The 71,170-nt window shown below is 48.8% G+C and overlaps 1 protein-coding gene across 6 annotated transcripts; it reads left to right on the forward strand.

The window, feature by feature from the left end:
- The first annotated feature begins 1,784 nt into the window (after positions 1–1,784).
- Positions 1,785–49,038, forward strand: CD6 (CD6 molecule). 6 transcript variants are annotated; one of them, XM_049892128.1, is made up of 13 exons: positions 1,785–2,005; positions 33,965–34,033; positions 34,914–35,264; positions 35,889–36,197; positions 37,585–37,887; positions 39,587–39,643; positions 42,563–42,703; positions 43,016–43,114; positions 44,116–44,238; positions 45,967–46,038; positions 46,474–46,671; positions 46,968–47,069; positions 47,638–49,037. In XM_049892128.1, the coding sequence occupies exons 1-13, from the start codon at positions 1,945–1,947 to the stop codon at positions 47,700–47,702; spliced, it is 1,950 nt and encodes a 649-aa protein (XP_049748085.1). In that variant the 5' UTR covers positions 1,785–1,944; the 3' UTR covers positions 47,703–49,037. The 6 variants fall into 6 exon arrangements, with proteins under 6 accessions (XP_049748085.1, XP_049748084.1, XP_049748089.1 ...); XM_049892127.1 differs by having other exon boundaries at positions 46,941–47,069; positions 47,638–49,035; XM_049892132.1 differs by lacking the exon at positions 43,016–43,114 and having other exon boundaries at positions 47,638–49,038.
- Positions 49,039–71,170: the final 22,132 nt, after the last annotated feature.

The raw sequence follows: 71,170 nt of genomic DNA on the forward strand, positions 1-71,170 counted from the left end.
TCTACTCTGTCCTATGGGGTTGCTATGAATCAGAATCGACCCCACGGTAACTGCCTTGTGGTTTTTTTGGTTTTGGTTTTATATCAGAACAATTTTTCAGGATATGCTGTCTACCATATTGCCAGAAATGGAAGTCTAGCCATTCATCCCAGCCCAGCCAAATACGTTTCTCTTAGGAAGCTGCCCATCAGCTGGAGTCCTCTCACTGTGTTCCTCTTACCCTGGCCTGTGGTTTGGTCACTCGTGTTTGTGAACTACATGCCCCTCAGCAGCAGGGATAAGGTTTCCTCTCCTCAGCTTCTACAGAGCCCATTCCAGAGTTCCACACACCTGTGCCTCTGTAGATGCCAGTCAAATGGAATTGAATCCAGGAGCTGGAGGCACCCTTTCTCCAGCCTGTGCTGTTAGTGACCTTCCACAAGGGGGCAGCCTCAGCTGGTGTCAGTGCCAGGTTGCCCTGCAGGGCCACGGGGTTCGGGCCTGGCTCCTTGTGGCTCCAAACCTGCAACATCAAGTGCCCCCTTGGGACCACATAAAGGGAATCCTCCTCCCCAATCCACAAGTGGGGAAATGAAGACAAGTGAGGATGGGGGTAGAGAATCTCTGTATAGGGCCAGGACAGGTGAACTTGAGGCGAGGTCATAAGGGGCAGAGCCAGAGGGAGGAACCAGTCTCCTGCTTCTGGACTCAATCTCTTCAAGAGTTCTTCTTGGACATCCAAACTGAATTATCTATTCACCCACTCAGCAAACGTCTATTAAGCACTGACTATATGCCCAGTGGATACTCTGGTGGTGTAGTGGTTAAGTACTATAGCTACTAACCAAATGGTTAGCAGTTTGAATCCCCCAGGTGCTCCTTGGAAACTCTATGGGGCAGTTCTACTCTGTCTTATAGGGTTGCTATAAGTCAGAATCAACTTGACCGCAATGGGTTTGGTTTTTTTTTTTTTTTTGGTTTCTGGCATATGCCCAACACTGGGAGTGTAGTGGTGGATTAAACATATTTGGTCCCTGCATCTTTCTCTCAGCGTCCACTTCAGCCAAACTGGGCAACTCAGCATATCCCAACAAGCCTGGACTTTCTTGCCTCCACACCTTTGCTCCTGCTGTTCCTTCTGGCCCAGAGGCCCCTCCACCATCACTGCCAACTGAAATTCCTGCTCATTCTTCTGGGCCAAGCTTCTGTGCCTGACCTCATGAACCCTCCCCTCTGACTTCCCATAAAGGAGTGCCTAACTCATGACCCAGAGGTGAGAGAAGTGGATCCACCTGAGACTTAGATTCTTTCTCTGTAGAAGGAGGTAGGGGACAAACCGTCTATCAGACCCTTCCCAATTTATATCTGTCTGAGGGAGGCTGAGGCTCTCTCCTCTCAAGTGTGTTAAGACCACACCTTCTTCTTCCAGCAACCATTGCACCCAAGGACAAGGTAAACCTTGAGATTTAGTCCCACGAGAGCTGGAATTCATGGAATGGGACAGACAGCAGATCAGTCATTCATTCATTCTCCTCACATATATTTACTGAACATCTTACTCTGTACCAGGTCTCCCTCTGTTGGCCACCAGAAATGAGATGTTTCTCTTCCCCTTACCTTTTCCCTTCTTGCCCCTCTACCTTGGGCATTCTTCGAGAAGTCTCTCTTTGTCTCACCCCGTTACGCGGTGGGCTTGGTGGGCTCACAGCAGATGCAGCTGGGGCTCTCCCCACCACCCCTGTCACACCAACCTGGCTTCCTGGAGACCAAACCACAAGCAGAACATCACGGAGGCGTGAGACACACTCACAGGCTGGGCTTGGTCGCATGCGTGCAAGAGAGAGTAGCAGGCAAAGACACAACCAGGAGCAGCAGGGCAGAGTGGGCGAGCGGGCAGGCAGCAGCCGTGTCCACCTCTGGCCCAGGATGGCTCCGCCCACTGGTGGGCACGCATAGCCCTCAGGGATGGCACCGAACATGTGGCTTTTCTTCGTGATGGCGGGATGGCTGATGGCAGCCCTCTCAGGTACCCCTTTTCATCCCCTCCTGCCACCCTCTCTCTTCCTCTCATGCTGGAGGACGTGGTCCTACCTTCTCGGCCCCCTTTCAGATTGTTCTCTCACACGCTTCTTTCTGGATCCTTTCAGCCAAGGCTGTGCCCTGGTTGCAGGGGGCCCCAGCTGTGCCAACAGCAGTTGGGGCTTCGAGAGGAAACAGGAAACTCCTTAAGGGGCTGGGGGCTGTGTCTGGGACTCAAATTTTCCAGTCCTAAGAGACCCCTGTGGGTGAGGTAACACAGGCAATATGTCTTGTCCTACCAGTGGGCTCCAGGGGTCTCAGGAGGAGGGCACCTCCCACCTATAGGCTCAGGTACTCCCCTATTCCCTATTCCCCCAGGAGGGAACCATTTATCCTCCAGAGAGGCAGGACCACTGATGACCGTATTTCCCATTCCCTGGTGTGACAGGGGTGGTGGGGAGAGCCCCCAGCTGCCTCTGCTGTGAGCCCACCAAGCCCACTGTGTAACGGGGTGAGACAAAGAGAGACTTCTCCAAGAGTCTTGGTCTCACCAGGCTTACGCTGCTCAGGGAGCAGGCCCCAAAACAGAGCTCAGGTCAGCCAATCTCGGGGCGGTGGGGGGGGGGGGTTCGGCACAACGAGCTGGGATAATTTATGGCACAAGTGAGCAGGAAGGCTCTTGAGCCCCCTCCCCCTTTCAAATCCTGAACTCCCCCAGGGTGCTGAGACCTTCTTGGAGTCCAGGCCAGGGCGCCAGGTGGCCAGAAGTTCTGGGGCACCAGGGCTGTGCTTTTCAGGTATCGTTGGCCCCTGCTGAATGTGGGGTTCAAGTTGGTCTGAGCAGGACAGAGGCCCAGAAACAAGAGAGATCCTGTCCTTGGCTGGCTCAAGTTTGGCAAGGGTGTCTGGTATGGAAACAGAACCTGAAAGTGGTCTCCATCTGCCCTGCAATGGAGGAGCCAATCACTTTCAATTTGTTGCGAGGGAGGCCTAGGACGGCCCTTCTAGGAGGGGGCATCCCAGCCAACTCGGAAGGCTGGGAGGATTCGGGGCGTTATGGGAGGGGGCCTCTTCTCTCTGCCCCGACCTGGGGCATCTGCTCTGAGCCTCCCGGCCTCATAATGGCTCAGGGGACCTGAGTTCCCTCTGGGGGTGGGATAAGTGCGGTTGGCTTTGTGTGCTCGGGCCTCAGCTTTGCCTCTCACCCTGCCAGGAGTTTCCAAGGCAGTACCTGGGGCTCAGGTGCCTCCTGCCCTGGAGCAGAGACAGAGGACAGTCAGAGTAGCCCCTGCCTCCCGTAGGTCTTCTCCATGAGGCCAGCTCAGGATGGAGGCTGGGTTTGCAAGGCTGCGTGGCTGGCCCTGGGCACTGCCGGCTGCCTCCAGGCATCAGACCAGCTTCTTCCATGGTTTCTCAGCAGGATCAGCATGCTGAGGAACTAGCCCTTAGCAGTGCCTGGGGAGGAGGTGGGAGCCCCAGGCCTGGGCAGAGCGCAGGAAGATGACTGGAAGGGGCCCAGGAGCAGAATGTCTTACTCTTTGGTCACCTTGCCTCGCAGTGAGAAGTTCTGCTCTATCTGCTACGCTGTCTGTACTGTTATTTACTTAATGCTTTTGAAACTGCATTTATATTTAATTGATACAAGTTTCGTTTTGAAAGGAAACTTTATGTCACTATTGTACACGGAAAACCGATATCATTTGCCTTAACCCAAGGTTCCAAAAACCCATTGCTGTCTAGTGGATTCTGACTCATAGCGACTCTAGGTAATCAGAAAAATAAATGGTAGTGAAAACAAACTTCCATTATGTTCTAGCAAAAAGTTAATAAAATGCAAAGGCCTTGAGCCTGCAGCCTAGGGCCTGCCTTCTGTGGAAACGGCAGATGAGGGAGGTGCTCAAAACACCCTTGCTCCAAGCTGTTATTTTCTTCTTGATTTTTCAGAAGAATTGAAAGCACTCTGAACAGGGAATAGTTTCTTTGCTCTGCAATTGAATGGCTGGCATTAAGTGCTGGCTCCTTAAACCCTCTCAAGGGTTACCAGTCTGAAAAATGGGGGCTGGTAGGAGAGACACTGTAGGCAGAAGGAGAACTAGGAGCCCAGGTTCGGTGGGGAGGGAAAGCCAGCCCCCTGGTGCGGCCAGAAGTTGAGGCTGGCCTGCAGGCTGACATGAAGGAGGCTGAGCCGCTGTCCCTGGGCCTGCCTGAGCACTTCTTCCCTTCCGTTTCGGTCCAGCAAGACCACACCCCAGCAGGAGCTTGCCCTGGGAGGGCAAGATTGACCCAGATCTCTCTGCAAGGGGTCTCTTGGCCATATTAGTATGTTGGGGCAGACCAGGTTAGGAAAGTGAATTAGGGAGGGCTCAGCTGTAAAGCACTTAACTTCTAGCTGAAAGGTTGGCGGTTCCAACAACCCAGGGATGCCTCGAAAGATAGGCCTGGTGATCTGCTTCCGAAGGGTCACACCTTGAAAACCCTATGGAGCAGTTCTACTCTGTACACATGGGGTTGCCATGAGTCAGAATTAACTTAATAGCAGCTAACAACAACAATGGAGAAAAGGAAAAGAAAGAAAAATGACGGAGGAGGCGGAGGTGGGAGGATGAGACCCATGAGGAAATTCTAGAGCCCTTGCCGTAAGAGCTGCTTCTAGAAGCCTGGATGGGGAGCACAGGTCGGTGGAGCCTGGCTCTCCTGGGCTGTGGCAGACTGGTCCGTAGTCTTCTGGTGCGTGGCAGTCCCCCCTTCTCATGCTCCCCTTCCCTATTCCAGCTCTGGGCTCTCTATCCTGGGCCTCACAGACCTATAAGCTTCTCAACAGCTTGGCTTCTTGTTGGCAAATGCCCAGGGCAGACCCCAGGGCTTATGGGACCAGGCTCTCCAATTCTCTGTTGGTGCTGCCCTGGAGGCCTGGGCCCAGGGCCAGTTTGTGTGCCTCCAATTCTGTGCCTCCGTTTCTTGATCAGCCAACTGGGAATAAAGGGGCAGAGAGAATGAACTAGATGCCCAGTCTGAGGAGGGTAGGGTGGGACCAGGAGGCTGGGGGTTTTGCCTGGGCCCTGCCTCTAATTCACTGTGTGGCTGTCCTCCTTCTCCTCTCTGGGCCTCAGCTTTCCCATTGGTGGAATAGGGTGCTCTGAGCAGACAATCTCTAAAAGCTTATCCAAACCTGACAGTCTCTGGGGGCAGTAGAACGTTCTGCCAGAAGAACAAACAAATCTTGGAAGAAGTACAGCCAGAGTGCTCCTTAGAAGCGAGGATAGTGAGACTGCATCCCACTTACTTTGGACATGTTATCGGAAGGGACCAGTCTCTGGAAACGGACATCATGCTTGGTAAAGAAGAAAGAGGGTCAGTGAAAAAGAGGAAGACCCTCGACTAGATGGATTGACACAGTAGCTGCAACAATGGGCTCAAACATAGCAATGATTGTGAGGATGGTGCAGGACAGGCCAGCGTTTCGTTCTTTTGTGCACGGGGTCACTATGAGTTGGAACTGAATCAGTGTCACCTAACAACAACGGCAACAATGAGGTAATAACAAAGACCCAGGCTTTTCCCCACCAGGGCAGGACCAAGGTTGGTGACTCTAATTCCATCTGTGCTGCCGTTGGTGACGACTCAAGGGCTGTTTTTGTGTATCAGAAGACTGCTTGTGGTTACTTAAAAAATAATGATAATATTTAATGTCTTAAATTAACAAATTAACAAATTTGTTTTTTTCTTAAGCTTGTAAGTTCAGTATACAAATCTCATTGTATTTGTAAGTCCATTTTTAACAATGGCACTCAAGGAGCCTTTGATTAATATTTGAGCAAATCAAGTCGAACAGAGTAAGTTTCCTTAAACAATAATGCCACTTACAAACGTAGCCAGCTAAGTTCCTTTAGCTCTGTGCCCTCCAATAAGGCAGCCACTAGACACGTGCATTTGAATGTGGTAGTCCAAACTCAGCAGTGTTTGGAAATGTAAAATATCCAACAGATTTTGAAGACTTGTACAAAAATGAATGGAAAGTACTTCATTAGTAAATTTTTATCTGAATTACAATGTGGAAATGATAATATTTTAGATATGTTGGGTTAAGCAAATTTTGTTACTGCAAATAATTGTACCTATTTTATATAGGTATTCCACATATACACTTCTTAAAATGTGGCTAGTAGAAAAATTAAAATTAGATATGTAGCTTGTGTTATATTTGTACTGGATAGCATTCACTGCCTTAGATATTCTAAATTGCATTTATAAACTGAACGAATTTGATTTTCTTATAAATGCTTTAAATACCTCTAAGAAACAAAACCCTCCTGAGGATTTCAAAGAATGCATGCAAATTTAGAAAGCTAACTTCTAAACAAAGTGACTATTAAGCTCTCTACAATATTCTATTCATGTTTACAGACATTATTAAATTCTCTTAAATTTTCAGCTTAAAATTTCAACTGAAGCCAAACACTCAATCACATCCGTGAGAAACCCTAACGGCCAAATGTTTTTATATATCACAAATACAGGACGATCGGGTGGCTATGAGTTGGAATCCACTCGACGGCAAGGGGTTTGCTTTTGTTTTTATGCACCCACACACAAAGCTATGATTTTTTTTTTTCATTTAATCATCTCTGTTTTTTTCCCCTTAAATAGACTTTATTTTTCAGAGCAGTTTTAGATTTACAGGAAAATTGTGCAGAAAGTTGTACAGAGAGTTCCCTTTAGCCCCTATCCCCCATGGGAACCGTTTCTCCTGTTACTAACATCTTGCGTTCCTGTGGTACGTTTTTTACAAACCACGAACCAATATGGATACAGCATTATTAACTAAAGTCCATAGTTTACATTTCATCTCTATTTTTTAATTATAATTTTCCTGGCATTAAAAGCCACTTGTTGTTGTTACAACATGGTGACTCATGGGGACCCCATGTGTGCAGAGTAGAACTGCTCCATAGAGTTTTCAAGGCTGTGAACTTTTGGAAGCAGATTGCCAAGCCTGTCTTCCAAGGCGCCCCTGGGTGGGTTTGAACCGCCAAAGTTTTGGCTAGGAGTTGAGCACTTAACTATTTCCACCACCCAGGGAATCTTAAAAGCCACTTAGCACAGAGAAAGTAACTGTACCATTCAGTCAAACCTACTTCACCAGCCTGATCTCCTGATAGGAAAATTCAGGGATTAAATTGAGCAGTCGGACTCTGAGGCTGAAAAAGCAGCCTCCTTCCTGGGAGCAGCTGCCCCCAGCTGAGGCTTTGGGACAGAGGGTTGGAGACCTCAGAGAACAGTCTTATAGGAAAAGACACTCAATCACATCTGTGAGAAACTCTAACGGCCAAGTGTTCTTAAACATCACAAATACAGATGTGGCATTAAATACTAGTGAATTACGTGGTGAGGAAGTCATGCCCAACACAGGGAACTTGACCCAGCTTGCACTTAACACAGATGTACAAATGGTATGGGTTTTTGCTCATTTAACCATTGGGTACCAGGCCACATAGACAGGCGGGAAACCACCCACTTCAATGCCCATGGCAGTTGCTCAACTCAGCATTGAGCAAAACCCTGGTGGAGCTGGAGTCCCCAGGTCCTATCTTCTATCCCAGCCATAGTCCCCTCCAGGCCCTCCAGCCCGCCCCCATCAAGGGGACCCCCCCATCTCCGATCAGAGCTTGAAGAGTTATTTAGAGCAGCACTTCCGGGGGTTTTCGCGTTCCCACCCACCTTCTGGTCTGCTAAAGCTGCCATCAGTCCAACAATTCACTAAATATTCTTTCTTAACCTTATGCTTTAAAGCTTAAATGCATTTAATTTTAGAAGAAACTTTATATCACTCCCTTAAAGAGAAAGCCATCATAGATCACTGTAACAATAATTGTGAAGATAACAATGAAAATGAAACAATGTTATTAAATTCTAGCCTGGGAGTTGCTGCTTTCCCTTTGCTCAAACGGGAGGTTTGTAGTTCTCAGAGGCCTTAAGGACTTTCCCCCAGGAGACTTTCTCTTCCAAGTCACCAGAAAGGCTGGAAGGGAAATAGACATAACTTCCACACCATGTACCTCAGTGGTATTTAATGCCACGTCTCCGAACTCCTAAATGACCTCACGTACCTTTGGGTGTGTGCCCCACACTTTGAGGAACACTGATTTAGAGGAGTGGGGATTTGCCTGTGCATCCCCCACAAGGCAGAGCTCAGCTGCTCAGGGATACCCTGGACATGCGGGCCCCATACCAGGAACCTCGGGCAGCCTCTGAATTTCCCTGGCAAACCTTGAAGTTGGAGATGGTACCCGAACCCGTGCCTCCTCATTTAGCCCAGGGCAACTGAGCCCCTGCAGCATAGGGAGGTAGAAGGAACATTATTCGGGGAGTCTGGAGCCCTGAGGAGTCCCTAAGAGGCACAAATGATTGAGCACATCACTACTGACTGAGAGGTTGGCAGTTTGAGTCCACCCAGAGACACCTTGGAAGAAAGGCCCAGTGATCTTCTTCCGAAAGGTCACAGCCATGAAAATCCCATGGAGTACAGTTCTACTCTGCAACACGTGGGGTTACCATGAGTCGAGATCGACTCAACAACAACTGGTTCGTTTGTGTGTTTGTGAGCCCTAGGAGGTCCTGGATGTCACAAATGGTTTGTGCTTGATTACTAACCTAAAGGTTGACAGTTCAAATCCCCCCAGCAGTGCTGTAGAAAGAAGACGTGGTGATCTACTTCCATAAAGATCATGGCTAAGAAAATCATACGGTACAGTTCTACTCTCTGACACTTGGGGTCACCATGAGTCGGAATTGACCTGACAGCAATGGGTTTGAGTTTTTGGTTTGAGGAAGCAGGCAGTGGGAACAGATTTTTGGAGCTAGCTCTGCTTTAACTTGCTGGTTCTAACTTGCTTGAGCAACTTCTTCCCGTCTCTCTCTCCCTCCTTTTCTTCCTTCCTTCCTCCAGAGACTTTATAGGTTGTCCTGAAGGCAGGGAGGAGAGGGCATCCAGCTATCTCAGAAACTCACCCCGAGACAGGCACAGCATCATGACCCCAGTCGGCATCCTGCCGTGTGGAAAGATGAACTCTGGAGCCAGGCCGACTTGGGTTCCCAGTCCCAGCTGTGTAACCCCAAGGATGTTGCTTAACTTCTCTGTGCTTGCCTACTAGAGATAAAATACACCCAGCTCACCACGGTGTGAAAACTAATTCAGATCATGTATCTGAAAATGCTCAAACACAGCAGTGCTCAAAATGTTAGTTTATAAAAGTTACACAGCAAGGACTAAAAAAATCCCTTGGGTGTGTGAACTCAGGATTTAGTGGTTAACAGCGCTGCTAGCACAATAAGCTCATTTACCCACAGGACAAGCCCATTTTACAGATGAGAAAGCCAAGGTTTAGCAAGGACAAGAGACTTGTCCAAAGTCTGTAGCTCTAAGTGCCAGGATTTGAGCTTAAGTCTCCCACCCAACAGCCTGGGGCTCCTTCCACCACAAAGAAGTGGCTTGTCTCTTGGCTGTCTGTTCTTCTGGGCTCCATCCAGGCACAAGGCATCACTCCCAAATGCCACTCCCCCAGGCTTGCAGCCATACCACTTAGACCAGGGACGGTCCTGACAGGCCTCTGAGGTCCTGGGGCCACCTGGAAGGCTTCTTGTTTTTGTTTTTAATAATTTATGATTGTTGTTAATAACCCATTGCTGTCAAGTCGATTTTGGCTCATAGCAGCCAGATAGGACAGAGTAGAACTGCCCCATAAAGTTTCCAAGGAGCACCTGGTGAATTCAAACTGCCAACCCTTGGTTAGCAGACATAGCACTTAACCACTACGCCACCAGGGTTTCCGTTGTTGATAATATACACAGCACAACATGGGCCAATTCAACAGTGACATTGATTACATTCTTTGAGTTGTACAACCATTCTCACCCCTTTTTTCTGAGTTGTTCCTTCCACATTAACATAAACTCACTGCTCCGTAAGTATCTTATCTAGTCTTTAAAGAGTTGCTGTTGTCAGTGTGATCCCATACAGACAGTTGTTCAAAAGAACACAATGCTCAGGGCACACATTCTTTACTAATTGAACTAAACTACTGTTTGGTTTCAAGAAGGCTCCGGGGATGTTTTTGATTTAAGGTTTAAAGATTATCTCAAGGCAATAGTTTTGAGGGTTTATCCAGTCTCCATGGCTCCAGAAAATCTGAATTCCGTGAGAATTAGAAATTTTTTTCCCCCCTTTTGATCAGAATACTTCTATAGAATCTTTGATCAAAAGGTTCAGTGATGGTGGACAGGCACCAATCAGTTTTTCTGGTCTCATGGCAAAGGAGACAGTTGTTCATGGAGGCAGGTAGCCACCCACCACTTGGAAGGCTTCCTAAGGACGGACAGGTTCAACAGCGGCTGCCTTTCTCATCGTAGCTCAGCCCCATGGGGTTTACCCTGCAGCTGCCCTGCTAGCCAAGACCGGGAACAAATGCAAAGCCTGGCAGGAGGCTCTATCTATTCACATTTATTCAGCACCTGCATCGTGCCAGGCCCTGTGCTGGCTCTGAGATATACAATATGAAGGTTTTGCCATTGAACACTTTAGCGTGTTGTGAGGAAGGTGGAAGAACACACCACGGTCTGCCTGTGATAGGTGTGACAACAGGCATTATCCAAAGATAACTATATCCACCACCCATAACGGGAGACTCACCATTCGTTAACACGCTCTGCTGCTAACAAAAAAGTTGGAGGTTCGAGTTCACCCAGGGCTGCCCCAGAAGAAGGGCCTGGTGATCAACTTCTAAAAAATCAGTCACTGAAAAGCCTTTGGAGCACAGTGGAGGGAGAGCTTGAGCCTCCCTGGTAGAAGCAGGGCGGCTTTTCAGAGGGGGGACATCCCTGGGTAAGAAGGGCCGGACAGTGAGACAAGAAGTCTTTCCTCATACAGAGAAGGATGGCAAAGGATTTGAGGCACAAAGACTTTAAAAAAAAAAAAAAAAAAAGAGTTCAGCAAGTCCCTGGGTTACCAACATCTGACTTATGGACAACTCAACTTTCACTTGCCCTTTAGTGTTATGTAAATTTGCCCTACTTTGAAATGACTGAACCAACCTTTACAGCAAATTCTTCGTCACAATCACCTTCGCTTGCTGCATGTGCAGCTTTTAAATCATTGAAAGGGCTTCCAGAATTTTCTTGCACTAAAACTAAGGCTAAATGCCCATAGGTACCTGTCCTGGTTTTCTAGTGCTGCTGTAACAGAAATACCACAAGTGGATGGCTTTAACAAAGAGAAATTTATTTCCTCACAGTAAAGTAGGCTACGAGTGCAAATTCAGGGCGTTGGCTCCAGAGGAAGCCTTTCTCTCTCTGTGGGCTCTGGAGGAAGGTCTTTGTCCTCAATCTTCCCCTGGTCGAGAAGCTTCTCAGGTGCAGGGACCCCAGGTCCAAAGGACGTGCTCAGTTCCTCGTGCTGCTTTCTTAGTGGTATGAGGTCCCCAACTCTCTGCTTGCTTCCTTTTCCTTTTATCTCTTAAGGTACAGGCCACACCCCAGGGAAACTCCCTTTACCTTGGGTCAGGGAGGTGACCTGGGTAAAGGTGGTGTTACAATCTCATCTAATCTCTCAACATAAAATTACAATCACAAAATGGAGGACAACCACACAATACTGGGAATCATGACCTGACCAAGCTGATACACACATTTTGGGGGCACATAATTCAATCCATGACTGTACCTGTGTCGACTTACCTGCAAATTCTTAAAGACACTTAGAAACGGGTCTCGTTCGTAACCTGGGGACTGCCTGTACATGTAAAGCAAAAACCGGTGAAACCCAAGTAAAGTGTGTAGCCTAGTTCATTAGGTTCTCCCAACACCAACCTCTTGATTTTTTTTTTTTTTTGTTATCGTTGTTGTTGAAAATATACACTGCAAAACATACATCAATTTAACAGTTTATACATGTTCAATGTAGTGACATTGATTACATTCTTGGAATCATACAACTATTCTCACCCTCCTTTTCTGAGTTCTTCCACCCCCTTAACATAAACTCACCACCATCTAAGAGTTGCTGTTATCAATTTGATTCCATATAGACAGTTCTTTAAAAGGGCACAATGCTCAAGGCAGACATCTTTCACTAGCTAGGCTAAGCTATTTGTTCGGTTGTAAGAAGACTTCAGGCCAACCTCCCGGTTTTGATAATGTACTATAGTTACGTAATATGTTACCATTGAGGGGAGCTGGGTGATGGTATAAGGCACTTCTCTCTTCTTTCTATTGTTTTTGCAACCTCTAATGAGTCTATACTCCAAAATAGTAAGTTAAAAAGAAACACCTCAGGCAGAAGAACCCATTTGATCAGAAGCCTGGAGGTGAAACAGGCAAGGTAGGTGATACTCTGAGAGGAGCTGAGATGGCCATCCAACCCTGCTGGTTCCATAGGCCACGTTGGGTGGGTGGGGCCACAATTCCCAAAGGAGTTGAGCTCCAGGACCTTTTCTTTTTCCCCACTCCTCCTCACTGGTATATCATGAGGATTCTGTGAGATGATACTCCTGAGAGTGCCAAACACAGTGTGTGGCCTGTAGCAAGTGCACACACAAAATGAGCATTTACAAATGTCAGATGGGCAATAACATGGCTAATGGTCTCCCATGCAGTGCTCTGTAAATGCCTAAGCCGGTCTTCTCCTCCTCACAGCCCTATGAAGTAGGAGTTATTATCCCCGTTTTACTGATTCAGCACCTGAGGTTCAGAGGAGGGAAGTGACTTGCCCTAGATGCTAGTAGATGCCGCATCTTTCACTTGACCTTGTAACTCCACACCCAGTGCTTTTTCCCAGCCCTGGAACATGGGTTTGGACAGGAGACCCCACATACCCCAAGGTGCCTGCAGGGAAGGTCTCCCTGTTCTCTGGGAACATTTCACCTCACCCACCCTTAGCTGGACTGTCATGAAACATGGTTGATAAAAACCTGAAGGTGCTTGGCAGGTCAGATGTGCCCTGTGGAGTCTGATCTCTGTCTCTTCCTGGCTGAGCTTCGGTTTCCCCGTGTAAATAGCAACCTCTGGAGCCCGGGGCTGGGGTAAGGCTCCATGAGATGTTGGCTGTGAAGCACTTGGGAAAAGATGAGGCTCCTTGAGATGCTACAGGAGCCCCATGGCCACACCCTCAGCCAGGGCTGAGGCTGGGGCAGGAACTCACGGGGACAGAAAAGGGAGAGCATAGGGAAGCCCCGGTTTCTGGCCACCATTTTGTAGGCTTCTGGGGTGGGACTGCCTTCTGCCTGAAAATGGTGGCTGAGGCAGCCTCGAGAGAAAGAGAAAGCTGTGGGGCTGGGCCTCCGGCCCTTGGGAGATGCTAGCCTGGGGCCCCATAAAGGAAAAGTGATCCCCTGTCTTTCCCCTTCAATGGGGTGAGCCAGGTGGGGTCTCCACTGTGTGTTAGGGGCGGGGGCACATTAGAAGGTTCAGCCTGCAAGTTTCCACGCCATGTCTGACAGCATCATCAGGACTCTGAGCTGGGCCACCAGGCAGTGCCAGCAGTGTCCTGGGAGACGGTGTGTGGGGCTGGAGGACCAGGGCTGTGTGGGCACACAGACTGCGCAAGTGAGGAGGAACCTCAGGGCTGGGACCGTTCCCAGAAGTCTTGAGGATTGCATCTGAGCCCTCACTTTCAATTTACAAGTCCCCTACTGAGCTTTGTGCCATGGAGGATGCAGAGGTGACGTCCCTGGTCGTCAGAAAAAAAAAGAGCCACATGCAAAGCCAAGCTTGGTTCTGTCCACTTACGGAAGGGCAAACTGATGTTCAGAGAGTTTGAGTGACTGGAAGGCACCCAATAACAATAACATGTGACAATTATTTTTTTAAAAACTCCTGTTTTAAGCCTAAATAAGTTTATTTGAGCCTAGAAATCTTCCATCACTATCATATATGTAAAATAAATACCACTTGCAGTAAATAGAATATGTCCAGCCAATTGGTGTCAGAGCTGGGACTAGAGTCATGATCTATTTACTGACCTGCTGTGCCAGCTGCCTCTTTCTAAATGGGGTTCGGAGAGAGGATTTTATCTATACTTCAGCATATTTTTCTTTTAGGAGGGTGTTCACCTTTTCCAGGAGGGGTGCCTGGCAGCTGGGTTGATGGGGGCAGGGACAGAGGTGGGGAAGTGGGCCCTGGACTGGGAGGCAGTCCGTTCCACACTCCTCAGAAAGCCTTCCTTTGCCCTTCTTCCTTTGGCCACACTAAAGTGAATGCACCAAGCGCATAATTTAAGCTCCTCGGGAAAATCTGTTGCGCTGCCCCGATGGGGCTCTAGAAATATCATGTTGGAAGAAACCCCATTTTTCAGAGAAGGAGACTGAGGCGCAGAGTGGGGAATGATGTGCCCCAGGACACAGAGCAGGGGTGAGAACCTGGGCCTGCAGGCCCAGCCCAGGACCTTCCTCCTTCCATCATTGCCCAGGAGGGCGTGGCCCAGGCCCTATGTATCCAGGGGCATCCTCAGGTGAGACTGCTGGATAGTACAGTGGCGTGAGGGGGTTTGAGGTGTTCCGGCTCTGAGATGCCACTTGGTGAGCTGAGGAGCTGGCTTCCTGGAGCTGCCTTCCTGGCCTGTCTCAACAGCTCCCCCAGGCTTAGTCTCTGGTGTTGTTTCCTCCCAGTTTTTTTTTTTTTTTTTTTTCTATTTAGCATAATTTGAGACTTACTGAAAAGCTACAAAAATAGTACAAAGAATTTCCATATGTTATTCACTCAGATTCCTCAAACGTTAATATTTTACCACGTTTGCTTATTTTTTTTTTCTCCGTGTCTATCCATCTATTTTTCTGTTACTTTTTTCTGAACCATTTGGGAGTAGATTGTAGACATAACACCCTTTTCCTCCTACAGAATTCATTGTGTCCTTTTTTTAAAAATAAATAAGGGTATTCTCTTATATAACTACAGTACACTTATCGATATCAGGAAACGAACAGTGATGCAATATTATTATTTTATTGACAGTCCTTATTCAGATTTTTCCAATTGTCCCAATAAGGTCTTTTAAAGCAAAAGAAAATTCAATTTCTTACGTTGCATTTAATTCTCAAGTCTCTTTGTTGTTGTTAGCTGCCATCGCGTTGGCTTTGTTACCCAATTAGGGTCCGTGCCCTCGAGGAGTCGAGCCAGTGAAACATACTCCGAGTCAGAAAGAGTGAGAAAACTTATTCAGGAGATGTGTACATCACCGGGGACCCGGAAGCAACACAGCCTGTCTCCATGAAGTCCCAAAGAGCAATTTTACATTAGAGCTTACATAGAATTTTTACAAGGGTTAAAAGTGTCTTTGTAGTCCACAGATGGCATGGCCAGAGGAGTTATTCATTACGAGATAGTGACAAGAGACACTTTATTAGACTAAAGAGATACATATCAGATACCCGGGCCCTGATTTTCCTGTAGGCGGTTGTAAGTCACAGGTGGTTGGACAGAACAAAGTTAGTTTGCATCAGATTAAAACAAAGAACAAAGTCATTAACGTTAGGTCAAAACAAAGTCATTAACAAAGGTATGTGAAGGAGAAGGCAGGCAGAGGAAAGAGAAGAACTTATAGGTTCATCATTATTAGTTATGTCAAGTTCTCAGTCGCCCAGTTCTACTGTGTCCTATAGGGTCGATATGAGTCAGGATCGACTCGACGGCACTGGGTGGGTCAGTCACCCATTTTGAAAAAGGAGGAAACAAGCTGGGGAGTATAGGGGTTACAGCTTCAACTTGGATGATCCTCTATGTACAACAGAGCTAAATGTGTTGTTTTGGTCCTGCGCCATCTTCATAATTGTTGTAGGCTTGAGTTCATTGTTATGGCCACTGTGTATTTTGAGTACCTCATTACGAGGAGATAGGACTGTGATTACTCAAATTCTGAAAGGACACCAAACCCCAAAAAAACCAAACCCATTGCTGTGGAATTGATCTCAACTCATAGCAAATTCAAAGATTTACAGCCTCGGAAACCCTATGGGGCAGTTCTACTGTGTCCTAGAGGCTCGCTGTGAGTTGGAATTGACTTGATGGCAACGGGTTAATCTTTACGGAAGCAGACTGCAACATCTTTCTCCTGAGGAGCAGCTGGTGGGTTCGAACGGCTGGCCTTTCAGTTGGCAGCCAAGCGCTTAACCACTGTACCACCAGGGCTACTTTTGTAGGGGTCCAGTACCCCCCAAAAGTCAAAAAACTACCCCTCTAGTCCCACACTCTTCTGGTACAGTTGGAGAAGCTGAGAGAGAGAGAGGCTGATTTACCCGAGGCAGTAAGCCTAGGTGCTTTGCTCAAATTGGGTTCAGTGTCCCAAGGATTTTGGAGTTCCATTAAAAAGCAGATTTAGAAGTGTGTGGGCTTTGGAGTCAGACTGATATGAGCTTAAATCCCATCTCTTCCTCTGAATACCAGTACCTGAGTTTCTTCACCTCTCTGAGCCTCAGTGATCTTGTCAATATAAATGGTAATATAGTACCAGCCTCCTAGGGCTATTGGGAGATAAAAAGAGAAAATGAACTGACTCTTTAATAAGTATTCTGACAAAACTCATATACTACAATTCTGAAGCCCTAAAGACTCCCAAATAGTAATTGTTTTCATAACTGTTAGTGGCAAGATCTGGCCTGAACTGATGAGCTGTTCATACCCTTTTCCATCCAGTCGATTTGGACTCGCAGCAACCCTACAGGACAGAGTAGAACTGCCCCATACAGTTTCCAAGGAGCGCTTGGTGGATTCGAACTGCCGACCCTTTGGTTAGCTACCTTAGCACTTGACTACGCCACCAGGGTTTATGCAAAGTCTTCATTTATTCTGCCTTGTGTGAAAATCAAACATTTTGTTGCAGAACCACTTGGGCACAGAGAATCACAACCTGGAAGCCCAGGTACCATCTTGCTTTGCCTGATATTGGAGTTCGGCTCAGCTCCTTTCTGCCACGGGGCCAGATCTCCCTCCACTTTTACGGTGTTTGCTATTTATTTGTTGAGCATCTAATATGTGTTGGGCACTCTCTTTAGCCCCTGGGAATGCAGGACAACACCCCAGAACTCAAGGAGCTTATATTCTAATCGAGAAAGTAGACATTTTAATGGATTTAAAAAGTAGTATTATTTTAGAGAGAAATATGAGCAATGAGGAAAATAAAGTGAAGTAAGGGGACCAAGAGTGATGGGGATAGGGACCTAGCTAAGGCTTCTGAGGGCATTTGAGCAGAGACGTGAAGGATGAGACAAGCTGGGAAAGCAGAGACCAAGGAGAAGGGCATTCCAGCCAGAGGAAACAGCAGGTGCAAAGGCACTGAAACAGGAATGAGCCTGACATGTCGAGAAGTGGAGGAGATGGAGCAGTCGGCGCATGGTGTGGGGTCAGATCAGGTAGGAGCTTGGATTGAACTCGAGGGCACTTGGAAATCATTGCGGATTTTAAACACAGAGGGATGTGATCCGATTGCCCTTTATATGTAACAATTAAAGAGCCCTGGTGGTGCAATGGTTAAGCACTCGGCTGCTAACCGAAAAGTTGGCAGTTCAAACCCATCCAGCAGCTCTTCGAGAAGAAGACCTGTCGATCTGCTTCCGTAAAGATTATAGCTGAGAAAACCCTATGGGGCAGTTCTACTTTGTCATATGGGGTCGCTATGAGCTGGAATCAACTCGATGGCACCCAACAATAACATATAATAATTTTTTAAAATTTTAAAAAACTCCTTTTTTAAACTTAAATAAGTTGATTGAAGCCTAGAAATCTTTTATCACTATCACATATATAGAATAAATATCACTTCTGTAATTAGAATTAAAAAAAAAAAAACTTTTCTGTTGAGCAAATTCCAACTCATAGAGACCCTATAGGACAGAGTAGAATGGCCCCACAGAGTTTCCAAGGACCACTTGGTGGATTCGAACTGCCAACCTTTTGGTTAGCAGCTGTAGCCCTTGACCACTAAGCCACTAGGGTTTCCAAATCAGAATAAACCAAAAAAAAAAAAACCAGAAACTCACTGTTGTCGAGTCGATTCCAACTCATAACAACCCTGTAGGACAGAGTAGAACTGCCCCATAGAGCTTCCAGGGAGTGGCTGGTGGATTTGAACTACTGACATTTTGGTTAGCAGCAGTAGCACTTAACCACTGAGCCACCAGGGTTTCCCCAAATTAGAATATACCCATGTAAATAAATAAAACAGTGAAAACAAAAGTGTTGTTAAATAGCCTGCCATCCAAGCCTGAGTCAGCTCTCCCTTTGTCATTAGCAAGTGTTAGGTGTTAAAGGCCGAGTAGCACCACAGTGAGACTTTCTTCTTCATATAAAGAATTGGATTTGCTTACTGTGCCAGTCAGTGCTATCTAATCTTGTATCTTAAGTCACCTCCTATCCCACCTCTGGCTTGGGAAACTTTGCGTTAACTGGTGCAAGGATTAGGTGTGTGGAGGCAGAGAGGGCAGGGGTCACTGTGTGTTGTCAGGGAGGGGAGAATAGTCTGGTCAGTAATCTTCAATCAAGGTGGTTATACTCAGGAAGACCCTCCCCACACCCAGTCAGACCCTAACTGGCACAAACCATCCATTTTACGGCGGAGAAACTGAGGGCTTGAAAAGAGTGAAGGACTTACCTAAGGTCATAATAATGACTGGTCTCAATTCTACCAACTCTCATTGCCACTCCCACCTGATTCTAGCTGAAAGTTCAGATGGGATGTGAACATTAGTCATCCTTATTGTAAAAACGTTCTAACAACCACATTAAAAGAGGTATAAAGAAAGAGAAGCCGTATCATCCAGAATCCTCACACATAGCCTTTCATTCTGAAGGAGGGAGTTTTTGCCCCTGAAGCCTCACTGTTCAGCCTCATTGGTGTGAAGGTGGATCTGCTGATAACTTCATACTGGTTCTGATCCGTTTGTCAGGTGGCTGTGAAAACATGGACTGTGGGGTCTGAGAGACCAAGGTTTGATCCCAGGCTCCACCACTTCCTCTGTGGCCTTGGGCAAGTCCCTGAACCTCTCTGAGGTAAAATGGGTAAGACCTATACAGCACCTCCTTAGATCTGGTACTCTAGATAGACTCTAAATCCTCGCTGAAGATTCCTATGGATAATTTTTAGTCAGGGGCCTCTGTGAGGGCTGTCTGAGTTCCAGCCACATCAACACAGCTGCCAAACTCAGCCCCTTCACAGTTTACACACACACACACAAACACACATACACGCCCTCTCTCTCCCACTGTGAAGCACTTGGGGGTTTAGTAGACTCTTTTTTTTTTTTTAAGGAGACCTGAAGAAGGCAGAGGACCAGGCAATGTTTCTTTCTGTTATACATAAGGTCACCAGAGGACCGGGCAATGTTTCTTTCTGTTATATATAAGGTCACCATGAGTCAGAGACGACAAGACAGACAACAACAAGGGATCTGGAAGTAAAGAAGGGGAATATCCCTCCATCTTGATGGTTCCCCCTCCTCCTCCCAGAATGCCCTAGAAGCTCTGAATCATTTCCCCACTACTACACACAGTCTCTTGGCTCTCCCCAGCTCCCGCTTCCTGGAAGAACGGTGTGGCATGGGCCAAGCCCTCTGTAAGGGGCTGGGTGGGCGGGGGGAGGGGGGGAGTGGGCGGGGGTTGGAGTCCTGTCCAAGAGGGCGGGGTCCTAGGCCATCCAGGGAGGTGTTACACAAGCTTGCAAGCATATATGCATCTGTGCCTCACTGTGAGGAAATAGGGCCTCAAATGCTCAAATTCTCAAGGGGGTCAAACTCAAAAAAACCAAACCCATTGCCATCAAATCGATTCTAACTCATAGCAACCCTATAGGACAGAGTAGAACTGCCTCACAGGGTTTTCAAAGATTCACAGCCTTGGAAACCCGATGGAGCAGTTCTACTTTGTCCTATAGGGTCACTATGAGTTGAAATTGACTTGATGGCAACGGGTTAATCTTTACTGAAGCAGATTGCCACATCTTTCTCCCAAGGAGCAGCTGGTGGACTCGAACCGCCAACCTTTTGCTTAGCAGCCAAGGGCTTAACCACTGTGCCACCAGGGCTCCTTTCAAAGGGAGCCAGTACCCTCCAAAAGCCAAAAAACTTTCCTTTTAGTTCCACACTAAGTGCCCCTGGTGGTGCAGTGTTAAGCACTCCACTGCTAATGGAAAGGTCAGAGGTTCAAGCCCACTAGCCACCCCATGGGAGAAAGATGTGGCAGTCTTCAATAAAGATTACCTTGGAAACCCCATAAGGCAGTTCTACTCTGTCCTATATGGTCACTATAATTTCGAATACATTAGATGGCAACGGGCTCGGTTTTGATTTAGCCTCACACTCTTCTTGTAGAATTGGAGAAACTAAGAGAGGGAGGGACTGACTTACCTGAGGCAACAAACACAGTTGCTTTGCTCAGATTGGGTCCAGTGTCCCAAGGATTTTAGGGTTCCAGGCTGTGAATCTCTGTGCCCAAGTGGTTCTACAGCAAAACGTATGATTTTTCACCCCAGGCGGAATAAGTGAAGACTATCAATAGCCCATCAGTTCAGGTCAGGTCATCCCACCAACAAAGTTTTGAAAACACTTTCTCTTTGGGGGTTTTTGCAGCTTCAGAATTGTAGTTAGGGATTGTGCACGAGTTTAGTCGGAATTCTTAATTGAGGGTCAGCCCTGGAGTATCCATCTTCTCTTTTCATCTCCCAACAGCCTCAAGAGGTTGGTACTAATATCACCACTTATATTGACAAGATCACTGAGGCTCAGAGACGTTAAGAAATTCAGGTACTGGTATTCACAGAAAGAGATGGGATTTGAACTCACACCAGTCTGACTCCAAAGCCCACACACTTCTAACTCTGCTGTGCTGCCCCCAACCCTAGGAGGGCCGCTTCTAGTCTTCTCTGCCCCACAGGATGCTGGAGTTTGGAAACTGAGTCAGCAGCTGGGGGAGTACATCAGGAGGCTGGGGTGGGCCTTAGGGAGAGGAGATGGGCGGTGAGTTGGCTGAGCCTGACCCTCACCTTAAGGCCGTGGCGCTGGTTACCAGAGCCTGGGATCCTTGCTTTAAACCTCCTTTAAAAAAGTCCCTAAACCTCCATCACGCTTGGGCATTGAATGAACATTCAGCCAGGTCTCTGCTTTCTCCAATTTGAAGGTCTAAAGGCTTTGAAATTACAGACAGAGCCATCAGTGGGGTTCAGGACTGAGAAAGCAACAGTGTCTTCCCAGCATTAAAGTCAGGACTAGAGCACCTTTGCAAAGAAGGCTGGAGAATCCCTGTGATCCAGCCCACAGGTGGGGAGAAGGTTATGGGGGTACAGAGAGCCTGATAGGTCACAGCACCTCCATAATCTCTCCTCCTAGCCCACTTACCCTCTGGAAAGATACAATTTAGATCTTCGAGGTTGTTTGGCAAAGGCTTGGTTATCTTCTCTTCACCACTTTCTCATCCTGGAGAACTCCTATTCATCCACTAAGATCCCTTTTATTTGTCCCCTACTTATGGAGTCAAAGTTATTCCCTCCCACCTCCATTTTTCCCAGAGTACTTTGTCCCAACCCCTGGGATAGCACTTATGTCTGATCACGATCAACAACAAGTATATCTGGGGCCTGGCACAGAGTCTGGCTGAGAGGAAGGAAGGAAGGAACGAACGAATGGCACCTCAGTGACTAAGGGTTAAGATGGGCGGAGATGTGGAGGGGAGTATGGGGCGACAGTATGGTATGATGGGTAAGGGTGTGGGCTTGGACTTAGACCCAAAGTGGAATCTTGGCTCCACTGTTAGCAACTGTGACCTTGGGCAGGTCATTTCACCCCTTTGAGCTTCAGTTTTCTCACCTAGAAAACTGAGACTTCACAGGGTCCTTCTGCTCTGTAGGTAATGAAGATATACATAGAAGCATTTAGAGGTTACCTCCCTTCCAGGGAACCCAAACTAGTTCCCTGAACTTGAACCCAGGGGTCCAGTTGGAGCCCTAAACAACAGATCTATGTGGCTTCTGACCACTGTTGGCCCCCAAGTTCAAGTGACATAGGTGGCCCCAGAGTGTTAAGCTGGTTATTCCCAGGACCTCTACCAGCTTCTGCTTCGAACCTAGATTTGGGCCTGGATTTATTTAAAGAGAGGAGGTGGGTGGTGGGTGGGGAGGGGAGGAGGCCATTGGTACGTGGAGCCGGTGGGCACAAGTGCTGAGCCAGGGCCAGTCCGTACTCCACCCGAGGAGTCATTCTGGTCCTGGCCCAACCTCAACACCCACCGGCTTGGGGAGGGCTGTGGCCTCCCTTAGAGGGACCCCTGTGACCTCCGAGGGCTTCTGGATATCTGACATCGTGAGGGCCCTTCTCTTAAGGTGGCAGGGGGCTTTAGGCCACCTCAGAAATGTCTCAGCATCACCCCCAGGGGAATTTTTCACCCCTTGCCCACGCTCAAGCTTCGTTCACCCAGAAACTGCTGCTTCAGCGGCCGTCTGAGACTCAGAACTAGGGCCCCTCCTGAGAACAGTGGGTGGGGGCAGGCCCCTGGAAAGCATGTGTGGTCAGCAGAATTTAAGCCTCTGCCGCTCCTCCCGGCCAGCAGAATCCTAGCTCCGCAGGGATTTGCACAGAGGGCCATGTTGGGGGGATTTCATCCTTGCACTTCACATACCTGAGTCTAGCCCAGCACACCAGGCCCCGTCCTGCCAGCAGGCCTTGCTCATGCTGTGCCCCGATCCAGGATGTCTTTTACCTCCTCTCCTTGTTGAGGCCAGTGTAGCAGAAAGACTGAATCTGAGGAATGAACTTGGATTTGAGTTCTGGCTCTGTCAACTCCTAGATGAGTGACCTTGAACTAATAACCTAATTTCTCTGAGCCTCAGTTTCTTTGTCAGTGAAATGGGTTTCATAATAGCACCTCCTCACAGGGTTGACATGAGGGTTCTGCACCACCATGGACATAAAGTGCTCAGCAAGGAGGAAGTTCCCCGTAAATGTGGGTTTGCTCCCCCTGCCCCAGTGAAGTGCTCCTTTGACCTTCAAGGCCTGACTCAAGGTCGCCTCCCTGCAATAACTTCCTGGACTTGCTCACCACTCCCATCCTGGCAGAGGGGCCTCTCCCTCCTCTGGGTTCCTCCAGCAGGTCATTCATGCCTCTGTCTGCACTTACCACTGAGAGATGGGTGTGAGTCAGCTCGGGATACCTGGTCTCCTGGTGGATGCTGGGTTCCCTGAAGGCCAGGCCTAAGCCTCCTTTACCTCCACCTTTTTGCCTCAGAGCCCAGCTTGGGCCTGGCCATGGGCAAAGCTCAGGAAATATGTGTGGAGGAGAGGTGAGGTGTAGAGATAAAAAAATCAATGCCATCAAGCAGATTCCAACCCATGGTGACTCCACATGTTACAGAGTAGAACTGTCCCATAGGATTTTCTTGGGTTTAATCTTTAGAGAAGCAGATCACCAGGCCTTTCTCTCACAGCACTGCTGGGTGAGTTCAAGCCACCAACCTTTAGGTTAGTAATCAAGTGTAAACCCTTTGCGCCACAGAGACTATCATTAATAATACCAGTAACTAGTATTTGTTGAGCACGTATTATTATTTTTTTTTTTATTGTATGCCCTGAGATGTTTGTTGTTGTTAGTTGCTGTCAATTCAGCTCCAACTCATGGCAACACCCACGTACAACAGAAGGAAATGTTGTTCAGTCCTGCACCATCTTCACGGTCATTGGTATGCTCAAGCCCGTTGCTGTAGCCACTGTGTACTTTGAGTGTCTAGGAGGCTCATCTTCCAGCACTATACCGGGTGATATTTTGTTGTGTTCCATAAGATTTCTCACTGGATGATTTTTGGAAGTAGATTGCCAAACCTTTCTTCCTAGTCTGTCTTAGTCTGAAAGCTCTGCTGAAACCTATCCACCATGGGTGACCCTGCTAGTATTTAGAACTTCCAACCTCATAGCAACATGCAGGTCACCACAGTATGACAAACTGACAGGCAGGTGGTGGGGAAGGTATTTATCTGGTGGTGATGAACTGAGCCCTGGAATCCCTGTCTGGGTTCAAATCCCTTCTCTGCCACTTACGAGCTGTGCTGTCTGGAAAGTTCCTTGACCTCTCCATCTGTAAAGTGGGGATTATAATAGTATCTACCTCTTAGAGCATTGTCAAAGATGAAAGGATTTAAAACTCCAAAAACTCTAGAAAACTCCCAAAACTCTTAGAATCATTGGCGGGGGCATTGGTGTGTCTCAGGCAGTTTACAAAGGCTTTTCACATACGTTCTTGTTTTTAAAAAACATTTGTTTTTATCACTAAAGTAATATAGCATCAAAATGTTAGAGAATTTAGAAAATATGGAAAAGCAAAGCATAGAAAACAAACCACCTGTAATCCTACCTTCAAAGGTGATTGTTGTTACTACCCCATTAAAGAATCTTCTAGACATTTTGTTAGAGAGAAATATTGCAAATATTTTTAACAACTCCCCAGACACCCCCATAACCCAAATTTAAGCAATGTTCACATTTTTGCCATCATCACTCATATTCATTTTAATGAGAAAGAAAATCACGCACATACTGGGAAATGCTTCCTTATTCTTCCAAAATGTGGTGCGTATACCTTCCTCTTCCATGTTTGTATACTTTCATTACATAAAAATATATCTAGAAGCAATAGATGGTATGATTACATGTGCTTGAATTTATGTAAATGATATTCTAGTGAGCATATTGTTTTATAACTTGCTCTTCTCACTTAATAATTGTATTTTCAAGATCTACCCAACTGGATACCAAGGCCAAAAAACCAAACTCTTGCCATCAAGTCAATTCTGACTCCTAGCAACCCTATAGGACAGAGTAGAACTTGCCCCATAGAGTTTCCAAGGAGCGCCTGGTGGGTTCAAACTGCTGGCCTTTTGGTTAACAGCTGTAGCTCTTAACCACTATGCCACCAGGGTTTCCACCTAATTGGATAGATATATCAAAACCATACCCACTGCCATCAAGTCGATTCCGACTCGCAGAAAACCTGTAGGAGAGAGTAGAACTACCCCATACAAGGCTGTAGATCTTTATTGAAGCAGACTGCCACATTTTTCTCCCACTGGATACAGATCTGGTTTGTTCTTTTAATTAAATAATCCATCCTAAATATAGTATCTTTAAGTATTCCCTGCAGGTGGTCTGTTAGACTATTTCTAATTTTCTTCTATTACAGACAGCACTGCAGTGAACATTTCTGTGCACATCTGTGTGTGTACATCACAGAGAATTTTTCTCTAGGATATGTATGCACAGAGGTATAAATTTTGGGTCAAGGTGTGAGCATCTTCAGCTTGACGAGGTACCCCTGGCCATTTTTCTATGCTCTCTATTTACAAGGTTATGATCATGTTGTACATTTTGTTCTACTATCCGTATGTGTGAAACCCTGGTGGCGTAGTGGTTAAGTGCTACGGCTGCTAACCAAAAGTTCAGCAGTTCGAATCCGCCAGGTGCTCCTTGGAAACTCTACGGGGCAGTTCTACTCTGCCCTATAGCGTTGCTATGAGTAGGAATCGACTTGACAACAGCAGGCTTGGTTTTTATCCATATGTGCACACATACATCTATCACATATTTACATTTGTGCTATTGATTCAACAAGAACTTCTTGGGCACTTGCTGTGTGCCAGGCCCTGGGTTTTTCTCGAGATCTTATTTCAGTCCTGTGAGGTTTTTATATCTGTGAAGTGAGGGAGACAAGCCAGGCGTATGAAATGATTTGATTAAGGTTACCCCATAGTAAGGAGGCCACCACCCATCTGTCAGCTTGTCGTACTGTGGTATCTTGGATGTTGGCAGATAATAACAAGAGCAGCTGTTTCCCAAGTCCTAAACATTTAACAGAGTCCCCAGGTGATGCAAATGTTGAGACACTTGGTTGCTAACTGAAAGGCCAGAGGTTCAAGTCCACCTAGAGGTGCCTCAGAAGAAAGGCCTGGTGAGCTTCCAAAAAATTAGCCATATAAACCCGATGGACATTATGCTGAGTGAAATGAGTCGATAACAAAAGGACAAACATTGTATGACCTCTTTTATATAAAAAGACAAGAACAGGCAAAAGTAAAGAGACCAAAGTTTGTTGCTGGTTGCCAGGGGTGAGAGGGATGGGGAAAGGGGGAAGGTTATTGTTTATGGACCACTAAGTTTTGGTTTATGGTGATAGAAAATTCACATTGATTAAGGGTAAGGGGTTGCACAGCTGATTAATGTAATTGATTCAATAATTTGTACACCTTTAAAAAGCTGAACTGGCAACAAAACAAAACAAAAACACCTCATGGAGCAGTTCTACTTGACATACATGGGGTTATCCATGAGTCGGAACCGACTCGATGGCAGCTGGTTATGGAATCCCTGGGTCGTACAAATGGTTAAGCACTTGTCTTCTAACCAGAAGATTGGTGGTTCAAGTCCACTCGGGGCACCTCGGAAGAAAGGGCTGGGGATCTACTGAAAAATCAGGCACTGAAAACCCTACGGAGCAGAGCTGTACTCTGTCTGACACACGTGGAATCACCATGAGTTGGAGTCAACTCGACGGCAATTAGTTAAACATTTTATAGCCATTATACATTCATCCCTCGAAGCAATTCTATGTGATCCAGGTATTATCCTCCTGGTCAGGTTAAAACCAAATCTAGCAGGGCTTCATGACTTTCCCAAGGTCACGCAGCTGCACATCTGCAGAGATGGGTCTGGATCCTAGTTCCATCTCCCCCCAAGTCCCTGTTCTAAACCATGAACAAAGAATTTCCTAAGCGTGGAGATTGTTCAGCAGATCCACTGGCACCTGGGGACGCGTGCCGACGCTCCTACTCCCGAGATCATTCCATTTTCAGTTACCTCCCTGATGCCAGCTCTAGCGTTCAGCACATGGTGCAAGTTCAGCAAATGTGGATGGAACTGGATTCAGGCTGGCAATGCATTCCTCAGATAGCAGGATAATGTCGCTCACCACCCTCATTTCCTTGAACAAGGGAGAAAGAGAGGGAGTTCCAGAAATTGAACACACCCTAAAGCCATTGTGCCTGTGTTGATTGTATCTTTAAGCTGCCTTACTGTTGAGATTATGAATTGTCATTGTCCTTTACTTCCCCTTGGATTTGGTGGCAGGCGGAGGGGGTGGGGGCTTAAAATCTAGGTATGCATGGAGTATGTCATGCCGGTGAACATCCTTTGTTATATGACACGGTGACAAAAAAAAAAAAGTAAGACTGACTTTCTCTGACCTGAATGACAGAAGGCCTTCTGGGCTGGGAGTCCTTGAGGACTTTGTCATCCACCTCCCCCTGTTGGTCAAGTGCACTGAGCTTTCTTTGTGTCCCCAAGTCCTTCCTAGGTATTACCAAAACCAACCCCCCATCGTCGAGTCAACTAGGACCCTGTAGGACAGAGTACAACTGCCCCATAGGGTTTCCTAAGCTGTAATCTTTGTGGGAACAGATTGCCAGGTCTTTCTCCCACAGAACTGCCAGTGAGTTCAAATCCCTGACCTTTTGGTTAGCAGCTGAGGGCTTTAACCACCACGCCACCAGGGTTCCTCTTTCTTAGGTATAGATGTGAAAACAAACAAAATCCTATTGTAAAATAAAACCAAAATACCAAGCCCCTGTCATTTTTTAGCTGTGTGATCTTGGGCAAAACACTAAACTGCTCTGGGCCTGTTTCCCCCACCTTATGGGCTTGCTGGGAGAATTAAACTGGTTAATTCGCCTGAAGCGTTACAAAGGGTCCTGGTGTGTAAAACACCGAATAAATGGTGGGGTTAATCACTGAGCCGTGCCAGCAGACTTGGTGGTGGGTGCTTTAGTGGTCTTGGGGTCTCCTTTTTCCTCTTCAATGTCATGGGAAGCATCGCAACACATTTCTCTTAAACCAGTTGCCGATTCCGACTCCTGGTGACCGCATGTGTATCAGAGTACAACTGTGTTCCATACGGTTTTCCATGGCTTATTTTTCAGAAGTAGATCACCAAGACTTTCTTCCAAGGTGCCTCTGGGTGAACTCGAACAGCCAACCTTTCAGTTAGCAGCCGAGCATGGCGACTGTATCACCCAGGGACTCCACCTTTCCCTTAACTCCCTGCGTTTTGGACCCAGGATGCCCCACACAGGTAACTGCTTCCTCACTGTGAATGAAAATAGAGGACTAGGCCCCCATCTGGCTGCCCCCACGATGTCCACCTACAGAACCGGAATGCCAGGCCAGCTGCCCACCCATGGAACTCTGGGGCAGGGACCAGTGGGTGTTTCTGGTCTGCTCCCTGAACCACTATTGCTCCCTTTGAATGTCTGGGGCCAAACCAGAGCCTTGGAAGGCAGACCAGTCAGGGTGCATACAGCTTTCATCATCCTTGCCCAGAACATGAAGGGCCAGCCTGCACCAACAAGAGCCGTGCTGGTCTCCAGTCCAGCAGGGCCCACACCCTTCCAAAGGCTTGGGGACACTGCAGTCACAGGTGCCTGGTGCCAGCTGCCTGTACCCAGCAGTACTCTGCAGTGGCACCTGGGCTAGTTGGAGAAAGTATTGCACTGGGTGTTTGACTCTCTGTGTGCTTTGGGGTGCACTTCTCCTGGGCCTCAGATTTTGCATCAACTCAATGAGATTGTTGCCCTGGCCAGTAGTAATTTCCATGTCTGCATGGTCTCAACCATTTACAAACAATCACAACAAAGCTTCTGAGAGAAGCATTGTTAGCCTACTTTATGAAAGACTAATACTCAGACTGGCTAAGTGACAGCCCAAGGATCTGCCTTCTATTTTCTCCAGCTCTGATGAGGAGGCTCTTCAGTGCTTTCATTTCTCCAGTCCTCACAAATTCTCCATTGTCTTCCCTTGGCATCTTTAGGCTGCCCCATCAGAGATTCTGTAGGACACAGAGTGGCCTGCTTGGGAGTGGCCTGAAGAACCTGTCTCCTTCTTGAGCTGCGGGTAGCCGCCCAACTTCCTTCTCCTCCCACTGCTTCTTCCTCTCCCACTGATAACACACTTCCCTCTATTCCTCCCCACCCGCTTTGTTCATAACTTCCAGAATGTGGGACACAGATTAAGATGATTTTCGGGGGCACATAATATAATTTCAAGTGGTAAATGAATGCCAAATCACATGGCAAGAGAAGTATTTTGTTATTTAATCTTCAATTATCATTCCTTCTGATCCTATGGAGGAGGCAGCCTCAATTTAAAGATTGTGTCTTTTAATATTTCTAACATGACTTTATTTTAAATATATTTACTTTTACAATTACCTTCTATTTTAGGCAAGCAATACAAAAAGTTTCATCATGTTTTAATAGTTTCTAATTTTTTTGTATGTCTAGATATGTGCCTAATTTTATATAAATGGAATAATATACATGATTTTTCTAAGTACGGCCTTTTATCTTTTTCCTTAATTGCTTGCTTCATCTCTCACCCTTCTGTCTTCTTCCACTAGCATTACTTTGCCTCAGGACCAGCTGCATAATTTGTGGGCCCCACTGCAAGATAAAAATGCAGGGGCCCCTGTTCAACAATTGCTAATAGTTTCAAAATGGCCGCCCCTTGTTCAACAGTTGTTAAGAGTTTCAACATGGCAGCCCCTTGGTCAACAATTACTAAGAGCTTCAAGATGGCACTAAACACATTGCCATCAAGTCGATTCTGACTCACAGAGACGCTACAGGACAGAGTAGAACTGTCCTATAGGATTTCCAAGGAGTGCCTGGTGGATTCAAACTGCCAACCTTTTGGTTAGCAGCCATAACTCTTAACCAGTACGCCACCAGGGTTTCCAAGATGGCACCAGCAGAGCATTAAACCAAGTATGGGGCCCTTTTAGGTATGAGACCTTGTGTGACAGCATGGGTCACAAACCCATGAAGCCAGCCTTACTCTGCCTTTCCCCTTCTCCTCAAGCCCACCCAGTTTTAACAATCTGGTGTGTGTTCTTCCAACTTATCTCCATGTTCATATAACCAACCAACATTTCTTAGAAGGGTTGTTTTACAGAAGTTGTATCATATTATACACTCTTCTCTGCATCTTGCTTTCCTAATTCACATAGCGTAAAATTCCTCCAACTGGTGTTGGTCTATTCCATTCTTTATAAAGGCTGCATTAGAGCCACGCTGTAGTTGGGCCATAACTTACTCAGCCATTCCCTGTCAGGTGGGCACTCACTCTGTTTTCAATATTTTGCTGTTCAAAAAACTCTCCTTGTGTTTGGGCATCTTAATGCAAATTCACAGGAAGGGGTAAAGCTTCCTTTGAAATAAAATTTTATTGCAGCAAAAAAGTGAACCAACTAAAAAAGTGTGAATGAAGCACAGGAGGAGTGCGGGGGCCAGGGCAAGATGGTCATGATGTCTGGGACGCATGGATCTTGCATTGGGCCCAGAGTGGAAGGACGGTGGGAGGGAACTTCTGCTTTTGTCCCTGTAGCCCAGAAGTCAGAGAACACGAAAGCTTGGCTCCCTTCTTGGGCTGCCAAAACCAGACCAAACCCGTTGCTGTCCAGTCGATTCCAACTCACAGGGGAGGGGAAATGCTTTGTGCCAGAGGAAAAAAAAAACCCTGAGTATATCTGACATTAATAAACTGCCTTGGTGACAGTTGTCCCTGGAACTGGCAGCTCCTGCTTGCTCTTTCATTTACCCAGTTAATTAGCAGACACTGTGTCGGGCACCCTCGGATCACAGGGCTGAGCCACCCCAGGGCCCTGCCTGCCAGGGTTTTCTGGTCAAGTGGAAAAGCATGCCCACCTTTATGCAGGAGAAAGTGGTTTTCCGAACCCAGAGAGATGGGATACAGAACTGAACTAGAGCCCCCTAATGCCACGTGGTCACACTTGTACTCGTACAATCACACACACACTCACACACAGTTGCACACAATTATACTCACACAAACACACTCATGGGCACACACATAGTCACACCCAAACAAGTCACACTCACATGCAGTCATACACACACACACGGTCACATGCACAGAAGTCACACTCACATGCAGTCACAAACACACACATGGTCTCACACACACACGGTCACACTCACACAAGTCACACTCACATGCAGTCATACACACACGGTCTCACACACACATTCACACACAGCTGTACACAATTACATTCACACACACACAGTTGTACACAATCATACACTCGAACCCACATATGGTCACACTTGCACACAGTCACGCCCACCTCAGTCATACACACACACCCTCACACACAGTTGCCCATAATCACACTCATACACACAGCAGCCAGCAGCCCAGTCTTCCCTCCAGGCACGCGTGGAAATATTGAAAACTAGGCAGGAGCACTGGGGACCCCGTCACTGTGGGAACTGGAATTCTGAAATCCTGACTTGTGGGTTTCTGAATTCCTTCTCTGAATATTACATTAGCTATGGAGTTTATGTTCTGAATTCTGAGTCTTTTCCCCTTCAGGGGTCAGGTTGGGCAGCCAACCAGAGAGTTAGTGAGGATGGGCCCGTAATGACCCGACTGTTTTCTGTCTGGATGATGCTTACGGGAGGGCTGTGTCTGCAGGCACATTATACACGCCCTCACCTGGATGTGAGTCCGTGAGTCTTCTCAAGTGAAGCTACGAGAATGTGTAGCAGTCATGACTTAATCTTCAGCCTCTGTATTAGTCAGGCTAGACTGTAGTAATAGGTACACCCCAAGATCTTCATGCTTAACACAAAAAAATTTTACTTTACACTCACACAAAATTCAGTTGGGTGGACATACCCTTCCATCTTGTAGCAGTTGTGTGTAGAAGACATGGCCTCTAGCATCACTTTCCAAATAACACCAGTTGCCATTGTTATGGATTGAATTGTGTCCTCCCTGAAATTTGTCATCTTGGCTAGGCCATGATTCCCAATATTGTGTGACTGACTGTCCACCATTTTGTGATCTGATGGATTTTCCAATGCATTGTACATCCTACCTCTGTGATGTTAATGAGGCAGGGTTAGAGGCAGTTATGTTAATAAGGCAGGACTCCATCTACAAGATTAGCTTGTATCTTGAGCTAATCTCTTTTGAGATCTAAAAGAGAGAAGGGAGTAGAGAGATGGGGGACCTCATACCACCAAGAAAGAAGTGCTGGGAGCAAAGCACATCCTTCGGACCCAGGGTTCCTGTGCTGGGAAGCCCCTAGACCATCCCCCAGAGCTGACAGAGACAGAAAGCCTTCCCCTGGAGCTGGCACCCTGAATTTGGACTTCTAGCCTACTAGACTGTGAGAGAATAAATTTCTCTTTGTTAAAGCCATCTACTTGTGGTATTTTTGTTATAGCAGCACTAGATGACTAAGACAGCCATAGAGGCTACTCCAACTCATGGCTATCCCATGTGTGTCAGAGTAGAACTGTGCTCCATAGGAGTTTCAATGGCTAACTTTTCAGAAGTAGATGGCCAGGGCTTTCTTCCAAGGTGCCTCTGGGTGGACTCGAACTGCCAACCTTTTGGTTAGTAGCCAAATGCATTAAACTTCATACCATCCAGGGACTCCAAACATCACTGCAACAGGGAAAAAAGAGATGGAGGAACTGCCTTGGCCCAGAATCTCCTGCCCAGATTTCAGTGGTGCCAACCTAACTGCAGGAGAGGCCCGGGAATGTAGAAAGCCACAGCCCTCCCTTTGGGCTTCTGCAAACCAGAGCATCCTGGCCCAGAGTGGTTCAAATCCTGGCTCTGCCACCTGCTGGCCGGGTGGCCTCAGGTGACGTACCAGTCAGGGTCCCAACAGCAAACAGGTGGCACACTCAGAATAGGAGGGTTTGAAGAGGGCTTACTTATGAAGGGGCTATTTACAAAGGATAATGCAGTAAACAGAGGCTGGGAACAGCTGGGCTGTTACCACCTGGGCCCAAGGCGACAAGGACAGGGAGTGGTCAATGGTACCTGGAAGGAGACTGCCTTGAGCAAGTCGGCCACCTTGAGAGGATCGGTGACCTCCACTTGAGAGACACAGGCTACCCGTGGGACCTCACAGGGAGGGAGCCAGAGGAATAAACAGCCTGACTTCACTCTCCTCCCTCCCTCCTAGCTCTACTGGTGCTTCTTTTTGACTGAACCCAGAGGAAGCCAAAGGGCCCAGTAAGACATTGCTTTTGTCCAAACGGGTTAGCCTCGTGGGGCCTCTGGAAAGACAAATGGATGCTATCTGACATTTTCTATTCTTAGGACCTCTGTTTCCTAATCTGTAAATTGGGACTGCTAATACCTACCTCACCGTGCTGTTGAAGACAAACGGAATAATATATGCAAAGTCCTGGCATATAAAAATCACTTAACAAATGGTACTTTTTCAGAGTCTGACAGCACTTTGCAATTTAATGGTTCCAAACCCCAGATGCTCTAATTATCCTTAAGCCTGATATGAAATTCTCAAACAAATGCTCTAAACAAAATTGCTTTTCCTAATACCGTATTTTTACTCAAATAACACGCACCCCTCTGTATTTGTTTGCCAACTTCTACCCCCCCGGGGAGGTATGTTTATAAACAAACACACTATGCTATTTTTTTTTTTTAATGGAATCATGAGCTTCTTCTCTATGTCAGATATTTGCTCATTTTAGTCTCATAATACTTTCCTAAGTGTTGTCACCAATAAATGTGGACTCCAGCACAGAGAGGCTAAGCAACCTGTCCATGGTCACACAGCCAGGAAGACAGTCTGACCCCAAAGCCCACAATATCCCTCCCCGATCTATTCTGTTTCCTGAGGATGTGCAAGCAGTTGGCAGAAGTGGAGGATGCGGCAACTCCAAAGTTGGAGAATTTTCCCTACTCTGAAAAGAGGCAAATGCATCCAAGGCCCAAGATCTTGTCTTTCTAAAGGCCCCTTAAAGCCACAGCAGGCTCCAGGAAGTGCCCCTGCCATGGTGGCGGCTCTGTGCCCTCCGATGCCTGAGCTCACTTAGGCTGCTGCTGGTTAATTTCAGGTCCTTCGTCTCCAGCCCCGTCCAGCCAGCTCAACACCAGTAGAGCCGAGATCAAGCCCTTGGAGCCAGGTAAGGAAGCCACCATTCTGGGGGTCCACAGTCAGCTCTCTGAGATCAAGTAGGTGGTCACCCAGGGTGATGGGAAAGGGAAATAGACTTTCAGGGTCCCAAGGAGGCTCCCTGACTTCAGACGCTTCTCCTTCCTGGCACAGTGCCTGAACTTCCACCATTAGATTCACTCTGAGATCTTAGAATTACCGTCTTTGAGAGGCCTCTGATAAAAAGACACAAACTCCTGGGCAAGGTATTCAGAGAACACTTTAAGGGGGTTAGTTGAGGACAAACTAAAGAGCTATTTGTGGGAGGGGTGGGATTCACTAGGTGGGTCCTTTAGTTACAGGTATTTAATAAGCACTGACTCTGTGCAAAGTTTTTGTTCAAAAATGGCAGGTGGTTCCCAAAAGTGGGGCTCTGGGGGAAGCGAGGACCACTATCAGCTGAAACTATCCATCTTCTACCTGGTCCCTAACCCCAGAGTCTTTCATGAACATTCTCCAGGACTTCTGGGTCACCTCTATGCAGTGCCCTCAGGGGAAGTGGGGCACGCTCTGTGCCACCCATTATGCCAGGGCTCCCAAACCCAGAACTCTACTCTGAGCAAGGGTCCCCCTGGAGGCAGGGGCAGAGGAGGGTTTGTGAGGACTGTGACCCCAGGCCTAAGCCATCTTAACCTCCAGGACCACCTCAGAGCCCCACCTTCTCCTGACTCCAGGGAGAGCCAGAGGGTCAGTCCTCAAAGAGGGCTTAGAGATGAGCCAGCCCAGCCCCACTTTGTAGACAGGAAGGCTGAGGTCCAAAGACAGGTCGGGTGTAGTTCAAGGTGACCCAGCGGCTTGGTGGGGCAAAGTCGGAGTCCTCCGAGGCCTCAGCCAGTGTCTGGCGCTTGCAGGGGAGCGGCTGGGAGTGCGCCTGGTGAACGGGAGCAGCCGCTGCGGCGGGACAGTGGAGGTCCGGCTCGGGGAGGCCTGGGAGCCCGCGTGCGGGGCGCTGTGGGGCGGCCGTGCCGCCGAGGCCGTGTGCCGCGCGCTGGGCTGCGGCGGGGCGCAGGCGGGGGTCCAGGCCGTCCAGCCCACCTGGAAGCCGCCGCCCGGGTCCCCGGCGGGGAATGCTAGCGGCCCCCCGAACGCCACCCAGGCCTCGGCGCCCGCCATCGTGTGCCTCAGCGCTGAGTGGCAGTTCTGCGAAGTGGTGGAACACGCGTGCAGCAGAGACGGGACAGCGGCCCAGGTCACCTGTGCAGGTACAAGCGGACTGCCCCGCGGGCCAGCCCTCCGGCCCCTGCCTGCCCCACCCCCCAGGTCTTCAGCCACTGCCCCTCACACCTGTCCCCAGCCCGGGTCACTGGACCCGAGCCTCACTCTCCGACCTCCAGTTCCCCGTCCACCAAAAGCAAACACCACTGGTTCCCACCCCGGGGGGACCGCAGCATCAGATCTCCCATTTGCTCGGGTATGACCCTCAGATCCGCACCCCCCCGCCCCCCCACCCCGACTAGATCCCCAGATGCGCCCACTTTATCCCCACCTTGACCCCTTGGGTCTTCAACCCTAACTGGCTCTCTAGCTCACTCACGGTCTTCCCACCTACCTCCATCACCGTCCCTTCCCTCACTTACATATATATGCCAGGTTTCCAGGGGCCCCCAGCACTGACTGTCCTTCCCCTGCCCCCAAACCTGGTCTCCAGGCCCCGCCCGACATGGTCTCCAGTCCTGCCCCTCTCTCTGGGTCGACAGCCCCACCCACAACCTGCCCAGTCCCAATCACCCCTCTTCTCCAGCCCACCGCTCCCCTGCCTCCCTGCCTCCCCCTGCCCCTCCATCCACAAAACCCTTCCCCTTGGGGCGCCCCATGCCCACCCCCAGAGAATCGTGCACTGCGGCTGGAGGACGGTGGCAGGTGCGCAGGCCGCGTGGAAATGCTGGAGTACGGAGAGTGGGGCTCGGTGTGCGATGACACGTGGGACCTAGAGGACGCCCACGTGGTGTGCCGGCAACTGGGATGCGGCTGGGCTATCCAGGCCCTCCCCGGCTTGCACTTCGCCCCTGGCCAAGGGCCCATCCACCGGGACCAGGTGAACTGCTCCGGGGCCGAGGCCTACCTGTGGGACTGCCCCGGGCTGCCGGGAGACCGGTACTGCGGCCACAAAGAGGACGCGGGTGTGGTGTGCTCAGGTCAGTGGACAGCATGGCTGAACCGCGGTCATCCGCGAACACTTACTAAGGGCCTACTGGGCGCCAGGCCTGGAGTTTAGTGCTGGGGGGATGGACACAGGCCTTGGGAGCAACCATCTGGAGGGGAGAGGAGACTAGAGCAAAAATAACTCAAGGTACCAAAAACAAACAAACAAACCCATTGCCGGTGAGTCAATTTCAACTCTTAGCGACCCTATAGGTCAGAGTAGAACTGCCCCACAGAGTTTCCAAGGAGCACCTGGTGAACTTGAAGGACTGACTTTTTGGTTAGCAGTGGTAGGTAGCACTTAACCACTAAGCCACCAAAGTTTCTGTTTCCAGGGCAGAAAGAGGTAAATGGCCTAAAGTAGAGGCGTAGTGGGTGGGGGGCGCCCCACGCAAGTCCAAGGGGGCTCCAGACAGGCTCAGGATGATAGCCAGAGGCACTACATACATGAAAGGCGCCTGACTGAGGCAGCTGAACAAGAAAGGGGGGAAGGCATTTCTGCTGACTCGGAGCTAGCCATGGCCATACATCTTGAAATTGGGGGGGGGGAGCGAAATTTAGAGGTTGCCCCTGGGTGCTGTTACCCTCACTATGCCGCTGTCTGAGAGGGGGTCAGGTCAAGTGTAGAGGCAATAGGCACTTCAGAGGGGAGGGGTAAGTCCCATTCCACTCCCTGGAAGAAGTGACATTCCAAGTGAGACTCTTCCTCAGAGGGGGTTTGTCACGTGGTTCAGAGCACAGCCTACTGGAGGCAGCCAGGACAGTGAGGAGGCTGTGGGGCCATCCAGAGGAGAGGCCATGAGACCCTGCCCAGCCCAGTGCTTGTCCTCACTGTGCTCGGGAATCCCTGGGGCTCTTATTAAAACACAGATTCTGAGTCAGTAGGTCTGGGGCAAGGCTTGGGATTCTACACATCTAACAAGATGCTGTTGCTGCGGGTCCGGGGACCACACTTCGTGTAGTGAGGACCTGGGATATGGTGAAGGAGCCCTGGTGGCATAGTGGTTAAACACTCGGCTGTGAACTGAAGGTGGGTGGTTCAAACCCACCAGCAGCTCTGTGAGAGAAAAGACCTGGCAATCTGCTCCAGTAAAGATTGCAGCCTAGCAAACCCTACTGGACAATCCTACTCTGTCCTATAGGGTCGCTATGAATCGGAATCCACTGTACTGCACTCCACAAGAACAACAGGGAACTTACGCAGCAGGGTCATGGCGGACAGGAAAGGCAAGAGGGAGATGTGAATGCGAGAGGGGGGACAATGCACAGGAGCTGGAGGCCGCCTAGCTGTGGGGGCCTGCGTATATGGGTCTGGGCTGGGGTCTGGTCTTGACCCAAAGAATCCTGACCTGCTCTCCCTCCCCTACAACTCCGCTGCAGAGCACCAGTCCTGGCGTCTGACTGGGGGCGCTGACCCCTGCGAGGGGCAGGTGGAGGTCCACTTCCGTGGGGCCTGGAACACGGTGTGTGACAGTGAGTGGTACGCGCCGGAGGCCAAAGTGCTCTGCCGGACCTTGGGCTGTGGGACCCTGGACAGAGTGCCCAAGGGCCTGCCCCACTCCCTGTCAGGCCTGATGTACTACTCGTGCACAGGAGAGGAGTCCACCCTCTCCAGCTGCTCCTGGCGCTTCAACAACTCCAATCTCTGCAGCCAGTCAATGGCAGCCAGGGTCGTCTGCTCAGGTATTGCCCTCTCCCACCCCCACCCCCTACTTAGATCAGGAATTCCATTGAGATCCATGGTCTAAGAACTTGCAGCCCAAGGACCAGGGCTTGGACTAGATCGGGAAGGGCAAATACTGGCATAAGAGGCACCATGGACATTACCGTGCCCAGGCAGACATGACTAATTGATCAGGGCACAGTTTTCCACACATCCTTAACTCGGCCCTAGAATCGTGAATTATATGCTAAGTGGGGATGGTGGTAGTTCAGTGGTAGAATGTTCACCTTCCATGCGGGTGATCTGGGTTCAATTCCCAGCCAGTGGGCCTCATGTACAGCCACCATCCGTCTGTCGGTAGAGGATTATGTATTGCTGTAACGCTGAACAGGCTCCAGTGGAGCCTCCAGACTAAGATGGACTAGGAAGGAGGGTCTGGTGAACCACTTCCAAAAATCAGCTAATGAAAACCTTATTGATTACAACAGTCCAGTCCACAGTTGATCACAGGGTTGGTGCAGGACCAGGCAACATTTTGCTCTGTTGTGCATGGGGTCGCCGTGAGGCAGGGCTGACACGATGGTGGCAACAATGTTACATTAAGCAGTGGTTCCTGATGACCGAAATTGGCTTAGGAGATGAAACCAGTTTGCCATCCCCAGGCTGGTGATTATAGGAAGTTAAAATATAATATTAAAGATAATACTAAAAGGTATTACTATTAATATCAGCTACCATCTGTAGAGCCCCAACCGTGTACCAGGCAATGCCAAGCACTCAGCACGTCTCATTCCAGCTAAGCCTCACATCCACTCTGTGACATGCATTCTGCCGTATTGTGGTGTGGTTATAAGTCACACCAGTATTTTATGGACCATGAACAAAGAACAACAACAACAAAAAAGCTGCCAGAACAAACTCTTGACACGCCATCAATTACAACACTCATCCTGATTTCAGAAGGCTAAAAGGTGAAAAATTGAGAGTTAGACCTGAAGAAACACAGAGTTAGCAGCCCTATGGAGTTCAGAAACCTGTTATGAATTCCAGCTGTGCCATTTATTAGGTGGGGGGCTGTGGACAGCCCCTCAACCTCCCCGGGCTTCAGTCTCCTGAATGGGAGGATGCTGATACCAAACCCTTCACAGGGCTGCTGGGAAATCAGATATTACACGCCATGGGACTCTGTAAGCTCCCTCCCTTACCTGTCAGATGGGAGTGCTGATTATGATAATGGTGATAACCTCCTGAGACTAGTGTGAAGAACAAACAGCAGGCTGAATGGAAAAGGAATGTGTGCTGTGTAGCAAATTATACAAACCAGTTGGAGTCCCTTCCAACTCATGGAGAACCCACGTGTGTTAGAGTAGAACTGTGCTCCATAGGGCTTTCATTGGCTGGTTTTTCAGAAGTAGATTGCCAGGCATTTCTTCTGAAGTGCCTCTGGGTGGACTTGAACTGCCAAACTGTTGGTTAACAGCCAAGTGTTAACTGTTTGCACCATCCAGGGACCCCATTAGCCCCTTTAGTTTAAACCAAAGAACCTTCCCAGTATTGAACTGTGGGGGCGGGCAGCAGGCATTTCTTTAACCATGTGCCCCAGATGGGTACTTACCCCCCAGTTCCAGGACACCTGTCTGTCTTGTTCACTTTCTAGGCCTGGCACACAGTAGTTGCTTATAAATATGTGTTGTGTTAACGAGCAGTGCTTTCTGACAGGTTCGCACAATCGATCCTCTCCTGAAGCTCCTACTAGCCTTCGGCCGGTCACTGTAGGTGAGTGTCACTCGCTGCAGAGCCTCTCAGGATGTGTGTGTGTGCCCAGGAGGGGCCTGCTGGTTTGTCCCCCAACACTCGCCTCCAGCCAGTGGACTTGCCTTGAGGGGTGCTGGCGCTCTTCCCCACCCCCACATCCGCCCCACAGCTCACGGAATCCCAATCTCTTGTGGCCTGGAACCCACTTCCCCAAGTTCTCGTGAGCTCCCGTAGGGCAGGAGGATAGAACCGAAGCTGTTCTGACCGGTAGGTCTGATACCACCTCCAGCTGGGGGTGATCCTGGCCCAGCAGGTGGTGGGAGCCTGTGGGCAACAGCGAGTGTGATTAGAATGGTCCAGGCACTGGGCCAGGCTCTATAGCCATTGCTCCCCAATCCTTTAATCCTCCCAGCAGCCCCAGGGGAAGGCGTCACAGTAACCCTTCTATTCACAATAAATTCACAATAAACCTCACACAGAGGAGGAGGCTTGCTGGAGGGTGAGGTAGCACCGGCAGTGGCAGGCTGGAGCCCCATCCCAGGCTCTGAGCTCCACATCATGTTGGCCCATCCATCTTCCAGCTGTGTGCAGTGGGGCCGGCATCGAGAAGACTCACTGGGTTCAAATCCCAGCTCTGCCACTTGATAGCTGTGCAATGTTGGTTGTTTCTTAACCTCGCCGAACCTCAGTCCCTAAAATGGGGATGAGAACCCTGTACTACTCTCCTAGGGTAATTGTGAAGCTTCCATGAGTTAGTTATTTTTTTAATTGTGGGAAATGTAAGTGTAACAACCCAGTAAAAACCCAGTGCCATCCAGTCAATTCCAACTCATAGCGACCCTACAGGACAGAGTAGAATTGCCCCATAGAGTTTCCAAGGAGCGCCTGGTGGATTTGAACTGCTGACCCTACATGTAACAAAGCATTTGACATTTCAAAAATCTTCACGCCTACAGCTCATTGACATTCATTATATTTTCATGGTGCCCAATCATCACCCTTATCCGTCCCTAAATTATACTATCACCCTTAACAGAAGCTTAAGGAGCCCTGGTGGCACAGTGGTTAAATCACTCAACTACTAACCAAAAGGTCTGTTGTTTGAACCCACCAGCCGCTCTGAGGGAGAAAGATGTGGCAGCCTGCTTCCATCAAGATTTATAACCTTGGAAACCCTATGGGGCAGTTCTGCTCTGTCCTGCAGGGCGGCTGTGAGTCAGAATCACTCGATGACAGCAGGGGTTAACAGAAGCTTAGTGTCTCCTAAGCATGGAGAATGAGTTAATTTTTATAAAGGGCTTAGACCAGTGCCTAATATGCAATGAGCACTATCTGAGTGTCAGTTATTCTTGTGATTTAGCCCAGGCATAGGGCCCCTGGTCCCTCCCCCAGATCCTGAGGTCACCTTGGAAGGCCCGGGAATAACCCTTCAGCACCCCAGATTCATGGAGCTGTATGCCCTTCCCCTGTCTTCTGGTTGTCTCCACCTTCTCTCAGACACCCTTCAGAGGAGGGTTGGCGGGGGCCCGAGGAGAGAGTGGGGACACCAAGTTCTGGCAGAGGCCCGGGCACAGGGTGAGGGCGTGGAGAGGGGATGGAATACTGGGAGCCAGAGCAGACTGTAGGGTGAGCTCCTGCCGGGCCCCCTGCCTGACACACCCCTGCACAAGTGTACCCACCCGCACCCCCTCATACTCTCCCTGAGGTCGGGGCAGGGAGCCCTGAGGCTTCATAGGAGCAAAAAGAGACCCTACTCCAGGGACCTAGGGAGTCCCAGCCCCAGCCCATCAATCCTTCCCTCAGCCCAGCCCTCTGGGCCCCCAAAGCCCAGCAGACACCTACTTTCTGCAGCTAAATCCACGTGCTCAACCAGCCCTTTGTGGATGGAAAGGGGAGGGAGGAAAGCGAGGTCAGGGAGAAGGTAGTCTCCGGGGCAAGCAGGCACTGCTCCCACCCCCCCACCCCATTCCTCCCCGCAACCAGGGGGCCAGGATGATCTCATTCCCCCACTCCCCACAACACTGTCACTACCCTTCAAACTAAGCAGGAGACAGCCTCCTTCCGTTCTTGTGCTTCCGATCCTTTTAAACAGAATTGAGGCTGAGAGGAAGCCCTGGTGGCACAGTGGTTAAGATCTTGGCTGCCAACCAAAAGGTCAGCAGTTCGAATCCACCAGCTGCTCCTTGGAACCCCTATGCGGCAGTTCTACTCTGTCCTGTATCTGAATCGACTCCACTGGCAATGGGTTTTTTGGTTTGGGGCCAAGGTGGGGAGGGGAAGGCAGGAAGACAGCAGAGCAGGGAAGGATCAGTCCAAGGCACAGAGATGGGATCTGGCTCTCCTGATGGTCTCTTCCCTGTTGAGTGTGGCCTTCTCTGGAAAGCCAGCCTTGATCCTGCTCCATAGGGAACTAGTGGCCCTCGTTGTGTCTCCTGCCTCTGAGGTCCCTCTCTATACCTCCATCACAGCAGGCATCTCCCCATATTAGATTGGGTCTGCTTGTCGGCACCCTCCCCTGCAATTAGATACAGCCCCAAAAGGCCTGTGAGTATGTTGTCATATTTTTATCCCTAGTCTGAGCCTAGTGCCAGGCACACAGTGGGCTCTCAGCAATTGCCTGTTGAGCACAGACTCCATGGTACATAAAATGATGGTACTGGAGGGCAGGAGAGGAGAGCCATCCCTGTGGGCTGGTGGCCAGGGGAATGTTTCAGGCAATAAATTCAGCCAATGACTTGTTCATTCAATATGCATTTATTGAGCACCAACTATATACTAGGCTCCTGAAAGTAGATGGCAAAGATTGACAAAAGGAAGGGAAGAGGAAGATGGGTGAAAAGAGGAAATGAGTCCACTGCAGAGGGGATGGAACAGCCAGGAGAAGGGTGAAAAGTCTGTGACCATTCTGCTTTCTCTCTGAATTGGGGTTCTACCTTCCAGAATCTTCTGTGACAGTGATAACAGAGGACAAGGGATCTCAGGAGCTGAAACTGCTTATCCCCTGCATCATTCTGGGAGCCCTCCTCCTCGGCTCATTCATTTTCATAGTCTTCCTCCTCTTGAAAGTTAAAGGAAAATACGGTAGGTGCAGAGTCCTGGAAACCAGGGGCAGGCCCAGGGACAGGAAGAAGGAGGCCTGTGGTGTGGCTGTCCCAGAGGACTACGAGGGTTCCTGGGACAGCAATGAGCCTACCCAGCACTGGCCCCAGGGAGTATCTCCTGTTGGGAAGGATTCTCCCAGCATGCCCCGCAGAGGTGGATCCATCAGAGAGGAACAGTGCGGAGGGTGGGGTGAGGAGGGAGGGGTTTCAGTGAGAACAGAACCAGGTAGACCGGGAGAAGGCATAAAAGGACTTGTAATGACTTGTAGACCCCCTACCTCCCCGCCCTCAGCCTTCCCTGTTACAGTGAACCACCAGCACCTCCCCACCACTACCCCAGCAGGGATCAATAGCTACCAAGAGGTCTCCATCGCCATCCCCAAAGAGGAAGGTAGGATGTCACCCAGCCTGGAGGTGGGGAGGACTGGGGACGACAGGAAGGTATACTTTCTGGAGGGTCAGTGCTGCTCGAATCAGAATGGTGTCCCAGCTGGAGATGAGACCTGGGCCGGCCCGCTAGGAGCTGTGGGACCGTGAGCAGGCCCAGCCCCTTCTCTAGGCCTTGATAACCCTTCCAGTTCAGTCATCCTGGACTCAAGGCTTTCCAGTTCTCAACCGATGTTAGGCCAAGGGCATTTTTCATCTTGGTTCTCAGAGAAGAGTACTCCCTATGCTAACTGACTTATTGGTTTTCAACGGACCATTCAACCAGCCTTGCCGGCAGGGCCCCATTAAAGATTTGCCTGGAAAATAATTCTATTTCATGTTTTCTAAATGAAAAAAAAATTAATAGGTATCTAAATATATACCTCTTGAAGTTCTTGCATAGCCAGTCAAGTTTAATCACAATGCATTATACATCTATTAAGTCAATTTTATTCAGAAGGTTCAGTGGCATGAAACCCAAGACAAAACTCAGGCAAATATAAAAACTCTGCACGCAGTATCCATACATTTGGGAAAAGAGTATAAACACAGCACTAGGCACAAGGCACTTGCTTCCTGGAGCACACAGTATAGAGGTTAAGAGCCAGACTGCCTGCTTCTCTGGGGAAAATGGTTAACCTCTCTGTGCCTCAATTTCCTCACCTGTACAATGGGAGTAATAGTGTACCTGCACCACAGAGTGATTATGAGGATGGAACGAGATGATATTTGTAAATACTCGAATAGTGCCTAGCATGTAGTGAGTGCTATGTGTTTGTTAAACAGATAACTGTATAGTGGATTCCCCATATTTGAGGTGGGGTGGGGTGAGGGGCTCGGGAAATCCAGGCTAGATGGTGCTCTCCCTGCCTTTCTGCCTCCTTCCTGCCATCCGTGCTTTGTGTTACCCCTCCTTGTCCTTTCTGCCTACCATTTTGCCATGCCCCGACTCTGCTCTCTCCCCAGTTCCCAAGCTGCCCATCCAGGTCCGGGCCCCGCCCCCCGAGGACTCTGACTCCAGCTCCGACTCGGACTACGAGCACTATGACTTCAGTGCCCAGCCTCCCGTGGCCCTGACCACCTTCTACAGTGAGTGCCTGGGCCAGCTCCCAAAGGCCCACCACCTGTCCCAGGGCCAGGGAACCTTCAGTGGGTTCTGCCTGGTGACTCCTCCGTGACATGGGTGGAGCCCACTTGTTTTCCATTGGATTGACTGTAAATGGTCCTGCACTGAAGTTTCAAAGTGCTTTGTGACCCTGGCCCGAGTGTTCTAAGAGACGGCTCCATTGGCTCAATGTCCCCTCCACCTTTCCACTCTGACCTTCTCTCCCATGTTTGTCTCTGGCCATGCAGAGTCTTAAGACCACACCCAGCCCCTCAGTATTCACCTGAGTGGCTGCATCTGTATGAACCCAGGGGAAGGACACAGTTCTGGTGGTTTCTTGCTTGTTCGTATGCCTTCAGTGCCCCCTCCTGCCCTGCCCGACCCCATCTTTGCCCTCCCCTCACCCTCTCCACTGTTACCCCAGCTCTCACCTGTTACCTGGCTTTTCCAGCTCCTCTCGCTGCTGCTGGGAGGCAGGAAGAGGAAGGATAGTGCTTAAGGCTGAGCCCAAAAATGCTGGGAGGTTGGACCAGACCAGAGACTCCCAGTCTTCTTGTGAATCACTCGGGAGTGTGCCAAAAATTCCGATTCCTGAGCCCCAGTCTGCACCTCCTATATAACTTAGGATGAGTTTGGCTGTGTGACAGAGACCTCCAATGACCTGAGAAGATGACAGGGGCCCAGGCTCCTTCTTTCTTGCTGCTCTGCAATCCCTAAGATGTCGCCCTTATCCTCACGCTCCAGAAAGGCTCACCACCATGTCCCCATCCCACCCAGTGGGAGGGGCGGGGGTGGGAGGCATGCCTTGCTCCCTAAGGCAGGAGCCCTGAGATGCCTACATCATGTCCACTCACATACTATTGGCAGGACCATAAACACACTAGCTGCACGACAGCTGTGGTCCGGTTAAAGGCCACAGGGTCTCCTACTACAGAAGGAGGGGAGGCTGGATATTGGGGAGCAGCCAGTAAACCAGGGCCTCAAGGGGTGGGATGCAGATGATCCCACCTCCGCCGGTCCAGGGAGCAGCATTTGGCAGCCACCAGAATGAGGTGTTCTCAGGATTCTAAGCCTGAGTGTGTACAGTTCAAAAGACCCTGAGATTCCACAATTTTGTGCCACGGAGACTGAAAACCAGTGGCACCGAGGGTTGACAGGGCTGACTCTAGGATCACAGAGACTCAAATGTTTAAGACTCTCTGAATCTCAGTTTCTCTGACTGAAACTTGGGGTGTTGCAGGGCCTGTGATGCAAAGACCCCAGCCCATCTGTCTTCTTCTCCTGGAAGCTCCTCGAAGGGCAAACTTCTGCCCTCATCTTGCCCAGAGCTGCCAGGGCACTCAGGAGAACCCAGGACTCTTGATATGTTCCCAAGTACCAGGAGGGGCCCTTGACGGGTGGGCTGCCAGGCACAGGGTCTCTGGCCACCAGCAGCCTGCCCTGTGCTGGTTTCAAGTAGAGATGGGTCTGCCCCAATATGAGGTTAGGGGTCTGCCTGGACTGAGATGCGAGCCTGGGATCTGGTGGCAACCATCCCTCTGATCCTTCCCTCCGATGGAAGCCACTCTGTATTCCTGGGGGACTGTCCTCTCAGCCCTGTTCAGACTCAGGCACACCCTCCCAGGCCCCAAGGACCCCCAGCCCTCCCCTTCAGACTCCCAGGATGAGGAAGTTGAGGCTTCGCCCTTCGCCATCGCCCCCTCTGTTTGCAGATTCCCAGCGGCACCGGGTCACTGATGAGGAGGTCCAGCGGAGCCGGTTCCAGATGCCCCCCTTGGAAGAAGGTGAGTCAGGCTGGGAAGGGGCAAGGGGGGTGATTAGGTTGCCAGCCCTGCCTCCACACTTAGTAGCTCAGCTCGCTGTGAGAAGCACTGGTAGCAGCCTTTTGCAACAGGTCCTTCTGCACTTGGAGCCCTGGTGGTGTAGAGGTTAAGAGCTCAATTATTATTTTGGTCGGCAGTTTGAATCCACCAGCTGCTCCTTGAAAACCCTATGGGGCAGTTCTACTCTGTCCTGTAGGGCCACTATGAGTTGAAATCAACTTGACAGCAATGGGTTTGGTTTTCTTTTATTGGTGGTAAGTACTTTCTCAAGTCTAACTTAAAGCCCTCTCGTGGCATTGCTTCTTCTATCCTCGCCATTCTCCTACTCTTGGCCCAGGACTTGAAGAGGTCCATGCCTCCAAGTCCCACCTGCCAACTCTGGACGTTGTGTTGCAGATCCCCCCTCCCTGGGACCTCAGCACCACCCAGGGCACGGCAGTAGCTCCAGCACATCTTCCGGGGAGGATTACTGCAACAGCCCCAGCAGCAAGCTGCCTCCTCCATGGAACCCCCAAGTCTTTTCTTCGGAGAGGAACCTCCTCTGGCAGCAGCCCCCTAACTTGGAGCTGGCTGGCTCCCAGCCAATTCTTTCAGGTAAGCTGGGCCCAGGAGGTTCCTGTGTGTCTCCCGGTCTCTCACCCTGTAGTCAACCTGCCTGGAGGGAGCACCAACCTGGGTGCCCCAGGAGTTCCCTGAGCAGGCAGAGCTCTGGATTCTAGTCCCAGATTTGCAGTCACTCCCCTGGACTAGTCTTCTCCCTCCTCTGGGCCTTCGTTTCCTCATTTGCCAAGCAAGGGCTTGGGTTCTCTGAGCTGGGAGGGGCTCCCAGTGTTGGCAGTTGGTGAGTGGCTGTCTCCTGGCAGAGGGTGATGCTCCAGGGTTGCCAGCAGGGCCCTCGGCTGACGACAGCTCCAGCACCTCATCCGGGGAGTGGTACCAGAACTTCCAGCCGCCACCCCAGCCCCCTTCGATGGAGCAGTCTGAGTATCCAGGTGCCAGAGGCTGGGGGTGGGGGTCTTGGGAGGGAGACAGAGAGGGCTGGGGAGTGGATGGCTGGGAGAGCTCTGGATTAGTTGGATATATCATCACAAGGGATGGGAAGGGAAAGACAGAGAGGGAAAGGGATTTTTATTTTTTAAATAACAAAAAGAGAATGTTAGGAGGTGGGAAAATGGGTGTGGATGGAATGAAGAAAGATTCAAAGAGATGGAACTGGCTGCCTTGAGAGGAAGCGAGCTCCCTGTTGGTGGAGGCATTCAAGCAGAATCATCCGATGCCCCCTTGGGGGAGAGTGCTGTAGAAGAGGGGCTCCCAGCAGTCAATCGTTCATCATGTACCCTGTGCCAGTATGGGGCTACAGCCATGAACTGGACAGATGAGGTCTCGGCCCTCACGGCTGACCTTCTAGAGAAGGAGATGGCAGTGTAGGGGATGATAAGATGGTTTCAGACAGGACCATGGGGGAAGGGATATGTGGACTCAGCCCTGCTCAGCTCTGTTCTGTGGGCAGCAGAGGCAAAGGCTGAGCCTGTGGCTGACCTGAGCCTCCTGGTCCTCCAGCAATCCCCAGCCCCGAGCCTGACTCTACTGACGACGACGACTACGATGACATTGGAGCAGCCTAGACCGAGCCCAGCCAGGGCTCCCGGGGTGGCTCCTCAGGCCTCCTGATCTACCCACTACCTCTGCCTCACACCTTTCTCCCAGACCACCCCCGGAGGCTCCATCTGGGTCAAGGGGTCTCTCCTGGACAGAAGAAAGGAAGCTCCATGTGCTGGACTCCTCAGTCTCTATCGAACATGACCTCTCTGCATCAAAGAGAGCCTGCTGGGACAGCCCTCCCCTGGCTCCAAAGAGCAGCCCCGAGAAGACCGCTGCTGCCTCCAAGAGGTAGTGAGCTGTCTGTCTAAGAGGTGAAGAAGCAGACTGTGCCCCCTCCCTGCAGGCTGCGTGGAGAGTTGGACAGGATGGCTCCTGAGGCTCCCTCCCAACCTTGGTGTCAGGTTCTTTGATCTGTGAGTCCCAGACAGCTCAGGGCCCAGAGGTAGAGGGGGCAGAAACGGGTCCCTGGCCCTTTGCTGCCTAAGGAAACCCAGTGTTGTCACCAGACAGGTTGACACTGATGGGCAGGGCTGACCCAGGCCCTCGAGGTTGGCTACTGCACCTGGCTTGCCTGGCAGTACCACCTTCCCTGGATGTGCCCCGGTGATAGCCAGCAGGGCAACTGTGTGCCTCCCCCCAGGGGGCTGGGGCCTGAGGCTGGCCCTGCCTCTAGAGACCCTTGGAGCTTACCTGGGCACAGCACTTTTCTGACTGTCCCTGGATGGCTGATCCTTATTCTGAGCTTTCTGTGGTTTACAAGGATGGCCCAGTGCCCCACAGAGCCCAGAGGTGGGGTCCCAGGCCCTGTGGGGGCCAGAGCACAGAGATGTCGGTACTGAGCCCTGAGTTCCCATCATCCCCTTGGCTGGATGGGAGGCTCCCGACGGACACCGTGAATGTGCAGTGTCGTACCCAGAGCTGCAAACATATCCAGGCCCGAGGGCTTGGGGCCAAGTTCTGTTGTCCTGTTCTGAGTATCCTGAGATTAAAGGGAATTGCTGAAAGAAACTGGAGTGTGGAGAGACCAGTCCTTTGCACTGTACCGTATTCACAGGCTTGTAGTGAAGACCGTTTGGAGCAGAACACAGACCACACACTTTTCTAATGGTGTGGTCAACAGGCGTTTATTGCCCACAGAACAAACAGGACAGGAATGAGGAGAACAGCAAACATCCTCATCAGCCAGGGTTCCCCAGGGTTAGGCTCCCCTCCCAGGTGTGTTGTTTTATGGCATCCATGCACGCCCCACTTCGCGGCGTAGGAGAACTCCGAAGTCCCTCTCTCCGTGGGTTAGTGTACCAACAAGACAGCCGTGTCTACGTGCCAAACAGCATGTACAGGAATTGAGTAGGGGAAAGGGGTAATAAAAGGGATAGTAAAAGTAGAAAACCCCCTGTGGGCAATGGACACCATTCATTGCCCCTGTTTAGGGTGGGTAACGATTCTCCTGATAGCCACTCTAGATTTACTGGTGTCAGGAGCCTTCCCCCTTTGCCCCACTAAGACAGCTTAGCCGAGGTCTGGCTTTCTTCAGAGGGCAATCAGTTCCCCTAAGGCACATGCTTTACTTTGTATCCATTAGTAGCTACTAAGTCCATTAGTAGCTAGGGAGAGGGTGAGAGAGATTATAGCAGGTTTAGCACTCAAAACCAAACCTGTTGCAGTCCAGTCCATTCCGACTCATAGTTACCCTCAGGATCCTTGAAATCTCACGGAACCCAGGCTGCATCTGTGTGCGTGTGTGCATGTGTGTGTGTCTGTCTGTCTGTGGCACTACTGGATTCTCTCAGCCGCAGATCAGACAAGGATTTGAGAGAAAGTTGTTTATTTGGGAGGTGACCCCAAGGAGCATCAGTGAGGAAGGGAGGAAGAATGTGTACAGGTAGCTAATGAACAGGTTATTATTGTGGGCAGCTGGGGTCAACCCTGCTGGGGACCTGGTAGAGTGTCCAGAACACACCTCAGGTTGTCCTGCACAACCCCTGCCTGCCATTGGCTGAGGGACAGTAACCACCACCCCAGCACTTTCAAACTGTGTGTGTGCTGAGCACATTCCTGGGTCCAGAGAAAGCTATGGGCAGAAGGTCAGAGGCAAGCCCTGTAGAAAGTCATCTTCCATAGCAACAGTCAGGGAGGAGCACCAACACAACAGGGGTGTGTGTGTGTGTGTGTGCTGGGTGGAAGCAATGGCAGGGCAGCCCTATCCATGGAGGTAGGAAGGTTAGGGAGAACTCCAAAGCCTGCTGTAGCTACCTCCAGAGGTAGTGAGCTCCTCAGCCCAGGAGGAGTTTGAGGTGAGGCTGTGGATGGGAGTCCTGCAGAGGAATGTGGGCACGTCCTCCAGCCTCCGTCCGCTCAGAGGTGGTGACTGTAGACCAGCTGCCATGGTCAATGCCCGCTGTGCCTATAGGTTGAAGGTGGGGGTCAGGGCTGGGGAGGCTGAGCTGTGGATGCCTGCCCTGTGGGGCTGGGCAGGGCCTGTTTTCCCTTCACCTGTCCCAGAGGTGGAGAGAAAGCAGGCACTCCCCAGGGTAACCGTCACAGGATGTGGTTGTCACTGTGATAGCCCCCCTCGTCGGCCCTCTGAACCTTTCCCATGAATGCCTGGGGGATTCCGAGGGTAGGGGCCCCTGCTGAGGTGGGTAGGGACAGACTTCCAGAGTTTGTGAAAGGTTTTTTTATCAGACAGCCTGGGTTCAAATCTCAGCTCCGCCCTCTCCTGACTGTGTGGCCTTGGGCAAGCCACTTAATATCTCTGAGTTTCTGTTTGCCCATCTGAGTGCATATGCCAGCAGTAAGCACCTCCCAAGGAGCCCTGGTGGTGCAGTGGTTAAACACTTGGCTGCTAACCAAAAGATTGACAGTTTGAACCCGCCAGCCCCTCTGAGGGAGAAAGATGCAGCAGTCTGCTTCCATAAGGATTACAACCTTGGAAGCCCTACGGGACAGTTCTACTCTGTCCTATGGGGTTGCTATGAGTTGAAATCAACTTGATGGCAATCAGTTTTTGGTGTGTTTTTTCTTTTTTTTTTTTAAGCATGCCAGTGCTGGAAGGAGCTTGGAAAACATCTTGCCCACCTCCATGGCTCACTGCTACTTACCCTTCACAGCTCTGCTTGGGCATCACCTCCCCCAGGAAGCTTCCCTGACTGCCTCCCTGCAGCTGGGCTGGGCTCCCCCAATGCAAAACCACCACACTGCACAGCAGGGCACATGGTGGACACACATAACCCACTCGGACTTAAGTGTATCTGCTCAGCAGCAAAAAAGTAAAACGGCAACTGAGCTCACTGTTCCCCCCAGTGCACAAATGCCTGGGAGGGGGAGTGGGAGCCGGGGGCCCTCTGTTCCCTCAGTCGGTTCCAGATACTGAGATGAGCTCACCCTGTGGGCATCTAGCCACACTGGGTGTGATTTAACTGTTAAAGATACATGTTTTTCATACATGGCGGGCCTGCAATGTAAGCCTACCACTTCATGTGGATCATCTCACGCTGGAGGGAAAAACACTGGAGCCAGTGCACGGCTTCAATAAACAAGGTTCTAAACGGATGGATTCCTCCTTCCTCCCTCCCACCCTCTCTTCCTTCCTTCCTCTTTCAAAAACTAGGAAATGCATTCACAGAGTTAAAAGCTCAAACAACATACAAATGCATGTCACTCAAATCTCGTCAACCCCCCATTCACCCTATCCCCTCCCTCCCCCCACATGAGAACTATTGTTTGTCTGATGCAAACACCAAAAGTTTTGAACACCCCCTGCTTTCCCCCCTTTTTTAAACAAATAGGTGTTCTATCCACACTCTTAGACTCCTTGCTTCTTTCCACTTTTCAACATCTCTGAGAGAACTTTCCTAAGGGATTCTCCAGAGCAAGGTAGACATTTCTAGTTCTGTCCCTGGTGTTGCCCAAGCACATAACCTCCACCTCATACCAGACTCCACCACATTGCCACAGAGGGCTGTGACAGCAGAGAGGAAGATGCCATTAACTCTGCAAGGGTTTGCTGAGGAAAGTATGATAAAAGAGAGGACAACTGGGTCGGCCCTTGAAGGATGTGTACGAGTTCACTGGGCTGAGAAGTGAAGGACGTTCCCAATACCAACATGTTCAAGTGTGGTGTGCACTGCCTGAAGCCTGAGAGGTGGGCAGAGGGGGCATAGGTAGAAAAGACTATCAGCGAGGATCTCAGAGGGTCTTGTGTGACTTGCCGAGAGGTTTGGTCATTGTCCTAGAGGTACTGGGGAGCCACGAGTGGTTTCTAAGACCCGGAAGTGATTGATGAGATGGATGCTCTAGAAAGATCACTGCTGTGAAGCGGAGGTGGGCTTAAGGGGGCTGGAGCCTGGAGGGACAGGGGGCAATTGGCAAGTGAGCACAGAGCATTGGTGACCAGGACTGAGGGGTGGAGAAGAGGAACCGGATTGGAGAGGGACCCCAGGATTTTGGAGAGTGATTACATACAAGGGCGTTGATTTTCCAACACAGCAGCCCCCAGTCGTAATGATAGTCTGAGGACACTGATGTTGGTAATAATCGCATCCATTCCCGAGTACTTACTACACATCGGGCACTGCTCTGAGCATATTAACAGGTAAAACGGTTGATGTCCAGTTGACCCTAACTCATGGTGACCCCATGTGTGTCAGAGTAGAACTGTGCTCCATACAGTTTTTAAAGGCTGATTTTTTTTTTTTTTTTTTGTATTTTAGATGAAAGTTTACGGAGCATATTAGTTTCTCATTAGACAATTAATACACATATTGTTTTGTGACATTGGTTGTCAACTCCACGACATGGCAGCACTCTTCCCTTCTTGACATTGGGTGCCCCGTTACTAGCTTTCCTGTCCCCTCCTGCCTTCTTATCCCATTTAGCCTCATTTTGTTTTATGGGCCTGTCTAATCTTTGGCTAAAGGGTGAACCTCAGAAGTGACTTCAGTGCTTAGTTAAAAGGACGACAGAGACTGGAGTCTCTGTCAGACCAGCAAGTCTGGTCTTTTTTTGTGAGTTAAGCTTTTGTTCTGCATTTTTCCCCAGCTGTGTCTTGTGATCCCTGTCAGAGCAGTCCGTGGTGGTAGCTAGGCACCATCTAGTTGTGCTGCACTCAGTCTGGTAGAGGCTATGGTTGTCCTGGTCCACTAGTCCTCTGGACTAACCTTTCCCTTGTGTCTTTGGTTTTCTTCATTCTCCCTTGCTCTAGAGGGTGTGGGACCAGTGGAGCATCTCCTATGGCCGCTTACAAGTTTTTAAGACCCCAGACGCTACTCACCACTGTAGGATGTAGAACATTTTCTTTATAAACTATGTTATGCCAATTGAGGTAGATGTCTCCGGAGATCAAAGGCTGATTTTTTGGAAGTAAATCATCGGCCCTTTCTTCTGAGGCACGTCTGGGTGGACTCAAACCTCCAACCTTTGGGTTAACACCAGCCAGGGTCTCCTACTAACAAGTGTTGACTCTTAGGGTACTATTATCATTCTCATCTTCCGAAAACAAAAAACAAAACAAACATAACTGCCATCGAGTTGATTCCAACTCACAGAGACCCTACAGGACAGAGTAAAACTGCCCCATAGGGTTCCCAAGACTGTGATCTTTATGGAAGTAGACTGCCACGCTTTCTCCCGAGAGTGGCTGGTAGGTTCCCACTGCTGATCTTTCAGTCAGCAGCTGAGTGCTCACCCACTGCGCCACCAGGGCTCCTCATTGCCCATCTTAAGGTTGAGGAAACTGAGGCTGGGGAAGGTTGGGGTCTTCCACAGAGCCCTCAGCTCCTCAAGGTGTGGCTGGACCCAGCCACTCCACAGGAACGGGGCTACTGAGGTCCTTGCTAAAGGCTCATTCTATGTGTTTAACGCGAATGCCCCGCGTGTGAATGTGCCATTCCTCAGGTCCCATAGTTTGTGTACTCCACAGGGCTGGGAGAGCCTGAGGGGACAGGCCTGGAGGAGGCACAGACAGAACTATCTCACTAGGGTCCTATCTCCCACCAGGGTCTCCAGCCACGTCGACTGGGCTCCGAGGCTCTGAGGCCGCTCCCAGGGGATCACGGGGCCTCGCCTCCTGGGCACCTGAACTTTTCCACTGGAAACCTCCCCCCCAGGCACATCTGCCAGGCCACGTTCCACTCCCCTTCCTTCTCTATCTCTCCATCTTTGGTTTCCACTTCCGCCACCCTCGCTGAGATCCTTCTGGAGGTTCTGGAGAGGAGCAGAGGTGGCTGAAGTCCGGGTGGCCTTGTCCGTGAACTCCTCTTGGCCTTGGCCCCAGGACCCCTTCCTGGCTCCCGCTGAAGATGGGATGTCATCTCCAAAGTGGGGGAGGCGCAGGAGAGCCCCGTTGAGGAGGGATCCGTTCAAAGGGGCCTCAGTGGAAAGTTCATTGACTACCACATCCTTCAGCTGTTTACCAGCTCAGCAGGCTCTGGCGTCCTGACATGAAAAGAAGTGCACCCGCACCCTCACCCGAGGAAGGCCCGAAATAGCAACAGAGGAAGACAAAGAAGAGAAAGACAAAGAGAAGGGGGATGAGACCACACAGAGAGGAAGATGAGGATAAGGGGGAGGGAAGGGAGTGTTGAGCAGAAGGCCGAGGCCAGCATGGCCAGCGAAGCTGCCTTTATCCAGCCAGCCCTCTGAGCTAGGCCTGTGCTGAATCCCTTACACGTGCGACCTCACCTAATCCTCAAAGTCTGCTCATAGCAGGAAGGCCAGCCTAGTTCCCACAGTCTTCCAGGTGACAAAAATGAAGCACAGAGAAGACATGGAACTAACTCAAGGTCACCCAGTCAGGAACTGGGGGAGCCTGGTTCATGCCCAGTCTGAATGGCTCCAGCCCAGCGGGCAGGAAGGGGAAAAGGAAAGAAAATGGGGGAGGGGGGAAGAGGCTGGAAAGGGAGAGGGGTGGGCTGGGGGGGTGATGGGGGAGGATGACACATCCTTCCTTGGGGAAGGACTGCCCCACCATCCCCAGAGGACCCAGCCCCATCCTTGCTGATGGTAGATGCCCCCCTTCCTGGGTCCCTTACCCCAAGCTCACCACACCCACCCCTCCCTCCAGCCACCCCCCAAGTGCAGAAGGACGGAGGCGACTGGTGCCCCAGGACCTGAAAGATGCCTGAGCTTCCTCTTCTGAGTGACTCTGCTCACAACACCCTCCCTGCCTGTGGGGTCCCCTCCCTTCCCTGCCCCCCTGAGCTGGGGCCAGGCTCACACTCACCTCCACACCTCACGTGGGGAGAGAAAAAATGATTCACATCCTCAGCCTCACAGACGCATTCTGCCCCACGGGCTCTCCGGGCTGCACGCTGCTCTCCCTCCTGAAGGGACCAGCACTCGGGCCCTGCTCCCCTCCCTCTGCCATCCCTAGGCAGTGTGGACCACCCCTCCCCAGGCCCTTTAGTCTCCCCACCTGGCATCCAGGAGGCTGGCCTCTGCTCCCATTAGAGGGTGAGACACTGAAATAAATGGGGGCCAGTAACCCCCGGACTTTTCAGCTTGGCAGAGTAGCAGTGATGCCTTTCGTTATATGACTAAATGGTCACCACTTCTCCCCCAAACCTACAGTCCCATTGTGTGGCTGGTGCCCCCATTTCCTGCAGTCTGCCCCGCGTTTCCTGCTCGTGCCCTCATTTCTCCCACTTTCTTGGCACCTGAAAACAGGCGGCTGTATCCTTGACAAGCAGCAGGACAGATAGCCCAAGTTAGAGACGCAAAACAGACCCAACAGATGCTCTGTGCCCTGGCAGGACCACCCCAGCTCATGCCTACACTCAACCAATCCATCCCTTGAAAAGGCACTTCCGGGGTCTAGGGTCAGGCAAGGCCACCATAGCCTTCTGTCTTTAGGGTAACCATCTGGAGTGTGGGATGATGGCATCAGTGTTGACTCTGGAGCCCCACTCAGTAAAGACCCTGAGATCCCCTCCCTTCCCTCAGGTTCCAGAAAACTCCCCTCCTCTCCTGTCCACGCTCATGTCTTTCTGCTGCTTTTGCCAGGCTTTCTTCTCCATTCCACTTGTATGGCGCACTCTTTAGATGGGATTTGCATGCACTATGACCCCACACGAGGCATCCTTTCTCCCCAGCCCCTCGCTAGCTGCCCCCCTCCCCGAGACAGTTCAACATTCCGACTCTCTTCCCCTGAGGGTGAGTTCCTGCCCATTAGCCAGGGCAGCCTTTGCCGCCCCTGTGTAACAAAACCACTGATGTATCAACCCAGGACCTGACCACCCCAGTGGGATGAGGGCCCAGGGGCAGAATTAAGTTGATTTAAAGCAACTTTTCTCAAAGTTTAGTTATCCATGTACCATCTTCATGGTTTTTGCTATATCTACTGAGGAGCCCTGATGGCGCAGTGGTTAAGACCTATGGCTGCTAAACAAAAGGTTGACAGTTCGAATCCACCAGCTGCTCCTTGGAAACTCAATGCGGCTGTTCCACTCTGTCCTATACGGTCACTATGAATCAGAACCGACCCGACAGTGATGGGTTTCGTTTTTGGTTTTTTGGGCCATTTGTTCTCTTGGTTACTTAACAGTTTTTCTTTAAATGGACTCACTTATTTTTTTAACTTATCTTAAAAGGAATCTTGAGACATTTTACGAAATACCTGGAATGCTCTTTTCAAAAATGCCAAGATCAGGAAATTCAAACACAGACTTGAGAATTGTTTCAGATTAAAGGAGCAAAAGAGATGCGACAACTGGATGCAAACCATGAGCTGGTGTCGTCTTCTGCTATCCTGTTGCCATTGAGTCAACTTGGCCCCTAGGGACCCTGTAGGACAGAGTAGAACTTCCCCGCAGGGTTTCCAAGACTCTAAATCTTTACAGAAAATGTCGAACCCAATAGCTATTCCACGGAGAAAGATGTGACAGTCAGTTTCCATAAAGATTTACAGCCTAGTGTTGTGGATTGAATTATGGCCCCCCAAAATGTGTGTCAACTTGGCTAGGCCATGATTTCCAATATTGTGTGGTTGCCCACCATTTTGTGATTTGATGTGATGATCCTATGTGTTATAAATCCTAACCTCTGTGATGTTAATGAGGCAGAATTAGAGGCAGGTATGTTTTTTTTTATGTTAATGAGGCAGAACTCAATCTACAGGATAAGGTTGTTTCTTGAGTCAATCTCTTTTGTGATGTGAAAGAGAGAATCAAGCAGAGAGGGGAGGGACCTCATGCCATCAAGAAAAAAGCAAGAGGAGGGAAGCACGTCTTTTGCGCTTAGGATCCCTGAGCTGAGAAGCTACTAAACCCGTTAAACCCATTGCCATCGAGTAGACCCTGGAGCTGGCACCCTGAATTTGGACTTCTAGCCTCCTCTGTTGTTAAAGCTGTCCACTTGTAGTATTTCTGTTGTAGCAGCACTAGATAACTAAGATACTTAGGAAACCCCATGGGCAGTTCTACTCTGTCCTATACGGTCGCTATGAGTTGGAATCAACTCACTGCCAATGGTTAGTGATTGGAATATTTACGGAAGCAGGCTGTCACATCTTTCTCCTGTGGAGCAATTGGTGGGTTCGAACCCCTGAACTTCCAGTCAGCAGCTGAGCACTCAACCACTGTGCCAACAGGATCCTTTCTTTTGCTATAAAGGACATTTATTGGGACAAACAGTGAAATATGAATGAGGTCTGTAAGTTAGATAGTACTATTAGCTAGTTCTTTTTTTTTTTCATTTCCTCAGTTTTGGTAAGTGTACTGAAGATACATAAGAAAATGTCATTACTTTTAGGAAATATACACTGAAATATTGAAGTGTTTTGGGGTAAAAGGAAAACTCACTTTTAAATGGTTAAGAAAAAAAATAGTATATGTGTTTGTGAAATACAGTAACATGTTGACACTAGGGGATCTAGATGAAAGATACCCAGGAATTCTTTGTATTATTCTTGCAACTTTTCTGTATGTCTGAAATTATCTTAAAATTTAAAATAATTTGTAGGAAAATTTATTGCTATTATCTACCACCAGTCTGTCAGTTTGTCATAGTGTGGTGGCTGTCATGTTGATGTGATGCTAGAAGCTACGCCCACTGGTATTTCAAATACCATCACGGTCACCCATGGCGGACACGATTCAGCAGAGCTTTCACACTAAGACAGACTAGGAAGGAAGGCCTGGCATCTACTTCTGAAATTAGCCAATGAAAACCTTATGGATCATGACAGAACACTGTCCGACCCATTTACTTTGGACATATCATCAGGAAGGACCAGTCGCTGGAGGATGACATCATGTTTGGTGAAGTAGAGGGCCAGCAAGGGGAAAGAGAGCCCTCTGTAAGACGGATTGGCACGATAGCCTCAATAATGGACTAGAACATGCCAGCAATCATGAGGAAGACGTAGGACCAGGCAACGTTTCACTTTGTGGTACAGAAGGTCGCCATGAGTAAGGGCCAACTCGACGACAGCCATCTGTCTGTATTGCTGTTATAAATGGAAAACCAATCTCTTGCTCTAACTTGAAGGTAATTCTACAATAAAGCCATGCTCTTAATCTTGCTAGATACATTTGTCCGCTGAAGCTTGAGCCTGAGATCTGCCTGTTATTGATTACATTTGAAGATGGGTAAGGGGTAGAGAGGAGCCCTGGTGGTGCAGTGGTTAAGCACTTGGCTGCTAATCGAAAGGTGGGCAGTTTGAACCCACCAGCTGCTCCATGGGGGAAAGATGTGGTAGTCTGCTTCCATAAAGATTACAGTCTTGGAAACCCTATGGGGCAGCTCTACTCCGTCCTATAGGGTCACTATGAGATGGAACTGACTCAATGGCAATGGATTTAAGGGGGAGAGAGGTGTTAAACACATCCTTGCACCAGCTGGAGACATTCTCATTGATCTCAGGAGAAATCAATGTCATGAAAGGACCATCATGAAGTTCAAATGGGCATCGTGTTCACACTATGTGATTCAGTGATCTTTGGAGTCCCTTCCTGAAACTACTTGACACATCCTGGGCCAAAGTAGGGAAGAAAATTAAAAATACAAGATATTTCTTGGGGCGCTTATTTTGTGGACTAAAATTTATGACCTCTAAACCAGGAAGGGTGGAGCCCTGGTGGCACAGTGGTTTAGAGCTCAGCTGCTAAACAAGAGGTTCGGCAGTTCAAATCCCACACGCTGCCCCTTGGAAACCCTACCCATCAGTTCTACTCTGTCCTTTAGGGTCACTATGAGTCGGAATTGACTCCATGGCAATGGGTTTTTTTGTTTCATTTTGTTTTTAGTCACTGTATGGAGCTGTCACTAAAGGAGTAAGGAGTTATGCTTCTCCTATGCAAAGTGTCTACATAAATCATCTTTTAGTTCTTCTGCATGGGGCATTAGTCTCTTCTTTCCTCATTTATTTATTTCTTAACCATTCATTTATTTGTATCAGTATGGATTCATGGACGTTTATTTTATACTTTGGGTTACAATCCAATACCTCTTTATTTTATTGCTCAAAGTGTTTCAGCTTTGGCCAGTGGGAGCTCTTTCAGTTGGCTCCTGTGTCTCTGACATGCCTTCATCAACGTGGTTTTGGTTTTGAGCACTTCCTTTCTTTCTGGCATTACAAAATGCTCCAGGCTCGTGAGGTGCTTTGGCCGGAAATCAAAGCCAGATCTCCTACACAGAAGGTGAGAATTCTACCACTGAACCACCAACGCCCTCTCCTCCAAAAAAAACCCTCTGCCGTTGAGTCGATTCCAACTCACAGAGACGCTACAGGGCAGAGCAGAACTGCCCCCATAGAGCAGACTGCCACATCTTTCTCCTGTGGAACTGCTAATGGGTTTGACCCGCTGCCCTTCTGATTAGCAGCCAGGCGTTTAGCCACTACACCACCAGGACTCCTCTCCTTATACATAAACCAAACCCAATCTGTTGCTATCGGTTTGATTCTGACTCATAGCAACGCTATAGGACAGAGTAGAACTGCCCCATAGGGTTTCCAAGGAGCAGCCAATGGATTCGAACTGCCAACTTTTGGTTACAGCCGAACTCTTGACCACTGCGCCAGCAGGGCTCCAGTCTCATACATAAAAAAAAAAAAAAAAATTTTTTTTTTTTTTTTTTATAGACACCGCTAAACATCCCTTTGTGCGCTGAATCTGAACCACCCAGATCAGGGAGCGAATGAGCACTGGGGCTGCTACTGCCTGCTACCCATCTTCCTAGCAATGTTTGCCTAGCAGCTGTTCTTATCCTTTATAAAGTATCACTCTATAAAGACGAATGGAGAGTGGGAAAGTTAAAGGGCCAGTTCCAGGGAGATGAAGAGAACAAACAGTCAAGGTGAAGTGGAAACCTCCTGGCCCACTGGTTCTGGGTGGCTCTTGGGAAAATCGCTGCAGTAGGTCCTGAGGTGTGACTTCTCCCTGTTGCAGGGAGGGAATGGAATGAAGAGGCCTGCCTGGCTTTCGAGTCAGGTACACCAGGCATAAGTGCCTTTGGAGAAAAAGCTCCCATAGCTTTTCTGCAGCATGGAAAGGTCTCTGGTTAATTGTTTCTCTTTGTTTGAGAAGTAGCTTGCTGGCTTCTTTGATGTGTATTTCCATAAATAGCTCATGCTGCAACCTCAACATCTGTGTCCCAAAAAGGCTCTTTAAAAAGCTGTAAATGGATGTCACTATCATTCCTCATTTTGGTCCCAATTTAAAACAATGGCAGGGCTCAGGTCAGCTCTGCTCCTCTCCTGCCCTCATCAGCCCCCACACGGCCTCACTTCCCATCCCTGTCAGACATACGCAGGCTTCCTGAAGGTTCCAGACAGGCCCGTGTCGGTGGGTCCATGCCGTAGGAGACCAGGTAGGTCCTGCCCAAGGGGGCTAGAAGGCCTCTGCCCCAGGTACAGAGACCTGCCTGAGACCTGAGTGATGTCTCTGAACACTGAAGTCCCTGGGTATAAACTAGTTTTTAATTACACAAGATGAAAAGATCAGAGAGCAAGGCTTCAGGGTTCCCCGGGTATGAATCATAATGTATTCCAAAGGCAGAGATAAATCATTTTTGCCCTCTCCAGGGTTTAGCATGAACATTGTTACTCGTTCCTTCATTTTTTAAAAATAGTGGTGTATATATATGTATGGAACAAAGCATTTGCCATTTCATCAATCTTCACACGTACAGTTCAATAACATTAAGTTCATCAAGTTGTTCAACCATCACCACATTGATTTGTTTGTTTTCCTTCAATTTGCAAATATTTATTGTGCATCTACTTCAACCCCCCGTCCCCCACCCCTGTGCTTGCTCTGTGCTGGGTACATTACATGCATAATTGTATTTAATCCTCAAAACAACCCTATGTGGTAGCTACTATTATTATCCCCTTTCTTGGATGGAAAAACAAAGGACATCCCGAGCTGTATGCCACAGAGCTGGAATTCAAACCCAGGGCCAGGGAACTGGAAGCCTGGGCTCTACCAGGACGTACCCTGGCCTCCCAGGAACCAGGCTGGCACCAGTGGATGTCCACACACTCGTCAGGGACTGAAGAGACAATGGAGCCATTTCATGAGTCGATTCAAGGACTTCTAATTTTCCTCTCAGAGGAAAACGCCCACGCGAAAACCGGAAAGCAGCCTGGGTGTCGTGCGACTACGTTATCGGCGCCATCTGAACGCCGCCCCCTCCCCAGGGTCTCAGTCAGTGGGATCCAGACCGTCTCCGTCTGAGAGGCTTCCTTGGGTGGGCGGAGGGGCTGCAAGACGGGCCTTCAGCCGTGACAAGGGCAAAACGATGTTGCCAATTGACAAAGCATCCAGGTAAGTCTAGCCCTCCTTCCAGATTGTTGTTGTCAGCTGCTGTCGAGTTGGCTTCTGATTCATGGAGACCCCACGCACAGGGGAAGGAGGTGCTGCGTGGTCCTGCGCCATCCCCATGACTGGCAGATCCAGTCGTTGTGATCCATAAGCTTTTCTTTGGCTGATTTTTTGAAGCAGACCATCAGGCCTTTCTTCTTAGTCTTAGTCTGGAAGCTCTGCGGAAACCTGTTCAGCATCACACAACACGCAAGCCTCCACTGACAGATAGGTGGTGGCTGAACGTGAGGTGTATTGGCCAGGATTCAAACCCAGGCCTTCCACATGGAAAGGGAGAATCCTACCACAGAACCACCACCGCCCTCTCCTGAGTGGTGAATACTGTTAATCTACTTGACTGCTAACCAAAAGGCTGGAGGTTCGAGTCTACCGAGGGGCACCTCAGAAGAAAGGCCTGGCCATCTATTGAAAAATCACCCACTGAAAACCCTATGGAGCACGGTTCTACTCTGACACACATGGGGTCGCCATAAGTCGAAATCCCTTCCAGAAGCAACTGAGAAATGGAGCCACCGACAAAATCTCAAACCACTAGAAATGGGTGTCAACTTCACATCTCTTGTCATGGGGAAACACCAGGGAAGGAGTGACATTTATGAGGACTGGCCTCCACACATGTATGGTTGCCTCCCTGTAAGACGCGCTAAGCCTCACAATATGCCTGCAGAGTTTGGGGCCATCACCTCACTTGGGAGATAAGGAAATTGATTCTTTAGTGAGAGGCCTGAGGGCCACACTGTAAGTGGTAGAGCTGAGACACAAGTCCCGTCTCCTGACTGCAAAGCTCAGGCTTTTCCCTCTCAGAGGTTACAAACTGGCAGCCTCGGGGCCAAATTCAATATTTAAAAAAAAAAAGTTGCCATTGAATCACCCCAGACTCATGGAGACCCCATGTATGTCAGAGTAGAACTGTGCTCCATGGAGTTTTTTAATTTTGTTTTTATTGTACTGAAAGCATGCACAAGTGATAGATACATTTACAAGAACAAGACCAAAAAAAGAGTAGCTGCTGATGCTGCTTATAGACAGCCAAACGCCTCATAGGATTTGGTTCCTGGTTTGGAGGTTTAGGGTCATGGTTTCATGGGACATCCAAGTTAATTGGCCTAATAACATTTGGAGTGCCTCTGTTCCACTTCCTCGTTCAGCGCGTGGTGTCTGGGGTCTTAAAAGCTTGAAAGCGGCCACCCAAAGCACAACGATTGGCCTTTATTTGCCTGGAGCAACACAGGAAGAAGAGTCAGAAACAGGAGGACCTGGAGTGAACAACTGCCTCCAGTGCCACGAGTCCAGAGGAACCGAATGGTGCCTGGCTACCATTACTGAACATTTTGATCAAAGATTCTATAGAAGAATTCTGATCAAGAGGGGGGATATGTAGACAAGAATTTCAGATTCTCATGTAATCCAGGTTTTCTGGAGCCATGGAGTCTGGATGAACCCCTGAAACTATTGCCCTGAGGTAGTCTTTAAACCTTAAACCAAAAGTATCCCCTGAAGTCTTCTTCAAAGAGAACAATAGTTTAGCTTAACTAGTAAAAAATATCTGCCTTGAGCATTATGCTCTTTTAAGATCTGTCTATATGGGATCCAATTGACAACAGGAACTCGAAAGATTAGATAGGAACCTCAGGGGACAGTGAGTTTATGTTAATGGGGGAGGAACAACTCAGAAAAGGAGGGTGAGAATGGTTGTACAACTCAAAGAATGTAATCCATGTCACTGAACTGTACGTGTACAAATGGTTGGGTTGATTTTTGTTCTGCTGTGTATATTCTGAACAGAGAACAACAAAAAATAAAATACAGAAAAAATATATGCACAACAAAACGTTCGGCAACTCAACAATTTCTACATCCTAGGGCCTTCGGTGGCTAATTTTTCAGAAGTAGATTGCCAGGCCTCTCTTCTGATGTGCATCTGGGTGGATTTGAACCTGCGCTTCCACTGCCTTGAATTTTTTGGAATGAATTTTCAATATTTGAAATCAGGAGTTTTCACATAGAATTCCAGATTTCTGGTTTCTGTAGAAAAACTGGAAACATTGGTGACCCTGAGCCTGGAACCTCAACAATCTGGGACAGTTGCCTGGGGCTAGAGCAAGGAGAGGCTACCCTCTGAGCTGAGGCAGGGCCACTTATCACCGAGACTTGTATCCTATTGGCATTTGGGTTTGGCTCTTGCCCCACTCCTCCTGTCTTCTTCCCCAACCAAGGCTTGTTCTGTCATATCTGACCCCTCAGAGAAACAGCATGGCTGGTGTCCTGGCTTGGTGAGCTGGGGGAAGACAGAGGGAGACCGTGAATGCCCGGGTCTCCCCTCCTTCTGTTTGTAGTGCCTTCCTCTGGCAGAAACCACACTGCACAGCCTGCTGGGGCGTGTGAAGGATTACACAGCATCCTTCCAGAAGAACCAGGAGTTCCAGGGCCTTGTCTGACTGTAACTCATGTGACACCTCCCACTGTTCCCTGAAAGCCCCACTCTTCAGAGACAAAGACGGAGGAGCAAAAAGCAGACTGGCCGCCCCCATCCTGCCACCACCGCACAGCCTGGAACCAAGGTGGGGTTGGCTGGAGCACAGTGGGGTTTCTGTGCCTGGCCTTCTCTGAGGCTTGGGCAGGGCCTGGCAAGTTTGTGGGCCTGGGACGGACCGGATTGACCTCTAGGGAAGTTGGTGGGTGTTTGTAACTGGGCATATTGATCTGTACAAACCTTTTTCTGTTCACCACAAACCCTGAAATCGACTGATGCTGGGAAGAGCCCCTTAACCAAACTTGTTACCCGCCAGCCCATGGCTGGTGCTTGAGATCCCACCATCAGCACTTCACCCCTTTGGGTTAAGGTGTTGCCTCTTCAGGGGTCATTTTTAAAGGCAGGAGCTCCTGGGAGGTATCAGCCATTAACACTTGAGTATGAATGGCTTTCCTAGACTTCTTAAATTGTCAGAGCTGCTAGAGAACTGAGAGATCACTTGATCAAAACAGCATATTCTAATTTATCCATGGTTAGTAGCAGAGTTGGAGCCACAATGTGGCTTCCCTGAGTCTGCAGTCTAGGGCAGCAGCTGGCAAACTTTACTGTAAAGAGAAAGATAGTAAATGTTTTAGAATGTGCTGGCCATACGATCTCTGTCACTACTAACCACTCATCTCAGCCACTGTTGCACAAAAACTGCCACAGGCAATACATAAGTGAATGAGTGTGGTTGTGCTCCAATAAAATCTTATTTATGGGTGCTAACATGTCATATAATTTTTATGCATCATGAAACAATCTGCGTTTTATTTTTTTCAGCAACTTACAAATGTCTAAACCCGCCCTTAGCTTGCCAGCCGGACAAAACCTGAAACTGGCTGAATTTGGCCCGAGGGCTGGAGTTTGTGGACCCCTGGTCTACAGCAGTGGTTTCAGGCAAGCTTCAGAGTCGGTCCTCACCCATTGTAAAATTGCTTTCTATAATGTTGCATTAAAGGTTTGATAAAACAGGATATGATTCATATTCAGTGTCATATTTTAAATGTTGACATTTTAAGAGAAGACGGTTCCCTCCTCGTTTTACATGAATCCCGTGGAATCCAAATACTAAGTAGAACTTTGATACTTGCCATTGTCCATTTTTAAATACATGGATTCGCCCTCGTTTAAATAGCCAGCAGTTTTATGTCATTCTATAAATGAAGATGTTAAGTTTATCATTTCCTGTGATCATAGTATTTCTCCCTAGATTATGTTATCATTATTTTTTATAGTTATTATTAGCACGCAAATCAAAATCCTGTATTACAAATCATTAGATTTAATTATTTAATGAAATGCAATAATTTAATTAGTTTAAATTTAACCATTTAACTTCTTAGTGCATCGATGATACTTCATTCGATAATTAAAAAATAAATACAAACAAACAAAAAGCTAAATTTTATGGCAAGCGCGTCTTTCTTTGAGTGAGGTGTTTAGGGCTTTTTCCCTCATTTGCTTTATGAGTCCGTGGATGGATAGTATTTATTGTGAGAACAAGCCGGGATTTAGCATCCTGTTTTTTATCTTTATAGATATGAGCACTCAATAAATGGGACTCGCTGGAACTTTTTTTTTTTTAATAGTGGTGCTACCCCACATTTCCAGCTCTGTCCAAGTTAGACACCAAAAATCACGAAGTAATCTGGCATCCAATTGATGTCCTTTAAGTTTTAGGATTTTGTTGAAAATAAAAATCAGAAACCATGTGACTTGCAAAAGGATTTATTACCCATCTTAGAGTCATTTCACCAATGCCGACACTTAAATTGTCCCCTTGTTGGTGCCCCAGAAGTTTTCTCACCCAGTAGGATCCAAGATGAGTTAGATCTGCATCTTTTTAGTAAAATAGTACCAGTTGCTGTCAAGTCGACTCCGACTCATGGTGACCCTGTGTGTGTCAGGGTAAAACTGTGCCCCACAGGGTTTTCAGTGGCTGAGTTTTAGGAAGCAGATCGTCAGACCCTTGTTCGGAGGCGCCTCTGGGTAGATTTGAACCTCCGACCTTTTGGTTAGCAGCCGAGCGCGTTAAGCATTTGCAGGATCCAGGGATTCCTATTAAAGCAGAGGAAGGGCAGTTGTGAAAGGGGAACCAGAAAGACAAACTGTTAGGATGCCTGGACCAGGTCTCAGGCAGTTATGTTTTAGGGAAGAATACAGAAGAATCTGGAAATGGGTTCCCTTAAAAGTAGCTGCGCCCCTTCCTTCCCCCCTGTTTATGTGTGCCCCAGTCTGAAGACCATCAGCTTCGCACAGGGATGAGCAAAAGCAGGTACTCTGTCCACATCCCCCTCTGGCCTGCAGAGCTCACTGATCAATCACGCTCTTTGCAGATGGGGCCCCGGGTCTCCTCTCCAGCGTGCTCCAGGCAATTGCTAAAGCTGATCACAGATGCCACTAAGCGGATCCGATCCACCCACCCAGCCAAGATAAAACAGCAGCTTTCACTTGTCAGCCCACTGAGAGCACGCTCCTGTGGAAGCCTCTTCCCACAAAGCCCCCTCCTCCACCGCCAGGCTTCTCTTTGCAGAGGATCTATTTTCTGTCCCTCCACCTCTGGCTGGTGAGACTGAAGCCCTTCTGAGCTAATAACATATCTCCTGCTCTGAAGGAGGAGAGACAGGACCCTGACATTATAGGCCTGGAAGAAGCCTTAAAAATCACCTAGTTCCCAGAGCTCATTGTATGGCAGGAGAAATAGGAACTGCGGGACATGAAGGCCATGAAGCTGTTCAGGGACCATCCTTCCCTTCTGTTTTAAACAACCCCAACAGATGTGAATGTTGCATGGCCTGACTCATGGTATCATTTGATATCATTAAGCACACACATATCAAAAAAAAAAAAAAAAATTGCCGTTGAGTCGATTCAGTGACCTTACAGGACACAGGAGAACTGTAGAACTGCCCCACAGGGTTTCCAAGGAGCAGCTGGTGGATTCAAACGGCTCACGTTTTGGTTAGTAGTCGAGCTCTTACCCACTGTGCCAGCAGGGCTCCAACTCATGGTAGCTATCTGATAAATACCTAACAGAGGTTGACTCCAAGCCCCTCACACTGCACCTGTCAGCATGACCCTAAAGCCAGCCGCAGGAGGCCCAAGGGGCTGTTCGGGGCTAACATCAAGCTGTATATGGTAAAAGTACATGCTGAGACTTCCCTTCTGTTGAAATGTGGTAGCGTCCTGCCTTAAAACCAAATCCAAACCAAACTCATCGCCATCAAATTGATTCCAACTCATAGCGACCCTATAGGACAGAGCAGAATCGACCCATAGGGTTTTCAAGGAGCGCCTGGTGGATTCCAACTACCAACGTTTTGGTTAGCAGTCACAGCTTTGACTACTATCCCACCTGGGTTTCCATGTCCCTGCCTTATGGGGATATAAACTTCCCTTGTGGTAGATTCTGGACTCCCAAGGCCTGGAACCCTTCATAGGGCATGGCAGAGCTGAGGGAGATGTAGGGCTGTGTAGTGACAGTCCTTCCTGGGGCAGAGCAATGGACTCCTTGACCCCAGGGTACCCCAGCGCAGGCTCGTCTTCTGGCCTGTGGACTTCCTTCAAGGAAATAAATACGTTTGGAGTGACAAGACATAATATGGGTGCCAGAGGTCAGGTCCCATGGGCCCCAGGGCAGGGAGTGGTTGCAGACACCTCCGCGCTAAAGAAAGTGGATCATTCTAGACACCTAGCCATGCTATTTAAAGCTCAAGAACAACAGAAGGCGGGAAAGGAAACGCTAAAGACAAACAGCCTCTAAGCAACACCCAGAGACCGAGCCTGGGGAGGAAGGGCCCGGGCAGCTTGGTGAGGGCCTAGAAATTTCTGTCATACAGAGCCCCATGCTGTGTGGGAGCTGAGTGCTGGAAATTGTGAAAAATGGAAACAATCCTAAAGCACAGAAGCTGGATTGATAAGTTATTACGGCACAGCCCACTCTGGAAAGCTCTGCGGAGGAAGATGGAGAGCTAGATTTATTGGCTTGGAGAGATGGCCCGCAACATATTATAGAGTTAAAAAAAATGAATTTCAAAACAGCATTTATAGTAAGATTTCAGTTATGTGAAGTAGTGTCTGTTTCTCACACACACGAACTCACAAGCGAAAAAACCAAACCCATTACCATCGAGTCGACTCCGAGTGACCCTATAGGACAGAGTAGAACTGCCCCAAAGAGTTTCCAAGGAACGCCTGGCAAGTTCGAACTGCGGACGCGTAGGGGTAGCAGCCGCAGCACTTAGCCACTAGCCACCAGGGTTTCACAGACTCAAAAGGTATCTGGAAAGTCAGGAAACAAAATCGGCTCTGCGAGTGTGTGTTTCCATGCTTTGTTGCCGCCATCTTGAAATTCTTAATTTTTAAACAAGGGGCCCCACAATTTCATTTTGCATTGGGTCCTACAGATTATGTAGTTGGTCCTGCAGAGAATAAATTCACCTTTTTTTTTTTTTTAAAGCTTCGCTGAGGTGTAATTCACATACATTATGATATACCCATTTTAAGTAGCCAGATGAGCTTTGACAAATGTGCACAGTGTGTAACCACCACCATAGTCAAAATAGGGAGCATGGCCACCACCCGACAAAGTTCCCCTCTGGCCCTTGCAGTCACACCCCCACTGCAGCCCTAGGCAACCAATGATCGGCTTTCTGTCGCTATAGGTTCGTTTTGCCATTTCCACAATTTGATAACAATGGAATCACACAGTATGTACTCTTTTGCTTCTGCCTTCTTCTCTCAGTGACCTCTTCTGAGATTCATCCTGACTTTGTGTTATTAGTATTTTGTTCTTTTCGTATTGCTGAGAAACAGGGACTAACACATTTGCCCCTTGGCCTGTTGGGTAGTTCCCAGTTTGGGGCTATTGCGAACAGCACTGCTAGGTACACTTGAGTACAAGCTGTGTGTGGACATAGCTTTCATTTCTCTTAGGTGAATACCTAGGTATGAAAGGTATAGGAAACCCTGGTGGCGTAGTGGTTAACTGCTACGGCTGCTAACCAAAAGGTCAGCAGTTCAAATCCACCCGGCGCTCCTCGGATAACCCTTTCGGGCGGTTCTACTCTGCCCTATAGGGTCGCTAAGAGTCGGAATCCACTCGAAGGCAGTGGGTTTGTTTTTTGTTTTTGTTTTTTTTTATGGAAGGTGTAACTGTGTAAGAAACTGTCAAACTGTTTTCCAAAGTGATTGTACCATGTTTACATTCCCACCAGCTAAACTTATTTTTAAAGAGCATGCTACGTTTTCGAATACTATGCTCAATGTGTTTTTCTTTAACGTCCAGTGTGACAAATACATTAAAAATGTCCAAAAAAAATCTGAAACACAAGTGATAGCAATTATGTATGGCACTTTTTTTCGGATTAACAATTGGTCCCGTTGCTTTAAATTTAGAGGTACGTCAGGGGAGTCCCTCCGTGGTGCAAACAGTTAACATGCTAGGCTGCTAACGAAAAGGTTGAAGGTTTGAGTCCACCCGGCGATCTACTTCCGAAAAATCAGCCATTGAAAACCCTACGGAGCACAGTTCTGACACACATGGGGTTACCATGAGTTAGAATCAACTGGACGGCAAATGTTTTTTTTCTTTACTTAAAAAGGTGTGTGGTGGTTAAAGAAACGCATACTGAGCATAGTATTTGGAAATATAACTCACATAATATTTTAAAATAAATCTATTCTGTGCTTCCTAAGTTTTGCAACACCCTAAACATGTAAAAATGACTGGAAGGGCCATCTTGACACTCTAGGCATTTTATAATAATACTTGTGGTTTACTTCGCAGCTATAAAAGCTACATTTATTTGTTGTAGAACATTTGGAAAACACAGAAAAGAATTAAATACCATTCAAAATCCTAATCTTCATAATGCTGTTTTCCAACAAGTAGGCTGTTAATACGGTGCTTTGTTAGGTGTCTGTGTGTGCTTAATGATATCAATTGTACTTCTTATCTTATGTTAGCTGCTTAAAATAACTATTTACAAAAGCAGCACTTCCTCATAGCAAAAGTGAAGAAATAAAATCTCAGACTGTAAAACAGAAACAAGAGACTCCCTCTCCCAGAAGTTAACAACCTGCTATGTATCCATCCAAACTTTTTTCACGTTTATTCAGTCTTTTAAATAAATACATGTATATAAACACTGTGTGCTTTTAAACACATATAATTAAACAATTTATATAATTTTACAGACTACTTTTTTCACCTAAAGTCATTGAATATTCTTAGAAAACAAGTTTCTTGCTGTCTACACAATAATCCATTGTATAAATGCACCTTAATTTTTAAACCTAAAGCATTAATTGTTCACACTTCAGTTGAGTCCGTGTGTGTGTGCACACGCGCGCGCATGCTCGTGTGTAAAACATTTTAGTAAATGTGGGCTGCATCTCTGATTCACTGCTTAACATAAAGTCTTGGAGCTGGAATTTTTAGATCAAATTATACACATTTTTTAAATAATTTAAATGTGTTTTTTTAGTTATCAAATAGCTTAGATTTTTGCTCATGGTGTTTTTTAATTTACAGAACTTTAAAATGTATCTCTACTTTCCTTGTAGTTTTCTTCATTATTTTATGTTTAGTATGTCTTTCCTCTATCCTTAAATAAACACATCTGGAAACCCTGGTGGCATAGTGGTTAAGAGCTATGGCTGCTAACCAAAAGGTCGGCAGTTCAAATTCACCAGGCGCTCCTTGGAAACCCTGTGGGGCAGTCCTACTCTGTCTTATAGGGTTGCTATGAGTCGAAATTGACGTGGTGGCGGTGGGGTTGGTTTTTTTGGTTTATATTATTGTCTGGGGGCAGTGGTGGTGAAATGGTAGAATTCTCTTCCATGGGGGAGACTTGGGTTCAATTCCCAGCCAGTGCACACCTCCTCGCAGCCACCACTCATCTGTCAGTGGGGGCTTGGGTATTGCTACGATGCTGAATAGGTTTCAGCAGAGCTTCCAGACTGAGATGGACTAGGAAGAAAGGCCTGGCTATGTACATCCAAAAATCAGCCAGTGAAAACCCTATGGATCCTAATGGTCTGATCCTGTTGCACATGGGGTTGCCATGAGCTGGGGACTGACTCAGCAGCAGCTAGCAACCATAACAGCAACATGTTATCCTCTAGTTCTATTTTTTGCAAAACGCTTAAA

Source organism: Elephas maximus, chromosome 7, assembly GCF_024166365.1.
Source record: "Elephas maximus indicus isolate mEleMax1 chromosome 7, mEleMax1 primary haplotype, whole genome shotgun sequence".
NCBI lineage: Eukaryota > Metazoa > Chordata > Mammalia > Proboscidea > Elephantidae > Elephas > Elephas maximus.

What these genes read in the sequence shown, in the direction of transcription:
- CD6 (XM_049892127.1), top strand. Translation starts at nt 1,945, where the DNA reads ATGGCACCGAACATGTGGCTTTTCTTCGTGATGGCGGGATGGCTGATG. An exon ending in CGCGGGTGTGGTGTGCTCAG is followed by an intron (nt 36,198 to 37,584) that starts GTCAGTGGACAG and finishes ACTCCGCTGCAG; the next exon opens with AGCACCAGTCCTGGCGTCTG. An exon ending in GGCCCTGACCACCTTCTACA is followed by an intron (nt 44,239 to 45,966) that starts GTGAGTGCCTGG and finishes CTCTGTTTGCAG; the next exon opens with ATTCCCAGCGGCACCGGGTC.